This window comes from Coturnix japonica, chromosome Z (genome assembly GCF_054131305.1).
Source record: "Coturnix japonica strain WE chromosome Z, WE-NBRP24, whole genome shotgun sequence".
In the NCBI taxonomy this organism is placed as follows: Eukaryota; Metazoa; Chordata; class Aves; order Galliformes; family Phasianidae; genus Coturnix; species Coturnix japonica.
In genome coordinates this window covers 14,463,468-14,535,556 of record NC_140702.1, presented here as the reverse complement: position 1 = coordinate 14,535,556, position 72,089 = coordinate 14,463,468, and the positions used below count along the sequence as shown (strand labels likewise).

Here is a 72,089-nt window from a genome sequence, read left to right as displayed (position 1 = left end):
CATTTGAATAAGAAAGTGATGAGAGAATGCACACTGAATTAAACAGATGGACCAAATATCTTGTATCCTCAGTGGGTACAAACAGATGTAGATTAGATAACTACATCTGAAGACAGGTCTGCAGCTGTAGAAATTCATATATACAGCACCTTTTACAGTAATACAGTGCTTATGCTTGCAGAGACAATGGAGTGCTTCATTCACTTATATCAGGAAAAAGAATTGGATTGGAATATTTTTCTTCTCAAATTTTTGTGCACATTCATCAATAAATAGAAAAGAGTCTTGTTGCCAATTTACATATAAGAACTTTTTTTTTTTTTTATCCCAGTTTATCTGCTGTTAAAATGGGTATTAAGAGGTTGTCACTATTCCAAATGCATCCTTCAAATTGAATGAAAATTGAAAATGAGCATTTACTTCCATTATGATGCTGAGTCAGGTAGGATTGATGTTCAGTGGTCAGCCACTTCTGAACCGATTCCATTCTCAAATGACATTAATGAGTTCAAAGGAGGCCCTGCTGGTTGTTTTAACTCTAATTAATGCCAGATGGATCAACTTAGTTTTGTCTTCAGTTAGCAACTAATATATTAATGTAGAAATTGGACTCTATGACTCCTACGAGCCCCTTACAACTCCGAATATTCTATGCCTCTATGATATTTTAGGTGTGTTTAGTCTTCAGGTTGTGTGTCATCAACCAGAACATTAGCGCCAACCAGAAATTATAGATAGGTAGATAGACATGGAAAACATTTTTCTATTTTTACAATGACTGATATGGCTTACAGCCAAAACTACTCTAAGTAAAGCAGTATAAAAATCAGAAATTCTAACCCGTGGTTAAAAATTAGAAAGGTTTGCAGAAATAACTTAAGAGGAGGACATGTGTTATTTGTTCATAAAAATGTATTTGATCATCTGGATTTTTTTTTCAGTGTACATGTACGCTCAAACCCAGCAGAGCATAAAGTATTTTTCTTCACTTAATTAAGAAGCAATGAAGAGTCATCTCAGTGAGGGATATGAATTTCAAAATAGATTTTAATTGTATGTTAATACACAAAAGATTGATACCCGGGTGCTTTTCCTGCATCACATTTTTACTATTAAAAAAAAAAAAAAAGAAAAAGCTGGCAAATACATATAAGAGAAATTGACTGCAAAATGTGTATAAAACACTGCTACCAAAAGAGGCCAGCATTGACTTGCAAGTAGGTTTTCTGCAAAGGCCGTAACATGAGTGTAGAAGTGCATATCACAAAACAATTTAAAAAGCTACACTTGTTAATCAGTCTTTTTTTTCAGTTTGTTTCCTCCTGCTTCTGCTTCTATGTAGAATGCTTGAAAACAAGTTTAGGGAAGAGAAACACAACTTCACTTTATGTTGTCAATTGCAGAAAATTACATGCTGCTTCTAATTAGGGCTCTTTGCTAACAGTTGCTGCTGCTTTATAGCATGAGTGAACCCATCTCAAAATGAAAGCCACAAGAAGCTCTGGAAACTGATACCTGTCCTTGGACAGTGAAATTTAGTTTTGACCAGGGATAAGCATCCCACCTGGGTATGACTGCTGCAGGATGCTATAGAGGGCTGCACAGCTACAAGGCTACAATAGGCAAAACCAGACAGTTCAGCTCAAACTGCAGAGAAGCAGTTCTCTTCTTTTGGCAGTCTGATAAAGACAACATGCCTCGTTGTGAAGTCCCAGGGCTATACATCAGTAATAATCTTATGCTCCATGCACATTTTTTGGCAATGCTGGAAGGCTGACACTGTCCTTCATCATGGTGGGTTAGGTATTGGTTAAAAGCCTGAGTGCAGGACTCATGGCAGAGCTAGGCAGAAATGCTTTCCTTGGCACTTAAAGCAAGGAACTGCCCAGACCTCGCTAATGAGAACAGCTAAGCCACAAGACTAGTCTCTGCCACTGCCTGGCATCTCAGACCACCTTTGGGTCTGTTGTTACTGGCATCACAGAGAACAGCTATGGCTGTAAAGAAGGATACATCACATATCTAGAAATACAAATTTCAGCGACATTTAACACGCTGTTGAAAGTTCTTCTTTGTGTATACACTGTACCTCACCATCCTTTGGAAGACAGGAAAGCAGACAGCTATTACTGGTGAAGTCAAGAAAGATAAACATAGTGCCATAGCATTCTAGATATAGATAATGTGCAGATTTAAAATAATTTAAATAATAAGCATCTGGCAGTGTGGGAAATTTTTAGAGCTTCCGAGAATCATCACAGGACTCTGCTGTAAAAATAAGACTCCGGTGTTTGCTACCTGATGAACAAAGCTACTAAGATGCCCATTTTTGATGGCAGAAAATTTATAGTTAAACAATCACAAAAATATTTAGGGTGGGAAAGACCCAGAAGATTTATGAAGTCCCATCATCACGTAACACTGCCAAGTCCACCACTAAACCACGTCCCTGAGCATCACATACTTATCTTCAGTACCTCCAGTGATACAGACTCTACCATTTCCCTCGGCAGCTCTTTACAAGTTTTGACCATGAAGAATTTCTAACATATGTCCAAACTAAACCTCCTCTGGCACAGCTCAAAACCACTTCCTTGTATCCTATCACTTGTCACCTTAAACATGAGAACAACATCCTCCTTGCTGCAGCTTTATTTCAGGTTGTAGTAGAAAGCAATAAGATCTCCCATTAACCTTCTCTTCTGCAGGCTAAAATGTCCCACTTCCCTCAGCCACTCCTCCTAATTCCTGTTCTTCACCACCTTTGCTGCTCTTCCCTGCACATACTTCAGCAGCTCAAAATCCTTCTGCTGCAGAGAGGTTCAAAACTGAATGCAGTACTGGAAGTGTGATTTCACCACTGATGAATGTAGAGGGACAATCGGTTCCCCATTCCTGCTGGCCATGTTATTTCTGACACAGGACAGGATGTCCTTGTCCACTTGGGGACACTGCTGGCTCACTGTCATTCCTGGGCTTTCTTTTTTTTTTTTGCTAGGCAACTTTCATGAAGCTCTTCAGACTTATTGAATGACACGTGGTTGGATATGGCTCAACAATCTACCCTGTCCACATCCCTCTGCAGATCTTTCCTGCCTTCATGCAGATAAGCACTACAGCCCAACTTGATGTCATCTACAAACTTACTGAGGGTGCACTTTTTCCCTGAATCAAGATAGCTGATAAAAATGATAAACAAAACTTACTCCAATAATGAGACTTAAGAAGAGTCATTTGTGACTGACTACTAAAGAGATTCACGACAACCTTCTAAGCCATAAGTAGCCAGATTCTCCAGGACAGTGCTGCAGAAAACAATATGAAAAACTTCACTAAAGTTGAAGTAAGCAGCATCCACTGCCATTCCCTTGTCTGGTAAGTGAGACAACTTGTTGCAGAAGGAAATCAGCTTAGTCAGGACCTGCCTTTCATAAACTCATGCTGACTGGGTTTTGTTGTCCTATATGGGCACTCTAATGGCACTCAAGATGATCTGCTCTGTGACCTTCCCTGGCACCAAGGTCAGACTGACAGGCCTGCAGTTCACAAATCTTCCTGTCCTTCCTGTAAATGGACATCTCATTCACTAATGTTCAGTCAACTGGGTCCCTCCCTGGTTTGCCAGGTCTGCTGGTAAATTATTGGAAGTTGCTTAGTGAGCATTTCTGCCAGCTCCTTCAATACCGCTCTATGGATCCCTTTCAGCCCTAAAGATTTGTGTGTATTCAAGTGATTAGAAGATTGCTCATCATTTCCTCTCGGGTTATAACAGCTTCAGTACACTCCCAGTCTGTCTTCCAGTTCAGCTGGAGAACAATTAGTCTTATTAATAAAGACTGAGCAAAAGAATGCAGTAAGTACCTCAGCCTCTTACTCATCTCTCATCATTATGCAAATACATGCAGATTAGAGAGAAAACATAGCAAAAACAGTAGTATACACCTTATCCAACTTCCACAACAGTTATCAGAGCAAAATCATTCTACTTGTACTGCAGTACAATTCCTCTGCACATCTAAACATAGTGAGCTATTTTTGAAACATGAAATGAGATCAAATATTTAATGAATATGAGTACGTGAAAGACTGGTTGAACATGAGAATTCTCTACATGAACTTTAAACCTTCATGTATTGCCTGAAGTGCTGTATGTCATGAATCTAGAATGAAAAAGAGTGGATTTGTTTTCAGGTAATTTATATTAAGAAGACATTTCCACAGTGCAAAACTCTCTGTACTCTCTATCAGTTTAACCTTATTTGCTATAAGAGATGTGGAACCATTCTGTTGTCAGTGCCAGGCCATTTTCCTGATCATGCTTAGTAAAATGTAAATGAAAATCAACAACTATACTGGTATAGCTAATTATGCCCCTTTGCACATCTTTAACACACAACTCAAGTGGCTGCACCAGCAGAAGCACTTCAGTGTAAATGCACATGAGCACTTTCACACTTCACTTGAGAAGTGTATTTTTACAACATACAATGGCTGTCAGGATGAGTAGTGTGCAGACATTTCCATAGCAAACAGAAGGTGCAGTTCTATGTGTACCTGCCCCCAGGCTGCTTGCTATTGTCATTCTGGTGAAGTTTGCTGTCCTCAGCGCTTTGGCAGATGGATAGGATTGTATGAACACCTCACAGACAGCTACAGGCAAGGTCAGCTGAGCTGGCTTCAAACCGACAGAACAGAAGCTTGGATTTATCTGGGCTTGTTTTGCCAAAGAAGACTAAAAAGCGTTAGCAGAAGTCTCTCTGCTGGCATAATGATGTGAACGTGCCTTGCATGCGCTGGTGAGCAGCTGATGGTGAGGGTATAAAGCCAAGATTCAGAATGAAATGTCTGTGTATGGTCAGAAAACATTTTGCCAAAACATCATCACCACAACAGTAGAAGCAGTCCATCACAGACAGCCCCAAAGCCACATCTGTTTGTTTGTGTATTTACACTGCGGCAGGGAGAGAGGTGTTACTTTACTTACCTAAATCTTTGAAGTCTGAAAGGTACAATCTATCTTTTTTCCCCCTTATTCTAGACTTGAAAAGCAAGGCAGGTGATTTATTTCTTTGTAGTAGAAATAATTACCTCCCATATCTTACGGCACTCAGATTGAAACACACACTGGACATGCATTCTGCACTCTCTGATTATGTACTTTGTGTACTTTTTAATTCTATTTTTATTTTTTTTTTGCCTCTGAACAAATGATCTGTTTTAATTTTCTATCTGGTAAATAATTTTTGAGTGACTTTACAGCCCATTTCTCAGCCAAACACCTTTTGTTCAACAACTGTGTGGGTTCCTTATGGGCAAAATGTTATGATAAGTTATGGTAAGTGATGCCCCTCTGCTTATTTATTTAACATGACCTAGAGCCATATTCTGGAGCCATTCATCTGCAAAATACACTCCTGTGACAGAGTAAACAGAACAGTTAGGTGAAATCATGCCTCAGCTCTTTGAAACATCATTAAGAGCTGGTCACCCTATGAAGCACGGAGTTCCCTTAAGAGCTGTAAAAGTAGGAGGTGAACATTTTCAAAGAAAAAAAAACTAAAAACCACAAATTAAAAAAATAGTGTAGATCAATGCCACCCAGATGAAGAATGTGCTTTAAAAGTATTGCTTTCTCCTTTATGTTTGAATCTGCCTTGTGATCTGAACACTGGGTTATTGCTAAGTAGATCTAATCACGTTTGGTGGTTTTCTATACACTTAGTATATTTCTTAAATGTGAATAAAAGACCAGGAATATCAGAAAGGTTTCCCACTGTGACATTTCTATGCATATGCATTAATGTGGAATATAAAAATAAATCTGTAAGTTTGATACATAACTACCAAGGTACATCTTGTTTTTATGAACTATATTAGGCTACTGTGCCAACAAATGACACTACAAGCAACCTGATGACTCTGGAAACTCTGTTACAGACTCATTCACTGACTATAGGATGCAAACTGCATCACTCAGATTGGAATTAATCTGATTTCACAGATATCCTGAATCGCTGCATTCTTCTCAATTATTGGACATGATGGCATTTACATGATGGAAGCACAGCTCTAAGAATAGAATGTATTCCTGACTGTAAAACTAAACTTGATGTTTGCAAAAAGCTCCAATTACCTTGTTGTTATTATTATTATTATTATTTATTATTATTATTATTATTATTTCTGTTAAGTTACAATTCCCATCAGTCAGCCTTATCCCAGCCTGGAGCACCCTCACTTTGCCATATGCAGCATGAGTAGCCCCAGGAGGACAACAACACAATTCTGAAGCTGTGAAGCATGGGAATTCCAACCAGAATGGTCAACACTCCTTTCCAAATGTGGCATTCATGTGCAGTTGCTATGATTTTCATTACAAATATATTGGTTGTTGTGAACACACTTTCATCAGAAAATTGCTAAATTGTGAATATTTGCAGTGTGCAGTTGACCATTAAGGATAGACACAGAAATGCGTGGTGTCAAGCACTGGCATGCCCTTAGGTCTCACAATTCCCACTTGTTGTCAGTGGAGGAATACTTCATTTATAGAGAGGAGAGAAACACCTTTCAGATGCAGTAAATAATTTCTTATCTTAACTAGTTTTGAAAATAATTATTAATTTTTTTAAAAATAAACTAAGCCTCCACCATCTGTTCTACCCTTTAATCACAAACACACGATGCAAATAATTCACAAGTGTGTCATTAAAAAATTAAATAGAAATTATTTAGATCTCCTCTTGGGTATCTTCAGGTTTTAATTCTACTCAGGAAACATCTGCTTTGTTTTCCTCTCCTGTTTCAGACAGCTGGAGAAATCCATCCCTCGTCACAGTGAAACCTCTGCCATGGTTTATTGAAATCCAGAATGCGTCAAAGAACATGTGTGTGGTGCTGTAACAACAGCAGGTACCTGAGGTGCCTTCTGGAGCAGCTGGAGATGACTCTGATCTAACATGGGACAATTTCTGGACTCCTCCAAGATACCACTTCTGCAGCTCTCCTACTAACAAAGCTTGTCATTTAAGACTAATACAGTGTCTCACTCTCACAGGCTGCAGCCTGTCCTTGTACCTCTCTTGAACATTAAATGCACCAAACATATTCTGGTTGTTTTGCTGTTTGTTCCCTATAATGTCTTCAGTCCTCTTGATTTTATATTTTTCTTTTATTTTGTTCTATGATTAGAATTGAATGATTTCAAGAACATTAACATGGGAAAAAAATATTCACAGAACAGAAATCTGATGAACATAAGTTCTCCCTCACTTTTCAGTTAACATCTGGTTAAAATATATATATAATTTTTTGAAGACACAGGATATAATATCTTTACAGAGGTCGCTGTAAGAATTGATTTTTACCTTACAGATCATCCAGGGCTTGAATGAAGCCCCAAAGGCTATTTTATCTGTTCATAAAGAAAATAGTTACTCTTTCTTCCTTCATAAGGTTTCCATAATTTCCCTTAAACAGTCTTAAACTTCTTTATCAGAGAACCACAGAATCATAGAATACCTCAGGTTGGACTGGACTTCGAAGCCCATCAGCTGCAACCTGCTGCCATGGGCTGGTTGCCACCTACCAGCTGAGGCTGCCTAGGATGGCATCCAACCTGGCCTGGAGTGCTTCCAGGGATGGGGCACCACAACTTCTCTGGGCAGCTGTGCCAGGGCCTCACTGCCCTCTGAGTGAAGAATTTCCACCTAACATCTAAAGTAAATTTCCCCTCATTTAATTTAAAGACAATCCCCCTTGTCCTACCACTTCAGACCATGTGAAATACAGCACTCTCTCCTGATAAATTCCCTTCAAGTACTGGAAGGCCACAGTGATGTCTCCCTGGAGCTTCTCCAGACTGAAATAAGCCCAGCTCTCTCAGCCTGTCTTCATAGGAGAGGCTAACCCTGATAATCTCTGTGGCCTTCTAATTGACCCATCCCAAAAGCTACACATATTTCCTGTGTTGACTGTTCCAGATGAGGACTTGCTTAGGCAGAAGACTGTTCTTCAGCCAAGGCATTGCCCTAGATTTATTTTATCAAGGGAAATGCAAAAGCAAGAAAAAAGGATAGGCCTTCCTCTTTTGATGGCATGTACATTCATTCCTGAAGTTATGTCTGTAAAGGTGACAGCGCATGCCAAGACTATTTCCAGCAGGAAATAAATAAATAAATAAATAAATAAATAAATTAAAAAAAAAAGGCACTGAACCCCTCCCCTCCCTTCCCCTTCCCCTTCCCCTTCCCCTTCCCCTTCCCCTTCCCCTTCCCCTTCCCCTTCCCCTTCCCCTTCCCTTCCCCTTCCCTTCCCCTTCCCCTTCCCCTTCCCCTTCCCCTTCCCCTTCCCCTTCCCCTTCCCCTTCCCTTCCCTTCCTTTCCCTTCCCTTCCCATAATGTGAGAAGCATGCCAATTTCTCTGGTTTGAAAACTTACTTACAAATCTTAGAGTATGTTGTTCTTGCTGTAGAGGAATGACTCACAAAAACAGAGCACTGAGCTGTTGAGACCTTGCCATTCTCTGCACCTCAAAAGCACACAGTGTGCTCGACTGTACAGAAAGTAACCTTGATTCAATGCATCCACTGAACAGAAGACAATTTATTTGTCTGTTCTTGACTCTAAGGTGGTTAGCAAACAGTGAGAGGGATATGCTTCATAATTATGGTATTCATGAGATCTTTACTACATATTGTCCAAGCTGTGACATAGTAAACAAATCCATACTCACATCAAAGCGGTAAGCAAGTAGCCCATTGGGATTTATAAAGATATTCCTTAAAGATAATGATTGTGAGAAAAACTCGAGAAAACTATAGAACTAATCACTTAATTCTGTGTTATCCTCTATATAACAATGCTACACCCAGATTCTCTAATTCACATGGCTTTTTATTCAAAACCAGTCTTCACGGAGTGCTGTAATCCAAAGGCTGTCTCGGTGTGAATATAATAGATCTTGGAGCATTCCTTTTGCTATTACTTTTTCAAGATGTCGTGGCTATATCTTTACCTCAGCAGCAGATTTGTTTTCTTTTACTTTACAAATCTCAAAGGAAATTGCTCCCTTGCAGTGAAGTAGCATGTAAATGATCTACAATTACTAAATCTCTCACTGATATCATGCCTCAGCTTCCCAAGCCACTGTTCATTGCAAGACAAAACAGCCTGAAAGCCAGGCTCTCAAATATAGATCTGCATGCCTGTGTGCAATCATGTCTTGATTTCTATGTATTTTTAAATGATAAATAAAATTGCACCTGAATAATATAAAGGACACCGTGAATTAGATTTAATTATCAGGGAATTGCTTCAACTGAAAGACAAGGGCATTCAAGAGGGGAAAAACGGGAATTTCATCCATTGCTCATTATCTATGTGCTGCAAATGATACATGCTTTGAAATGCATTTCCTTGACAGCATTAATTTTTCATAAAAGGACACCTCATCTTAAAAACATCTGAGTTCTATAAAGAAAGCCCACAGATAATACAATGAAAACATCAAGAAATCTACATCATTGTTCTCATATACTTTAAAGCATGTAAGAAATATTCCACTTTTTACCCATCAATACAAAAATGTCTTTGGTTTCAGTAATGCAGGTTTTTCAGACCAAGTACAGCCCCATGAAAACTCAGCTCATTGCCTCGGTGGAGTTCATAAGTAAAAGATGTGTTAGGAACAACTGGGAGAAGAATGTGGCACAAGGAAAATAATTTTAGATTGTATTAGTCCATGATGTATCTGCAGTTTGAATATGATGTTCTGCTCTCAGTCCTCTTCTCTCAGAATTTAGAAAATCAGCAAAAACTAACATAAAGGGTAACAGAAGGTTAAAATTAAAACAAAAAGTTGAGTGTGGAAGGGTGTGGCAGAGAAGTGTGACTTGAATGGAGAAGACCCACTGGGGAAAATGTTTAGTGCACTGCCTTACAGAAGGGATACAGGACTAGTCTGGACAGGTTAAAGCAAAGAGTAGAGAGTGGCAAGCTACAGCTAAACTGACATTCTTTGTTGCAGGGCTCTGTGAATGCCAGAAGATTTACATTAGTTCAAAAGGGATTCAATACATGCAGGGAAAAAAAATAAAATAAAATAAAATAAAATAAAATAAATATATATATGTATATTGAAAAAAATGCAGCAATTCAAAGATACTTTAGGCTCAGCAAGATTCTAAGCACAAATTCTGAGCACAGATCACACACTGTGAAAATTATAACTAGGAAAGACTGGTTGTTTATTCGTCCCATGCTGAAGCACTTCTGTGGACATCCACTCTTCCTGTTTCAACAAGAAGCCGGCCTGCTCGAGGGCGGCCTTTTGATTGTGCTGGTATGAAAGAGTGGGAGAAAGAGCTTATCTTAGAAGTAGCTGTTTAAAGTATTTTTAGAAGATTTTTAAAATGGGAGAGATCATTACATTGTGAAAAGCCTGGGAGGGATGGATCTTTGTCTCATTTAAATAGTTAAAATGAGAAAATTGTTTGTGAATATATAATTTTGATCATATTTCTTTTTATTCCTTAGGTCTTTTATAGATCTTAAATTCCAGCTTCCTTGTCTTTGCTTTGTTCCAGGCTTTTATTTCCCCTCATTTGTTTCTATAAGGGTTGTTTATTTTTCAGAAGCATATGTCAGTGCTTCTGAAAAATCCAGTGAGCCATATGTAGTAACTATTTTTATCAAGGTAGTCAAATGCTTATCTCCCTTTCATGTTAAGGTAGATATACTGCAATCCGTGCTTAGGCATGCTATCTTTAAGAATCTCTTTAATTGCACGTATCTGCACATTCTGCCTCTTTTACTAGAAAAAAAAAAAAAAAAAAGATTTATTTTATAATTTTTTTCTAAAAATGCATTAGATGCCTCAAGTATGCATGGAGTCTTTTGATTTAGAGGAGAATAAAAGTAGCAGCATAACAGAAAATCCAAATAATCCAAAGCTGCTAATTCTATTTACTGCCCTTTCTTCGGTTTCTCTGTAATCTAAAGCTTTGTTTCAAGCATTTTACTTCCTCTTTATTATATTATGCTGCTAGAAGAGAATGACTGCTCTGTAAGATCTACATTTGCATGTGTGCACTATTTTCAAAAATAAGAGTAGCCAACCTCCTTTTTAAATATCCTTTCCTTTTCTTTGATGATGTCAATACCTTTATACTGTGATTGATGTTTCTGAAAGGTATTTGCCTCCAATTCCAATCTTTTGCAGTTCCCAGAACTTCCACATTCCAGGAGAAGCTGAACTGTCCACCTCTGAGTCCATTAATTCTTATTCAAGACTATAGACAAGTACCACGCTATTTCAGTAAATGGATAAAACAGATGCAGAAATTGCAGGTTAAAAGACTGCGATATCCTCTTTGAACAAACCTCAGAGGCAATAGAACATGCAAGATAATGAAGAATCACCACTTTAATGTTTACACTTTCTGGATTTATTGGCTATATATACACATCTTCAACACCTCACATATTCACTTTCTCCTTTGTGGTCATACATACATTTCCTTATCCTTAAAGAAGTTATTCAAGGTCATCCTTGGAACTATTTTCCTTTGTTTCTCAGTTGTTCTCAAAACTTCAGAATCTAGTGAAAGCAAAATGCATGACTGCAGACTTTTTTTTTTTTTTTTCCTTTTTCTTTTTTTTTTTGACAGCTCAAAATTCACTTAACTAGTGTTAAGCACTGGACCAGTCAGAAGTGCAATTCATATCAAACTGTAGGTGCTAACATCATGCGCAGATCTGTGAATTATTCTTCAAAACATCCAGACACCCACTGTCCTCTCTCACATGGAACAAGAACTTAGTCAGCAATCAATTTCACCCTGTATAATTTCTATTGCTTCACCTGGCAGGGAGCATAAAGCATATCAAATAGGATTTGTGTTCACCCACCACATGTGTGATTGATTGTATCACCAATGAAAACAAGAAAACAACCTGAATGAACTCACATGGAATTCTGAAGGCTGCTTTCCCAGCCTTCTCTATCCTCTTCCTCTATGCCTTCTTGCTAAGATGACAATTAAGAAAACAAATAAACAAACAAACAAACAAATAAAAGAAATAAAAGAAATTAAGGAATCACTAGGAATCCCTTGACAGACTTAGAAAAGAATCCTTAGGGCATTATGATATCACAGACATAGATGGTGTCAGCAAATGTACTCGGTAGAAAATGATCATGATCCAGCACTGACACACTCCATGTCAGCATGTGGTGGTTGTGCTGACTTCCCACATCACACTTCCCAAGGTGAAAGGAACTCTGATACCAATGCCAGCATCTATTCTACAGAGTATATGCAGAAGTGCTCTTCTGCAGACAGTACCCCTGTGTAGGGTTAGAATAAACACTGTTCTGCCGTGCTCATGCACTTGCAGCTTAGGAACATGTTCTTTGCTCTGACACTTCTTTAAGTATCTCGTGTTGTCCTGTGTCATTACACACAGAGTTATAGATATTGCTGGAGTCAGTGTGGCTGTCTTGAGCCATGACAGAGTTACATTTCAGCTGTTCACTGCAGAGCCTCATCTTTCCAAAGGGAGGATAACAAAAAAGAGAAGATAAATGGATGTTCAGACAGAGCTGTGGGAAACCCTGCCACTATGACAGTTCCTCAGGCTGCCTTGGAAAGTCTGTTAGTGCTGTACCTAATGCTTCCTCTCAGGGACACAGCACAGCAAGCCCAGTACAGAACTGCAATAATTTCCTCTGTAGTGTCCAAATCAGTCAGTTATATACACATCCTTGGGGCAAACGCCGATGGATCTCTTTCACCTAAGTCCTTCCATTAAGCCCTTCCACGTGTTTCAAAAATATAGACAAACAAACAAACAATCAAAACAAGAGACAAACCCTTCCTCATTAATAAGACAAATCCTTCCTCATTAATAAGCAATTTTCTCATAAATGAAACCATCTTCAACATTTGTGTATAGCTACTTGTCTTCTGCAATTTGGCACTGCAAAGGACACCTCTTGAACACAGCTTTATCTGTTGCTTAGGCACTCTCACTTCCCCCAGTGACTAATTCTGTACTCATGAATTACCTTGTTTTTTTTTTTAAAGTAAGGACAATGCTAATGCATTCAAGCAGTCCACCCTTTTTCAGCAGCACTTTTAAGAGGCACTGTGTTTGGAAAATGTTTGTTCCTTTCTCCCCCATCCAATCTAGGTTTACATGTGAATATTTCAAATAGCCTACAGCTGAGTAATTACTATGAAAAACAAGATTTTCCATCCAAGTTTCATTACAAAGGAAAGCACTAGGTAATACAGGTGTTTTTTGTACATGTAAACAGTCTGTTTAGGCTGAACACATCACTGTCTACAATCACAAAACAAAAATAAGAGCAGAGTTGCCCTTCCTGCTGCAGGGTGTTCTGTCTGAGTGACTGAGGAGTCCGGTTTTTTTTCTTAAAATTTGACAGTGTGGCACTGGAAAAGCATAATACATTTTCTGACCACTTTTCCTACAGGAAAAAAGGGTTTCAGAATTGTGGTTCTGATGTTACCTGCTTTCTGTAAGAAACATGCCATGCACATTTGCAAAGTCTTCCTACTTGCCAGACAGTTGATACCCTGCTTGAAAGGAATTCCATCAGAGCAGCAGTTTTGGTGGTTATCTTGTCTTTCCAAAAAAGAAAAATGCTAAAAATCAACTTTTCTAGAAGCAAACCATGTTCATGTGAACAGTAAATTCATCAACAGAAGTACTGTTTTTGCAAGCCCTTCTTTTTGGCTGACTTCATCTGGAGCCAGTACAAGCCCACGAGGCTGCTGTGGAAGAGGCAGCCAGGACAAAGGTGGGAGCAGACTGCAGACGGACATAAAATCTAAGTGAAACTTGGAAGTTACAAGGCAAGTGGTGGTGAAAACAAGAGCAGATCCAGAGCTACTGAGTCCCAGTCTCTCCTCTGCATTAATAAATGAACCTCACAGGCATGACTCATTACAAGCAAGTGTATCTACATGTGTATCTTAATCTACATCCCTACTCACGATGTTAATTGTTAATTTTGATGAAATGATGTCTCTTGATGTCTGATAGAATTGTAGAACTGTGCAGGTTGGAAAAGACCTTCAAGAACAAGTCCAACTACAACCTAACCATACTACTGTAACAACCCTTTGCTAAATCATGTCCCTGAGCACCAGATCCAAACAGCTTTTAATCATATTCAGGATGGTGACTCAACCACCTCCCTGGGAAGCCAATTTCAGTGCTTAACAATCCTTACTGTAAATAAGTGTTTCCTGATATTCAACCTAAACTTACTCTTGAGGCCATTTCCCCTTGTCCTGCCACCTGTCACCAGTGAGAAAAGACCAGCCTCGCTCTTGCTGTCATCACCTTTCCGGTACTGGAAGAGAGCAATAAAGTCACCCCTCAGCCATTTTTTACCCCACATTGAAGAGTCCCAGTTCCTTCAGTTGCTCCTCGTAGGGCATGTTCTCCAAGCCCTTCAAAAGCCTTGCTGCCCTTCTTTGGAACTGCTCTAGTACCTCCATGTAGGCACCTTCCATCAGGCAGCTTTCCAGCCACTCCTCCCCAAGCCTATAGGGTTGCCTGGGGTTTTGTTACCAAAATGCAGGACCCAACACTTGGCCCTATTGAAACTCATACAGTTTTCCTTGGCCCATCAATCCAGTCTATCCAGGTCCTTCTGTAGTGCCTTTCTCCCGTGTGGCAGATCAGCACTCCCTCTCAACGTGGTGTCATCTGCAAACTTATTAAGGGTGCACTCAATCCCCTTGTCAAGAACGCTAATAAAGATGTTACCAACAGAGCATTCTTGTTGTCACCTTAAGAGCTGAAATGAGAAAAAAAAATGTTCTGATTGTAATTCACTCCAGGATTTTTCCAGGAACCTACGGAAAATCTGGAGAGGGATACTTTACATGAGATTGTAGTGACAGGACTGGGCATAATGGCTTTAAACTAACAAGAGATTAGACTAGGTATAAGAAAAAAAACGTGGAGAGGCTGGTAAGGAAAAAGCTGCCCAGTAAAGCTGAGGGTGCCCCATTCCAGGAGGTGTTCCAGGCCAGCTTGGATGGAGCTTAGGGCAACCTGGCCTACCCACACCCTCACGTAGGGGTTCAAGCTTTTGGCAGATGTGGGAAGCCTGACAACCAGTGAGGACCGAGGCAAAGCACTCATTGAGTACCTCAGCTTTTTCTGCATCTGAGGAAGCCTGCTCCCCATTACCTTTCATCAGAGGGGGAACACCCTCCTTGGCCTGCCTCCTCTTGTCTGTGTACCTGTAGAACCCATTATATTTCAGTTCCCTCACCAAGTTCAGCTCTGTCTGCACCTTGGCTTTCCTAATCCTATCTCTACACACACAGACAACAGCCCTGTATTCCTCCCAGGACACACAACCCTGCTTTCCCTTCCTGTTCATTTCCTTTTTCCCTCAGTTTGAGTTGCCGGTCCTTGCTCAGCCACATCGGTTGCCTGCCTCCCCTGCTCAGCTTCTTCTGCAGGGGGATGGACAGCTCTTATGCTCTCAGAAGGGTGTCCCTAAAAAGCTGCCAGCTGTTCTTTACTCATACCCTTAGGGACAGTTTCCCAGGGAATCCCATCCAGCAGTTCCTTGAGCAGCCCAAATTTTGCTCTCCTGAAGCTCATGGTCCTGACTCTGCTTTTTGCCAGACCTGCATTCCTTCAGGTCACCAACTCCACCAGGGCATGGTCACTACAGCCCACTACACTACACAAAAAAACAAAACAAACAAAAAAAAAAAACAACAAAAAAAACAAAAAACCAAGAAGAAAAAGGTTGTAACCGGTCTAAGAATTGGAATAACCAGAGGATGTGCTTTCCCCCATGTTGTGGTTTTGTGATTTCTGTAGCCTGTATTCCACATCAGACCATCACGCAGAGCAGCGGCAGTTAAAGAGTTCACGTTCCGGTTTCGTGTTACCGCCATTTGAGGCATTTGGGCTTCCCGGAGGGGAGGGGTGGGCGGCATCCCCGTTGGACTCGGCGCGCAGGGGAAGCGGGGTGGGACTCTGCAGCAGACCCAGTCTCTGTGCGGCTTGGGCTGTCTCGTCTGGCCGCGGAGCAAAGCGCTTGCTTCCCTCGCAGCGTCGTGGTTCGACTCCTACTTTGGGTTCTCTCGTCTCTCTTGCTTTGCTTCATTTGGTTCCATTTAGTAAATCACCGTTCCTCCTCAGATCGCTGCCCTTGTGTTTGCTCTCTGTTAGAACAATTTGCTCGCTCTCTTGCCCTTCCCCCTCGCTCGGACCGTCGGGTCCCGGGGAAAAAGCTTTCCTTTTTCTTTCCCCGCTCCTGTCTCTCTTTCTTGTTTTGCTTTTCCCTGTCACGAACTTAATCTAGGGATAACTCCGTGACACCACCCAAATAGGAATCGGCAGCAATACTTAGATTCATTCCTTTGAAATCCAGTGATGAGGATAAGCCACGTGTTGCTGTTACAAAAATCCTGACGCTTTTGGAAAAGGCAAAAAGTCGATCATGTGAGACAAAGAAGTAAAGTGAAACTAAATACTTTTATTGTACTTCTGGAAACAAATCAGAGAAACAGAGGAAGCAAAGTGTATTATCTTTGCTGTAGAGAATACATAGTGCTTCTTCAGTTCCAGATGAAAAAGCCAGATTTAACCAAATCAGAAATCCCTGTACTGAATGGTCTTATAAATGCTAGGTGAGAAGCAATCTGTGATGTAGTGATGAAGAAGGAAGAGCTGCTTGGCAGAAGTGGTACCTGACATGATAAACAGCTGTGGAGAACAGGAAATCTGCATGGGTATTGAATCACGAGAACTGCTTTTCTACATCATGAGAAAGGCCTCTCAAGTGACTTGAGCTGATAGAAGCTGGAGGACAGGAGCTTGAGTGAATGTAAGCTCAAGAACAGCGAGCAGAGGAGGCCATGAAGCTTGTTGCCTCCAGCATCAGAGTGACTAGGGTATTTCATTCGCAGCCTTGAGAGAGACTGAAGGGACATGCAGGCCTTGACAAGATCTCTGGTGCATTCCTGAGCACTGGGTGCAGGTGGTGTCTGATGTGTGGGGCTGCTCCCAGCCGGGGTGGCCAGCACCTGCGTTGCTTGTGCTGGTGTTTCCTCAGTGCTGGTGGAAACTCTGCCTTGGACCTGCTGGTTTCTGGCAGGGTCCTTGTCTGGTGGCTACGCGACGCCTTATGTATGTCAAGTTGTAGAACTTGCGTGTGGTGTGTGCAGGCTTGAGAGGGGATGCAGGGACATCCAGGGATGGTACACAAGTTGGCAGAGGCTCTCTCTCCTCCCCTGAGATGCTGCTGTGGCTGAATGTGTCCCTGATCTCCAGCTGTCCACCTGTGAGAGAAGCAAAGCAGAAACACTGAGTTAGTAGGCACCTTTCCCTGCATGACCCACTTGTCCCTGCTCTTGCATGGAACCTGAGGGCAGCACTCAGTTCAGTGATTGCTGCAGCCCTGTTCCTTTGTGCCAAGCTGCCAGAGAGCTGCTCGCTGTGAGGCACCCTCATGCCCCAGCTGTCCATTGCAACAGTCCCTGACACACACTGGCAGCTGCCTGGCCGTGGCAGGGCTCAACCTGCCACACTTCCCACAGTGTGCACACTCTTGAGCCTGCCTCCACTTACTTCACACCTGCTGCCCACCACCTGCGTCTTGCTCACCTCCTGCTGAAGGTTTCCAGGCACTGGAGACGCTGGAGGCAGGGCCTCTGCATCACCAAATGATGTGCTCCCTGGATCTTTGGCTGCCACTGTCACAGCGTCTCTCTCAGCAGTGTCTTTTCCTCCTTCCTGCTCATCTGTCAGAACAGCACTTGTGGTTGAAGAGCAATGACAGCAGGGCAGGAAGCTGCTCCCTCTCCTGGCAGAGCTGGCCCTCTCTTTGCTGCTCTTGACATCCAGCATGGCCTGAGAAGTGCCAGCACCTTTGGCACCATTGTCTGCTGCCTGCTCTGCTGCCAGGAAACATGAAGTAGAGACCCTGTCAGCATCTCTGGTGTCAGCATCTCCGGTGTCTTCCTGAGCACTGGCAGCAGATTGTGTCTCATCCTCGGGGCCTTTCCCAGCCTTGGGGGCCAGCACCTGGGTTGTTTGTGCTGGTGTGCTCACAGTGATGGTGGGTGCACGTCGCCCAGGCCGTGTTGGCTTCAGGCAGGCTCCTGGTCGTGTGGCTCCCAAACGCACCCAATATGCTAGCCTGAGGAACTTGGGCGTTCTTTCTGCAGGCTTGAGGGGGAGTGCATGGACACAGATCTGCCTGCCAGCCCTCGGCCCTCGCTGCCGTATCCTGGTAATGATGGCTCTGCCTCTTGGAAAATGCCCGGAGGCTATTGGTGGCAATGAATAGAATCTGGGGACTCGTCCCCGAGCAGTGGCTGCATTCTGGGGCGCAGCTGGCAGTGACACCGCCCGCCGTGGGAGAGGCGGCAAGGCTGGCAGAGGCCGTCTCCCTTCCCCAGAGCCTCTGCCGCGGGGCAGTCCCTGCCCGAGCTCCATTCTGTCCGCCTGCAAGAGAAGCCATGTGGAAACCTGAAGTTAGCAGAGTCCTTTCCTCTCACGCCGCACCGGTCCCTGTCGGAAGGGCTCCCGCAGGGCCCCGAAGGCCAGCACCCAGCTCACGGCCGCTGCCGCCCCGTTCCCTAGAGCAGAACGGTCACAGTCCGGCTGCACCCCCAGCAGTGCCCAGCACACGCCAGCAGCCACGTGGCTGCAGCAGGCTCGTCCTGCTGGGAGCGGTCTCCGCCAGCAGCTGCCACCTGCTGGTTGGCTGCTCCTTGCACTCTGGAAGACCTTCCCATTTCCCTTGGGCTCCCTACCTGTGCACGGCGGCTCCCAGAGGCTGGTGCTCTGTCCACGTGGGGCAGTGGTGGCAGATGGATCCCACGGACGGACAAACCCTGGTCCCGGCTGCCTGGCAGCACAGCTTGCTGCGGCCTGCGGCCCACCTGTGTAGGGAGAAGGAGGCCTGGGTTGCAGGTGGCTGCATTACCACCAGCGTCCCTGGCAAAGCCCCCATGAGGAGGCTGTTCCCGGACACAGACAGCCCTGCTGAGCTGGGTCCTACTGCTCTCTGCCTCGGGTGCAGAGCTGTCCTGGGAGTCGGCTGGTGCCCAGGAAACGCCCCGGGGCAGGAGGAGCGGTGCCCTGGCCACAGGTGCTCAGGGCCCGCCATGGCACCCCACCCGCTGCTGTGCCCCCTGCCCCGGTGCTTTGGGTGCCGTGGTATCCCTCTCCCTCCCAGCACATCCCGCACCTGGCGCTGTTCCCTCACGCTCGGCAGTTCTTTCTCGGCCTGGGAGCGGGCTTCCTGGTCTTCCTCCTTCGCCATCTCTGTATCTGTTCACTACAGGCACCCAGGGAAGCTGCTGCCTCCTCACGGAGCTGCTCGCTTGAGAGTGAGCAGCACGGGGACTCTGGCCCCTAAAGGCACCGGGACACCACCATGTCACGCTGGTCTTTGGGGGTGGCTGCCCCATGCATCACAAAGTCCCGGTAGTTGCCATCCTGGCGGCCCCCCACATGGTCAGCATCTCCACGGATCCCTTCTCACACTATCACAGAATCTCTGGGGTTGGAAAGGACCTCTGGAGAACACTGGATCTGCCAAAGTTGCGTGGTGCCATCGGCAAACTTGCTGAGAGTGCACTGAATGCCATCATTTATGTCACTGATAAAGACACTGAAGTGCATCACTGTTCCCTGGGGGACACTGCTTGTTACTGACCTCCACCTGGTCATAGAGCCATTGACCACAACCCTCTGTCTGTGAACTTCCAATCATTTCCTTACCCAATGAGCAGTCTACCCTTCAAATCCTGTCTTTCCAGCTTAGAGAGAAGGATGTGGTGGGGGACCATGTCAACAGCCTTGCAGTAGATAGAGACGTCAGTTGCCTTCCCTTTCTCCACTGATGCTGTCACTCCATCACAGAAGAACTCCAGATTGGCCAGGAAAGATGTGCCCAGGGATTTGTTTACATTAAGTCAATTCCCATTCCTCCTCAGATCGTTGCTGTTGTGTTTTCTCTTTGTTAAAGCTGTCTGCTTGCTCTCTGCCCTTCCCGCTCTCCCAGAGCACATGGCCCAGGGCCTGCCAGGTCGCATAGTATTTTTTCTTTAAAAGAAAAATAAAATAGAATTTAATACTTGCTTCAGAGAGGCATTCTGGAGATAAAATCCTGACATTTTTGAAGAGCAAGGAAGCACTGTGATTCTCATTGTCGAGGTCTACCTTACTGTTTATATCTTATCTAAGAAATTCGTGTTTTCTTGTTTCTTACTGTAGCCCCCATTTTAGTAAGCACAGCTCTGCCTCTCCTCAGTGCTCAGGCAAGTTCTTTCCTTGCTTTCTCTTGTGCTGCTTTTCTGAACACTGTAACAAAACAGTACAATGGGTTTCTTCTAAGCAGAGTAAAGTCTTTTTCCAGGCTTTCTTGAATTCTGACACCCTAAGATGAAGTGCTAAGGAAAGAATATAGAATTCACTGGTGCTGTGGTCCTCATGCAGTTATTCAATTATTTTCTTTTTCCCATGTCTTTTGTTTGCTTTTTCCTCATTTTCTGTTAATGAGCACTGTGGTTTCCAAGAAGTCTTTTCCCCTAGAGATTAGCTGATGATGTCTTTGCAGGAAAGAAATGTTTTAGTATCACAGATCCTTTATTTTACATTTAAAGTGTTTTTCTGTTGAACCAGAGACACTAAAGGCTGCAATTCTAAGTAATCAAGCAACTTAGAGACACATGACAATGAGCTTAATCTTACATGTGCTTTATGGCAACTTTTACTCTGGTAGCAATTTGCCAGTTAGTGACACACAGAAAAAGGAGCCTGAAAGAACCAGGGAGACTGGTGTGAAGCTAATCTGAGTAGAATAGAGGGCAGGTTTCAGCTCTAATTTTCTAAAGAACTTGGCAAAACTATATACTTCTTTTCACAAATAAAACAAGAAGCAAGTAGGGGGAGAGAAGGCAAAATCTTTATAAAAAGAAGCCAACATCCAGCCAGTATTGATTAACTTCAACAGAACTCTTGCTGCTTTTCTTTTAGTAGGAATCAGTAAAGCTGTTGATGACTCATATGAGTGCATAAAAACAGTCCAATGCCTCACATAAAGAACAATAAGAAAATGATATCAAATAGCCCACTATAAACTCTCATTATTTGTCAATTATCTAACAGGGAAGCAGCCCAGGGAAGATGAATGAAGGTGTGAATACCTATGATATACAGCTTTTGGTGGCAGTAAAATGTATTTATCTCAGTGCTATTTGAACATCTTCTTGAAGAAGTTGACAGTTTAAAATAAAGCTTCTTTGAAAGAATAAATTCTGTTTAATGCTGGATTATCACTAAATTTTAATTGAGCCTTTACTTAAAATTTACTGAATGTATTCTACAGTACTAGCATGCTCAGTTGTTTGCCAGAGTTTTCCTCATCATGCATGGATAACTGTAGAATGGAAGATAATGGAACTGTAAATCAAAATATAGTAGCATTTCACATTATCACTTGCCTTGTGGCTCACACCTTTACACGTGGTATAATTCTGCCAGCACTTATGAAATATACTAAAGCTTTCCCTGACAGATGGCACCAACCTATGGAGAACTGACTTTATGCTGAGTGTATACTGGATGTTAACTCCAAAATATTAAGATGTAACAAACCAGACAGATATTAGTTCTGCTTCTTTCTTTCAAAGTATATGTTGCAGTGTGCTACCATTCCTCCTTTTCTTATGTCGTTGTATTGTTTGTTTTGTTCCCACAAATTGATTAGGGAAGACCCTGGACTCTGAGTCTTTAATTTACTAAAATTGCCTGAAACAAATAGGTTCCCATAGTTGCAAATTTGATGGAATAAGAATGCAGAAGTAGTTTGTGTCAGCGCAGGAGACAGAGATTAGCAATGGAAACAATGCAGAGAAGCAATTGATGCAGCTGTATTTCTGCCAGTATCTGTAGGTAAAACCCTCCATGACCTCTACTGGCTGAGGAAATGGTGTGTACTTTCAGCAAAGATGTGTGCAGCACCAAGAACTAGCTGCCCACTGCGGCTCTAAAGGGTTTCTGTTCACAGTGCTGCAACAGAAATTAGCTGTGTTTCAGCCAGTGGGCCCAAGCTTTCAAGTCAAATTGGCTAGGACAATGTGTCTTTGTACAAGGGCCTTGATGCACTCAGTTAGTACATTATCTGCTATGTTGTCTGCGGTCATAACTCAGGTGTCTAAGATGCATTCCCCTTGAGCACTCAGACTCCAGTTCTTTCTTAGTAATCTGGTTTTTGAAGCCTGTCATGTTGTCTAGGACCAAGCTTGGTAAAACAAATGTGATCTACAAAATGTTTCGGAAAGTGAAATACTGACAGTCTGTTCCTCACACTAATGGACTGTTTTTTGAAGTGAGCAATAAATGGACATTTAGAAATTTTCTGCTTTGGAATAAAATAACAATGAAATTTGATCTAGAAATTGAGAAAGGAAATAATCTGCATTTATAACATCAGTAACTATACCACTATGGCAGAGAAAATTGATAAAAGATACATGCCTGCCCCAGATATCCCAAAAATAAATGTTTATCTTATAAAAGAACTCAAAATCCTTTCTGCATTAGGAGTTGTTCTGAAGGATTACCTGTATGAAAAAGCAAAGAGACATGGATCTTAGCATGGCTCACGTGTTAAACACAACAAGATCAAACAAAAGAAATGGTGAACTGTGCTGATAGGGTTACAAACACATGTAAATACTCAGACACTCCAAATGACTACTTGGCCCACACTGGTTTTGACTGATCACCAAATCAAGTGTATGTGTGCACCTCATACAACAGCATTCTCATATCACATGAAATATTTCAGCACAAATGCAGATAAACATGAGTAAAATTTGGGTCCAAAATTCTTTATAAAGACTGTTTACCTTTTCTCCAGTTGTGCAAATGTATCTTTAAAGACAGTGCATATTTTTTATCATTGGCACTGACTGTAGAGAATTGTTTGTGAAGGAGAGGGTGTGCATGTGTATGTGTACATATTTACTAGTTATAAATAAGGATACATAAGTTATATATAAGGATAAGGAACAGGTTTGCAACACTACATTAAATATCACACAAATACATTCAGAATGCAATGGGAAAGCACAGAGATATGGTTGGTATTACAGTGTCTGCAGTATTCACATTTTCCAGTATTCCAGAAATCTCACATACCTCTCATTAGCTAAGAAACAGATTGAACAAATGTAAAGGATTCTGCACATTTTATTGTATTTTATTTTTCTTACTGTTTCTGGAATGTCAGTTCATGCTAACGTAAGTATGTATGTACAAATACATAAGTTATAACAATACAACATAACAAGAAAATAACCTTCATAGTTTAATACAAAAGCGTATTCATGTTGGAAGGGACTGCAGGAGGTCTTTCACATCTACATGGAGTTAGAGGTGCATTTAAATACATTCATTAAAATAGCTCTTCTGATTTCTGTGGTACTTCTGACGTTTAGAATCTACAATACTACATGCAATATGTAAACCAACTACTGGGAAGTAAAGATGAAATAAACAAGAAGAAAACGTAATTTTTTTCTTAAGAGTCTTAAAACGAGCCGCGGTAGAGTTTTTGATGTATTAATTTGAATTTACAGTGAAGCTCAAAGAAGCTCAAATTTGCATGTAGCTATGAAAGTTGAGAAAGCCTAAAAAAGTTCAGTGCAACACTGTGACTATAATGCCCATCAGCTGAAACCCTCCTTGACTGATCCTCCCTAAAGCAGCAATATTGCAGATAGAATATAAAAATAAATAAAAAGCAAAAACCCAATAAGCCCTGCCTATGTAATTTAATTACCCTCTACAGATGCATTAAGTGCAGTGTATATGGGAAAATTACCTTGCATGCACTGACTTGAATTTCTAATGATGCATTGTATGTGCTCTACACTCATTGCACTAAGCTGGTATCATGCTGTGATCACATTTGCAGCTTCAAGTATCCATCATGTTTTGACTCTTTGCAAGTTTTTAAGACTTATACAGGTCATTTATTTTTTAGCTGTTCCTTTGCTTGTGTGCTTGTATACATCATTAAGCAAACTTTTTTTTTTTCTTTTTTTTTCTTTTTCTAAAAGTGCCTGCAAATTATATCTGTGAATTGCTAAATCAGCTTAGAGAGGGGACAGGGACATTAATGCAAACTGCAGGTGGTTTCCTGCTGTGTTACCCTACTGTGAGTTAAAATCAGCTTAAAATATATGTCTGGCATTTTCACTAAGTGCAGTGTCACAGGAGTCAATGTGTTTACATAGTTTAAATCATTGAAGAGTCTAATCCCTTAAGTTTTCCTACTGATAATCACAAATGAAAACAGTATTTCTTATAGCAAGGTAAAGCATTTAATCTTTTTTATGCTTCTTAGGCAACAGGCTATTGAATCCTTGTTTCTGAATTGTTAAGTCCTGACATCAATACAATGGTGAATCTTTGGCTAGCAGTGATGAAAACTAGGTTTGGGAATCAGATCTGAAGTGTGTATTCACTGCAGAGTCCAAGGCTAATGAAAGTTTAATAAGATCACAGATTGGTTTGGAATGGAAGGGACCTCAAAACCCACTCCTCAGTCCTAACCCCCTACAATGGGCAGGTTGCCACCCACCATGTGAGGCTACACATGGCCCTTCCCACGGCGGTCCAAGAGCCTCGTGTTCTCTCTATTCCTGTAGGAACCAAGAAGAAAGGCGTTCAGCTCTGGGCTGTGGAATGAGGGACAGAAATGCTGCAGGGCTTCTCTCAGACCTGTAGTCTGGAAATGTGCTGCCCAGGACAGGCCCCACTCTGTGTGATGCCCAGGGGCCCTCATGCCCAGGTCCCTCTGCATCCAGAGCGCCCAACAGCTGGGGGGTAGGCAGGCAGGAGGCAGCCGAGCCTTGCAGCCCACGGAAGCACAGACAATAGCTCTGGGACTCAAGGCTTGCCGATGCTGCTCCTGGGCCTCTGTAGGAACCAGCACACACTTACAGTTCCCGTGATGTCCCTGGGAGCTGCAGCTTGTTCTGCCAGTCCCCTGGTGCTGTCTGCCCTGCGAGGCTTTGGCATCTGTCCTTCGCCTTTAGCTTCTCTCCCAGCTGTTGGTCGTAGTCCTTTCTCACAGTGTAGGAAGGACGAGGGTCACGCTCCAGCAGGCGGTGGAAGGGGTTCTGCAAAGGCAAAACATCATCGTAAAGAACAGTTGCAAGGAGCTGGGGCTGCCCCTCAGGATGTGGTTGTGCAGGAAATGGCACTGAAGAGCAGCAGGCTCTCTCTCTCAACAACACAGACTCTGCCTTCGCTCCCTGAAGCCAAGGGCCAGCACTGGCATTTCGGACCAGGGGTGGGTGAACGGGCTCCAATGCTTCAGCTGAGGCAGGTGCCTCACACAGTCTTGGTTTAGTCTTCCCATGCCCGTGCCCAGCCAGCTGCTGCTTTTGCCCAGTGACTTGCAGGGCAGTGGGCAGACAGAAGATGCTTCCTCACCAGGTGGCCACAGCAATGCTGCTGTATCCAGGAGCCTTGTTCTGCTCCCCTCCCGAGGAGCAGTGGAAATGCCCTTTCCCTGAGGGTGCTCAGTGCACACTGTACCTGGCTTCTCTCTGCGCTCAGCCTCTGTGTGTACTCCTGGCACTCTGTCTGGATTTCAGCTTCGACCTCCTTGCGCTTGGAGGCCATCAGCACCTGGAGCCGTTTCTCCTCAGTCAGAGCGCGCATCAAGCGCGCTGCCTGCAGGCCAGGGAAACACAACCATTGGCAGCGTCAGTCTCCTGGGGCTTGGGCATGGACCCCTGGGAGGGCAGCAGCTGCTGCTGCCATGTCTGCCCTCCTCTGGAGCACAGGAGGATTCAAGGGTGGTGGATCAATGCCTCTGACATACCACTCTGGAGGACTGCTTGGCACTGGCAGAGGGCTCTGGCTCATCTGGAGGTTTTGGTTGTTCCACCTCTTCAGCATGCACTTCCTGAATCGGTGGCAGGAACCTAAAGAGAGACAGCAGGCTGAGCTGGTGGGAACGCAGGCTGAAGCAGTTTCTCCCCACTTGGCTTGCAGCCCACAGCTCTTCTCCATAAGAACAAGGAATTGTGGAGGTTGTCACCTTGCCATTTCCAGGGCCTTTTGGCGAGGGCCCCAAGACTGAGGGAAATACCTCCCTGGCACAAGCCAGAGCACGGTGTGTCCCCCACCCCCTGCCACTGTACTGCTCCACGAGGCTCACCTGGGTTTAGCTCTTTGCATTTGCATCTCCAGCTCCTTGAATTTTCTCTCTATCCTCAAAACCTGAGACGCCCTGCGTCGAGCCAGCACCACTGGATCATAAATGCTCACTGCATGTGGGAAGCAAGAGAACACCACGTCATCTTTGTGACTGTGCAGATAAGCAGCAGTGGCAGAGCTGCTTGGCTGTGCTCTCCCACACATTGCCACCCTGGGAGCAGAGACACCATTTCAGGGGCTCTTTGCCCCTGCTGGACATCGGTCTCTGTCCAGATCTGCATTCCTCCTGAGCCTATCGTGCTCTGTCTCACCCCCCTCCCAGTAGGAGGGACAAATGGGGAGATGCTTGGGAACTCCAGGGCTTACTGACTGGGGGTTACTTCCCCAGCGGAGAAAAGAATTCCTCATCCAACTGAGGCGCATTCACGTACCTCTTCGGGCACCCCCGCCCCATGACTGTGAATCTCTTCGGGGCTTGAGGGAACTAAGTCGTCTGTAAGTCTTTGGTTCCTGAACTTCAATCCTGGAAACAAGAAGACTCTGATGGGCAAAAGGGGCACCAAGCTCCCTCAGTGCCTGACACTGAGAACCTGTTTGGGTGCCAGTGCTGAGCCCTTGGAGGACTCCCTGTGGGAGCTGAGAGGTCCTCCGGTCCTCTGAAGTCTTCATCAACTTCTGCCTCTGAGCTTCTGTCAACTTCGTGCCACCCCCAAATTGCAAGGACCCTCCTCGCTGCCCCCACACACCCTCCTCCCGCCTCTCTCACCCAGGGCCCACGGCCCATGGACTGGCCCATTGGAATGCTCTGTCTGGGTGGACTGAGCCATGGGCTGAATGAAAGCTCTCCCAGTAAAGGGCTGCTCTTGCCTAAGAGCCATGCAAGGAAAGGGGCCTGAGCAAGAAGCTGCCCCAGAGCATGAGCTGAGCAGCTGCACCCTTGGCCGTCCAGCTGCTACAGGAGTGGCTGTGCTCACCTTGGCAGTATGATGCAGCCATCCTCACTGCGTTGAGTAAATTTGTTTTTGCCTCTGAATGCAATCATGTTCATCATCTTGGGGTCCTGCATTGGGACAGACAGAAGTGAGCAGAGACCACAGACACGTGTCTGTTGCTCCCAAGAGTGGCAAACCTCATCTGGGAGCATTGCAGGGAGCCCTGGAGGTGTGCAAGCTCACCCCAAGAAGAGCAGGCAGCATGTTGCCCGTTGCATCCACCTGCAGTGCACAGCTGTCAAAGAAGTTCATGATTACCTCCTGCCCTCTCACAGAAAGAATGCCAAGGCTGCTGAAGAAGAAGTCAACTTCCTTCTTCCCTCGGAGCGCCTCAGCAAAGAAGAGCAGGGTCTCATGGATGCACTGCTCTACGATTGGTGCACGGAAGTGGATGCTTTCAGCAATCTCCTCAAAGTCCAGCAGATACTCGAACATCTGAACTGCAAAACAAACCCGGACCAACCACATCACTCCCTGCAGGAAAGGCAGGGAAGCTTTGCCACCTGCTCCCAGTGGCTATGGGCTGGGGAGAGCTGGAAGAGACTTTGCTCTTGCCATGTCACAGGGATTTCAGCATGGAGCAAAATGCTGGGGCATTTTTCAGAAGAGTAAAGCAAAGCAAAATTCTTCTTACAAGGAATTTTGGTCTTAGGCTTCTTCAGCTTGTAAAATCTCTGGACGTGATGGCTCATCTGGAAAATGGGCTTATCCACATCCAGAACCCCATCCTTTCCAGTGGCGGCATGAGCTGGCACAACTGCAAAGCTCCCAATCCCGATATCCACCGCCTGAGAAGTCAAACAAGAAGAGGGAACCATGGCAGTGCTGGGTTGGAGGTGGGGAAGATGCTGGTTGACCTGCTGGCCCTGGGCATGGTGCTGTGCGGCCTGCCTGCCACTCGGGTGCAGAGGGACGAGCTGGGCAACGAGTAGGAGGTAAGGCTCACCTTCTTCTCCTGCAGCTGTCTGCAAACGTACTTGGATGTGGCATCCCACACTCTGCAGATTTCTGGAAAGCAAAAGGATCCATCACGCTTGGAGCTGGCAATGCCCAACCACTCTGAAACCCCTTCCCCAACAGAGGAGAGAGCGGATTGCCACCAAGCTCTCCCTTGCCCTCAGCAGAAGCTACTCGCGCTGCTGTAGCTTCCCAGCACAGCTCCTGACCGTGCCCAGCGAGCGGGAAGTGCACACTGCGCCCGGGGCGGGCCTGGAGAGGGAAGGGATGCGCTCTGGGGAAGGGGGTCCTGGCACCGGCTGCGGGCCTGAGCTGCCAAAGCAATCCCTGAGCCAGGCATGGCTCTGCTCGCAGACACCAGGCCCCTCCTGGGTCTGTAACTTTTATTATTGTGTCACAGATAAAAAAGAAATTGATAGACATTGCTGCTGTCTGGAAAAAAAAAAACGTGGCACTTTTCAAATTTTATTAAAAGTAGGAGTTGGAGAAAAAATCCCAAATGCTCCTAGAACTGCATTAAAAACCTTGCACAGTACTGAAAAAAAACACCATCAACAACCCAGGAACGTAACCAATGCTGGTTTCATGCTTTGTGCTGTGATAATAACTCTTTCACTAACATTATAATCATGTAAAGAGTTAGACTATAACAGCAAATTTTATAGTTCAGTGTGCATTGATTGGTTTATGTCATTTCAAGACTGTTAGTCACCAAGGATTTTGCCTACAGTGGGGAAGCTGCAAATATAGTGAGTAAAGATTGTAGATATTATACTATTGTACCTTCCAATCAAGAGACTGAGTGGTGGAACAAATTTCACACTATTTGCACAGAAATAGGAGAACAGGGACAGAATAAAAAATTCCAATTTTCATGCCTTTTCTTTCTCTACTCAACAGTGAAGGAAATTTCATCAATTATCATTATAGCTTCAGAAAGTGCTTACTTGAAACAAAGATAACTAGTTTTTTTCCACTATAACTTAATACAGAAAAGAGTTCCATAGTATGATAAAGTTACCTCTGTATTAGAAGAACAACACAGAAGGTACTGAAAAAGCTTTGCATGTTCATGAAGTCTTCCCTGGTATTGTTTTATTCAACTAGAAATCTTCCAAGTAGTTCCTAGACATGGTCCATGTATGCTCATGTATGCTTGAGGGACCATTTGCCAAAAGTGATTTGTGTGTGTTTACTCTTTTGGAGGTTGAGTTTTTGAGTGCAGAAACAATATGTTATGTGACAAACAACGTAAATGTCCAATTACTTCCACTTTTGATACAGAAATGTTCAAGCAATTCTTGCATAAAGAAAACCAGACACACTCAAATGTCATATTTTCTATAAAACTTCTGCTAGTTCATGGTGCTTAGCTGTCTGACCTTTGGTGTAGCCAGCCCTTATGCATTCTGACTGTTGGAGATGTGCCTGGGAAATCATCCTTAGTTGATTGTTTCTGAAGTAGTTAGTGACTTGCTTATCTGCAAATCTGCTTTCAGGTATCTTGGCAGGATCTGTGCTCCTGCATTTATTTCTCTTCTTTTTTTTTTCAAATACACATTTTTTCATCCTTCAGAGAGAATAAGACTAGAATACTTGAGAGTCAGTGGCTAAAGAGATTTGCCCTCACCAATACTGTAATTGCTTCATTTCCTCCATGTGGCTGTTCATGGACAATTCTAGTGGTCTGGATCCTTTTTAAGGCCATTACTGCTGCAGAAATGGGCAAAGAAGTGACTAGAATTTGTCCCCATAATGATTGTAATGCTCAGTAGTTTCAAAGCAGCTGCTGGCATCCATGAGTTATCTGCATTCAGCCTCATCAGGACTGATATCTGATACTGTAAATTACTTTATCTAGTTTATTGCCATTAGTGAACTTGGATGAACTATTGTCATTGCAAAGGATATAAGGAGTTCACATTTCAGCTCAGTACTGCGTAATAGATGCTGTGGATTGTTGTGTTATTTTTTCTGGCCTTATGTTGGCCCTTTCTTGCATCATATGTAATCAAATGCTTACAAAAAAAATATATCCAGCAACATCTTTGATACCTGTTCTCTCATTTCTTTTTTCTTTTTGTCATCCTGTCAGCCCCTGTATCTACCGGTATCCTTAGGCTTTATTTCAGAAGGAAAATGGTTTTGTTTGTTTGTTTTTATGTAGCAAAGATACAGAAAATGACAGTAATTATTGTTCACTTTTGCATTTCATAGTTGAAACATGATTACGTCTATTATAATCAGATATTTTTTGACCCAGAATGTTTGAAGAAGAAATGCAGAAGTACCACACAATGTTAGGTTAATTGGTCCCTCTGAGTCTGCTGGTTTATGACTTTGCTGTGCTCTCATAACCACTCAACTATTCAGCTAGTAATGTAAGTGTCAGCAGTGGATGAAATAGAGGTCTTGGTCCAGCAGTGTTTCGTAGCAAATGAGCAAGTCTAATTTAGAAGCAGTTTTCCCTCTCATGTCTTTAAAAAAGGTAGGCAAAATAACTCAAATATTGGCTGGCTTAGTTCTGGTAGGCTGCCACAAACTGCCTGTCTTATAAGATCTGGAACCATTTAAGCACAGTCACAAATCAATTCAGGCTATCAGGAAATGAACCACATTTACTGTAGCAATCTTATTTAGCTTTGTAGTGATCTAGCAAACAAAATAATAATTGAATCATCTAAGTTGGAAAAGACCTTCAAGATCATCAGGTCCAGCCATTACCTAACTGTGACTAAACCACATTCCTTAGTAACACATATACACATCTTTTAAATACTTCCAGGAACAGGGACTCCATTGTTTGCCTGGGCAGCCCATTCCAATGCTTAACTATTAATCTTAAAGAAAAATAAGTATTGTGTTGACTACTTCAGATGCTCCTTCAGCACACAATTGTATGGAGTGCTTGAGACTAGAGAGACCTGTTGCTTTGTAATAACAGTGTCGCATCTGTGTATTCTCCAAGTACCACGGGATCAGCCTCTTGATGCTGAATGAAGGCACACCTTTGAAATTAAGGAATCGTATCTTTAAGTACCCATTGTCCTAACTGTTTAAATTTTATTTTAATTATATGTACTGCTACCATCTGAGATGTGTCATCTGTGAGACAGAAAAGAAATCCAATGTTTATTATTATTATTATTTTCCTGACATTAGAAGATCAGCAAAGACTTGAGACAGCTGCAAGAAGATACAGCTTCTGGGCATGTCAAAATATCTACTGAAATGCTGAAGCACAAATAAGTAGTAATTTTATTTGCCTTTCTTTCAAGACTGAGAAAAAAGGGAAAAACGTTTCAAGAACAAAAAGGCAAAAAAATCTTCTGGATTGTCTTTCTTGTTTCTACGATTAATACCATTATATGCATCTTTTCCTAAGTGTTCCACTCACTGGGGAAGAGATATGTGAAAGACTGCTGCTGTGTAATTGGGAGTCAATCATACAGTGTTAACAGGCAAATTTCAGAAAAGGGAGAGAAGCAGCATTGTTCTACTGTAACTTCATTTAATAGACTGTAATGTTTGACAATGCTGTCAGCCAAGGTCTGATCCTTTGCAGGCTGATCTGTCCCATTAACTCTCAGGCAGGCTCACTGTCTTTTAATATGATGGCATGGAAAACCAAGTAATAAACAGTGCACGTGTCTGAGCAGTTTGTTTGTAAGAATGGAGTCACTGCAGCTGTTGACTTTCATATGCAGCCCTTGAGTTTATGATTCTGAAGTAAAAAAGCCTACAGCCCATTGTCAGAGTGATGTTTGATTTAACAAACTGACATCCTTCTTGAAACCATCACCTGTGAGCTCCTCCCAGATTAGGTTTTGTAAATGATTGGGAAATTACTGTATGTTCAGTAAAAGAGCTCAGAATTTCTCTACTGAAGCATCCAGAAGCTACTATCTTTTTAATTTTTTTTTATTTTTATTTTTATAAAAGTGATCAAAGTAATTGAAGTGTTTTTCAGCCTGTTCCCAGTCAGCCTCTTAGTTTTCCAACCTTTTATATTAGTGGAATTGGTACCAAAGTGGTATTTAAGGTCTAATTGACAAGGAAATATCCTTCTATATTGTTCTTTCATTATTGTCAAAATCACGTCTGGGGAAAAATATGAAACCAGAAATCCATTGAGCTGAGGCATGCCTCTGTCTTCTGTGATCCCAGCACCAATTTGTAGATTCAAACACTGAGCCCTGAGGCATGAAGATCAGCAGGTGGAGCAGATAACAGCTCTGTTTGCGTGCTGGAACCTTCACATCCCTTAGCACAATGGCCTAACAAACACTGAGCAGTGATGAGCACTAACATCTCTTCTGTCAAGGTCTGTCTGTGCTGATCTGAACTTTTATCCTAGAGGAAAAACTCCAAGATCCACAACTATGTTTTCAAAGTCACTGTGTGGCAAAAGAGCATCTAGATGTAATTAAGAAAGTCCTGAAACCCTCCCTAAACTCTGTCAGACCAACATCAATAACAAAAAGAAAGAAATTCTCAATCAGGCATCATGAAGGGTGGGCCCTGCGGTATGGAGCCATGCTGGGGCAGTGCTTTGGGAACTGCAGCCTGTTAGAAGCCCATGTGGGATCAGTTCAGAAAGGACAACACCCATCGGAGGGATCCATGTGGAGCAGGGGCAGCGAATGATCATGGAGGAGTGGAAGAGAGAAAGCTCTCAGGGCTTACCACAGCCCCTGTATCAGTTTCTGTGCACTGCTCAGGGGTAGGAAGAAGAAGACTGCAGATAGCAGGAGGTGTTTTTATTTTATTTTAGTTTCTGATTGCTCTAGTCTGTTAGTAGTAGATGATAAATTGTATTAAATTCCCTATGCTGAGTGTTTTGCCATGATAGTAACTGACAAATGATCTTCCCATCTCAACCTGTTAGCTGTTTTTTTTTCATCATATTTTCTTCCCGTGTTCTTTTGAGGAGGTGGAGTGGGAAAGCAGTGTGATGGAGTTTAGCTGCCCATCAGTGTGAAACCATCACATCTACTCTGAATTTCTAACCCACTGATCCCAGCTGCCCATCATTTAATCGGGTTCCAGAAGAGTAAGGAGAAAGAAGAAGAAGGGAACTTCTGAACCCTGTCTCCAAAGCACTGCAAGACAGCCACCACTGCTGAAGCACAGTGCAGCATCTGCACATAAGCACAGCAGCGGCAGCAACAGTTTATTAAACTGAATTGAAGTTGTGTTGCCAGATGGTTTTATGGAACAGTGTTGAAAAAATTGCTGGAATTAAGTGGGTGTGAGGGGACTCTCTTCAGTGGTGAACAACAACAGGACAAGGGCAGAAACTGGAACATAGGAAGTTCCATATAACTCAGAGCTTCTTTACTGTGAGTGTGACAAAGCACGGCTATAATTTTCCTACAGTGACCAAACACAGGCTGAAGCACCAACAGCTAATCTCTAAATATGCATGTAGATGTCTGTAAAAAAAACTTTTTGCTAGTACACCAAAACCAAGATTGTATATCATGCTTCAGAGAGAAATGAACTGTAACTACTTGTAATGAACACAGCGCCTCAGGAAATTGGATAATTCTCCACCCAAATATGAACGTAAGAGATCATCTTTTTTGTTTTAATAACATACTGACTATGTTTACAGTATTCATTTACAGCATTTTTATTGTTAGTGTGCGCTAGAACGAGTCTTTGTTTTGGCAGAGGAATAGAGCAGTAAGGACAAGTGAAAATACAAGTTTAAGGAGCTATTCAAGTGGTGTCCAACTGTTTTCTATCTGACAGGAAAAACAAATACCTTAGTTGATGCAAAGGGCTAGAAAATTAGTCCTAATTCAATTAAAGAGTATCTTCCTTACTTTCTATTATATAACTGTGAAATAATATCTTCAGTTTTATATGATTTAATGCCATGTAAGGCACAGCATGTACTTCAAACCACAGAGCCTGTCACTTAACTGTTTAATTAAGACCACTTCATTAGGAACAGTCCTAGCTCACTCCTTTTTTTCCTAAAATACATAACAAAAATTATGATCATACAGAACAAAGTCTCTTTTTATTCTTTATCTAATATATACAAATGTTTTAAAAATTTGTGGATAGGGAGTTGTACACTTGAACTTATATACAGCTTTTATTCATTAATGATCAAAACAGTATGCGTTTGATTAGACTGAATCTGAGATTTATATTAAATATTTGTAAATACTTTCTGGCAGAGTTTTGTTCAGAGGATCTCCACATCTCTTTGGTAAATGATTTCATATACTTTCAGGAGACACTTTTTATCTCATAACCTCAGCTCTGAGTAGTGGAAAACCTCTTCCTAAGTTCTATCATGCAGTTAACATTATGAATCACTTGGACTTATATTAAAATGTATAAGATGAAGATGGACTCAAAGGCTTTTTACTCTTTAACTACATTCTTTCACACCTCTAATGAGCATTGCTATGCTCCAGTATCTAGAGCTAATCAAGTTTGACCTGTAGATACTGCATTATTATAATAATACATGTAATTTTATTACAGAAACTTTAGCTCTATTAAAAAGAACAAACTAATTTTGCTCTGTCCTATTCCTAAAATTCATATTCTATTCTAAGAGTCTGAAAAAGTCATGTTTGTGCTTAAAGTTACTGAAAATCAGTCACTGTAATAGCAATTTCCTGCTGAGCCTTTCAGTACCTTGGGAACTGGGTTTGAGAAAACTCTTGCTGTTGTGTGTAAAATATGATTTCAGAGCGTTGTAAATATGTTAATTCCCAATTAAAGTTGGAAAGCATTTCAGCACGTTGTAACAATATTTTTAGAGCAATGATGACACATCAGCATTTACTTAAGAGGTTTCTTTATCACTGTGAACAAAAACACAAACCTACTTTGTTAGAGTTGCCAAAGTTTCAGCCTGACAGCTTAGTAGGTGCTTTTTTTTTTAAAATTGCATCTCATCTATCAAATGGTTCTCTAAGATTTCTAGCAATAGATATTAATTTTAAGCTTTTAATTCCTGTTTTCTGTTTTACACTCCAGACATTCAGGTGACCTTGAATATATCCATAAAAGAAAATCTGGCTCATTCTGAATTAAAAGAATGACTTTGAGACAGTTATAGCTGTAACAAACTTAAACTTAGGCTCAATCAAACTGGATATATACTTGGGACTTAGAAACTGGCAGACAGCAAGGCACATCAAACATAGACAAGGCCAGGCTGGATGGGACCCTGTGTAGCCTGATCTTGTGGGTGCAAACAGACAATGGCCGGGGGTGGGAACAGAACATTCTGTGATTGAGCGATTCTGTGATTCTATGTAAGACCAAATGAGAATTAGAAACAAGGAAACTTTTTCTGGTGGCGTCCATCTGCAATCTGTGGTAATTCCAGATCACACATTAGTTCCCCTGTAGGCATGATCATTATTTAAAAGCTTCATAGGAGAAAAAGAAAAAAAAAGAAAAAAAGAAAAAGAAAATAAAGTGAAATTAAGATAAATAATCTTTTTCCATACATTTTCATCAATCACCACTATTAACACGATGTCCAGTAAAAGTCTTTTGCTTCTCAACCTTTCATCTCAACTGCTCTTTTCAGTTGCATTGTGTCAGAAGTAGAAAACTGCTACAGAAAGAGTCAAGCTTTCATGGTTTGAGACAGCAGTTTGAGATCAAGCTGAATTTAATCTTATTTTTATTTATTTATTAATTTATTTTACAATGCACTTTGGACCAGATCCCCAGTGGTTATAATAGTGTGTTTCCTCTGAACCCAGTAGGCAGAGTTAATTCTACTGCAGCTAGGAATCCACCCAGGACTCACAAAACTCACATTCTTATTCACAATGACACAGATATTAAGAGAACCTCAGAGTGACTCTCAAGTGCTGGTGTGTAAATCATTTCTGTGCTGCCACATCAAGGCTTTTGAGAAAAATATTAGTCACTTTCTTTTCATTTGCACATTAGAGCCTTACCAAAACAATGTCACCCACTTGGAGGAAACACCAAGATTCCTTTCTTTTCTGCATGTGTGCTTTAAGGACTGTCAAAGCAATTTCATGTTTTCCTTTTAATTCATTTCTTTTAAAATTATTTTTGGATGCATACTATCTTTCAAATTAAAATTAATGTCACTGTGTGTGACAGCATTAAGAATTTTACTGGTACAATTCTAAAAACTCCTATGTTGATCCACTTGTTTTTTTCTGTTCTGGTTAGTACTCACTCAGTCTTAAAAATGACTTTACTGCTATAATATGCCCAAAGGTTTGTGAAGATGCATACACTACAGAAGCCTTCTGCTTTTAGGAAATGAAAAATACCGAAGAGCTTCTACTAAGAAAAGCACTCTATACTGGTATTAATGTCAGTCCCATGTTAATATTAAGAAAAAGGAAGCCATGTAAAATACCTCTCTACGTAAATTCTATTTTTTCACCTTTTTTATTGCTTATAGTCAGATCCTGAGTTCAAATTGTTCTTCCACTGTGAAGCACTGTGTGTGCTAAACTCATTAAACAAAGCAACGTATTCTACTAATTCAGAACGTATCGTCCTATGTGTTGTCAACTCACTCTGAGGTACACTTAGGTACTTGGTACTTACTACCACTGTAGTATAGTAATTTGCAGTTGCAGGGCAGTTGTTTTTGGTTTTTTTTTTCAGCTTCTGGAAATCCAGAGGAAAAAACAAATCCAATGATCATTAAAGTATCACATCTAACTCGTTACTTCCATAACTGAAAAGAAAAAGAAAAAAAAAAAAAAAGGAATGTGTAAGTGAGTGGCAGTTTATTACAGCTCCAACATGAAACATGCAGCAGATTAATTTCAGAAGCAGGAGTTCAGTGGAATTCAGCTCATTGTGAGGACAGGCTGGTTGTCCTGTAAATTACACTTAGCAAGAGACTACCTCTAAATCACTTGAGCGGTTCGGTGATGCTTGAAATAAAACCTATTTTCTGCCTTGCAGTTTGTTTACACTTTTCCACAACACAGGCTGGACTTTGCAGGTAAGTCTCCTGTTCTGAAATCCCAGAAAATACTTTAAACTTTTTTTTTTTTTTTTTTTTTTTTAATAGACTGAGCAAAACTGGAGACATTTGTTAACCCTGATACTTATGCAGGTGAGCAAATCTTTTCATACCTGTCTGCTATGGAAGGGAGGCACAGGATGTGATTCTTGTGAAAACCGAGCTCTACCTCAGCTTGTCTGAGGAACTGCACTCATCAGGGATGCTCACCGACTGTGGAATAGATGAGGAACTGAAGACATATCAATAATATTTGTGATTCCTTCTGGGACAGAAGTGTCCGTAGGGTCTGCTCCTCATATAATACTCCTTCTATGGAGTCTCTCCACTTCAGGTGGACTCTGGAGGCTGAGCATGATCCTTTTCTCAGATGGCATGTGTAGCATGTGCCTCTGATTTTCTTTTTAAAAATTATTATTATTAATGTTTTTAATAGCCTTAATATATAGCTTTCCTGGGTTTGAATTATATTACAGCATTTTACAACTAAATTACAGTTCCTCAAAAAATACAATGACACATTGAATATTGATTTTTACCTTTTCCTATGTACAAAAACCAGGAAAAAAAGTACTGCCAGCATTAAATACATACAACTTTCTGCACCTAGATCTGTTCAAATGGGTTTTATTAAAATATCATAATTATGCTTTGTGTTCCAACCAATTTGGGAGATCTGATGTAAATTACTACAGAATTTAAAGACTCTAGAGTAAACAGCAATATTATTTTCCTAATTTAAAGCCTAGGAACATCCGCTAACTCTTCAGCAGTAGCTAACGATGAACACTGGAAGCAAAGGCACACAGAGGCATTGCTTAGTTTTTGCTTCCTTTCCCTTATGTACAGACTTGTTTGGGGTGTGAGTGCGCAGACTTAAGGTATATTTTCTGCAATTGAAGCACCATTAGAGACAAATCAGAGGGCCCTATCAGCTTCAGATCTGTTCTGACTTGGTAGGCTATCCAACACTGCTTGATTTACAGCAATGAACCAAAGAGTCCTCCAAGGTGAGCAACCTCATTCTTGTGACTCCATCCAGAGAGGGCGTGCAATTCTACACAATGACTGTATAGAGAAACTGCAGGTTGGTCATAAAACAGTCATTAGACAGTTAGGTACCAACGTGAATATGCCTAGGCACACACTGCACTCTTGTCAAGACATTCTTACTTTGAACACTAACAGATATTTTTACAATAGCTTTTGAGTTACGTAGTCCATTTCTAACCTGCTAGTGGAAACAACAAACTCTCTTCTAAGTCTAACATGCTTAAAGTAAGAGAAATTGCAGTCCATTTATTAACAGCCCTTTTTTGACCCCATGAATGCTATAATAATATTCTGCTCCTACTTAGCAGCAATAATTTTTCTCATGTTGTCCAACGAATCAAACTTCAAAAGCAAATAAAAGGTGGTATAATTCCCACTAAGATGAATCCATCCTTTCTGTTTGGTTGTTCTCTGGCCTTTCACCTCCTCCATTTTGAAGTCAGAATAAAGTTTTCAAGCATCTGAATAGGTGTTTACTAAATAAACTCACATCAAATAATGTGATTCATTAACAGCTACTACTGAACTTTAAGAAAATTAGAAAAATCAGGAATGTAGGCAGATGTGTGTGAATCAGAAGAGAGTAGCTGTTAACTAAAAATGCCAAGAGAGGAGAGGAGAAGAAGTGACAGTACTTATGTCACTTTTATCAAGATATCAAACTGGGACAACAGTTGGGAATTGTTTCAAGATGAAAAATATCTTACAGTAAAAAGGGCAGCATGGAAGTTTGAAAAAGCTGTAAAATGCCTGAAGTAGAGAAGTAAAAAAAACGATTATCATTTTTTTTAACTGTCATTTTACAAAATATTTGAATGAAAAGAACATTTCTTCCCCCCAGAATCCACTAATAACTAAAGATGAAAGCTTTTGTTACAAAAAAAAAAAAAAAAAAAAAAAAAAAGCATAAGAGAAATGAAAGAGATAAGAGAGATAAGAGATGAGAGTCAAAGGAACATATCATTATTTCTTGTGATTCAAATAAGTCAATGACTTACTCTCTCTCACGTCTCTACAGATATGCACCAGATTTTCACCAGGTATCGCACCCTTGAAATTAGTAGAATTGTGTCAGCAGAGCATCAGAAAACAGAAACTTCTATTGAAACAAAGAGCCAGGAACATTCCACCTCTTTTTATTTGGAATTTCTGTTCCTTTGAAGACCGATCAACTGGTGACAAACCTTATGCAACCTCATAAAAAAGGTTAATGAATAGTCGGACACAATCATCCAAGACATCATACTAGAGCTTTTGTGTGCCTGCAGAAGATCTTTTGAATATTAATTAAGACTGTAGTTTCCAAATATGAGTAAAATTTCATGGCTTTCATCACAGGTAAGACTCTGGTAAGAATTTGTGCCTGTTGACCAAGTCATTTTATCAGAATTTTAAGTATCTTTTAAATTAAGATAGTAAGAATTCAGGAAGACTTAATTTGTGACTCTCAGACAATCTATGTTCCCATTTGGCATTACTTGTTAGTGAACAACTGCACTGACTGACATTAGATCTCATAACTGGAGCCCAGTTTACTCTGTCTGAAAATATAAAGTCTTTTCATGTGACATAATTCTTCACGTACTTTTTTTTTTTTTTTTTAATCTCACTTCCTTATTTTCAATTATTAAATAAGACATCACCCCATTCAGTATTGCTCTCACTTCCTTTTATTTTAAAATTATATTTTTATTGCATAAAATTTTGATTGAAATCTCTTGGAGCCACGTAGTTAACTGAGTAAAAGTATTTTGCTCCATTTCTGATTTTAGTAAGGCCATAAGTGTATTTACTCATCACTGACACTCTGTGTGTGTCTACAATGTGAATAGTCAGAGCATGACTGCAATCAGTGGATGATCTATAAATGTAATAACAGTGAACAACCTACTGGATGAAGAGAACCTGGATGAACGGAAGGCTGATGAGCTGCATGAAAAGGAATCACTTTGCCAGCTCACACTTCCAAGCAGTATCTCAGAATTAGCTCTGTAAGCAGCCTTGGAGGAGGTGCAGTATCACAATGCACAGTGTGAAAGAGGAAATGTGGTTACAACATACAGAAAGACAATCCAAAGCAAAGAGGAGCTTTTATGATTATTTCCTGCTGCCAAGATCATAGGCATTCAGGGACATTGCAGTGAGAAATATCACATGCTCTGTAACCCAGCTGTGTGACATCACTGTCCTGCTAAATTAGCAGCTTCAGCTCTACTGAATCATCAGCAGGGGGCATGGACACAAAACAGGCACAGCGTCTGCCTGCACTGCTCTGCTGGATCCATGCATCCAAATTCTGAACCCGCAGTAGGCCATCACACCACTCTCACCTGTGATACTCTTGCTAAATCTCCATCTTCTCTAGCCACAGAAGAGCTCCAGGAGCCAAACAGCTTTGGTCTAAACTACACAAGCTACAGAGCAATGCTGTGCCAGCCTGAAAGTCACTCCTACACTGCACCAGCAAGAAACTTTACATGTTAAGAAAAGGATGTTTCCCCTGTTGCTTTTATACCCTTATGACAGCAGCTCCAGGAAGACATCACAGAAAGGTTGTGACAAAGCAAACCCCTGTTGCATTTCCTTCCTGGTCCTCCAGATTTGAGGCCCCTCCAGGTATAGTAGGTGGAAAGGATATGCTGGTACTTCTGTCAGCAAAGGAACAGCAGTAAAGAGTGACTAACACATGCTGAGGAAGTTGCTTGAAAGCTCAGTCACAGCTTACTTCCATCACTGCATTTTTATCTGGATTTGGCATTTCTGAACAGTTACAGATCTCATAATCTTTTCAAATACAAAAGAAAATATCCTACAGAATGGCAAAATAACAAAGCTTGTTATTTGACAAAAACTACTTTGAGCTACATTAAGTTGTTGAAACGCCACTGCAGAGATTTCAGTTTGCAGGTAAGCAAGCTTGAAACAAACTTCTTCAAAAGTTTCTGTGGCTCTGTCCACTTGCTTTCAGCCTAAATAACATTCTACTAGAAAAAAGTAATTGAAAAAACACAGAGTTTATCTTATAATGAAAATCTTTTTTTTTTTTTCTTCTTTCCCCAGAAGATTATAGGAAATAAAATCTTAAAAAGAAAACAAACCCTTAGTTTTCTCAGTGGTGGGATTGTATGTTTATCTATCTATCTATCTATCTAGAAGCAAATAATAACAGGCTGAAATTCCCTTGTTAAAACCTATATTGCAAGAGTACACACATCATTTATAACGCATTTGGGAACTGCACATTAGTAAATGTTACACTCTGTAAAACTGCCAGATAGAAAACCTGAGGCATGGGTTACAACCAAAAAGTGACTTCATGTGCATATTTCAGTGCATTAGCCAGCATCATATAAACCACAACAGTCAGTAGAGACATGGATTTATTGTATGGTGCAGACATGATGCCAGTTTCAGTATCTTGAATATTTCAGTGTGTACAGAATACGCTATATCCGTAAAGGATAGTTGCATCAGGTGCATGAGGACAGGTAGAATATAATTCTTTCTGTGAGCGGAACTAAAGTGGGACTCAGGAGACAGGAGTTAAATTCCCTGATCAGTCTGTCTGCCCAAATTACTGTCATTACCTCTCTTAGATCCTCATTTGCAAATTGGGAAAACAAAACAAAACAAAACAAACAAGCAAAACCCACTTAATTTACATATTTAGATTGCTTCTTAATGGCACAGACTTGGAGTATTATAAATTATCTCTTGCTACAAGGTAAGAAGTAAATACATAACCTCTCTTAGCTCAGTGTCTGTATCCAGACCAACAGTTAGCAACTTCTGTTTGTACAGCACTGGGGAGTGACTACAGCAGTAAGTACTGTATTGGTAATGATAATAAATGAACTCATGAACCCACACTTCCCTTGGTTGTCTATATTGAGTTATACAGTGTGCATATATGAATATACACAACCATATAAAATATATATTTTTTTTCTTGAAACTAATGGAGATGTATTTTAGATCACTCTATCCCTACCTTCAGCTTCCCTTTTCTCCTGCTCTAAAGGAAAGGGCAGTCATTAATACAGTCTCATTTATTCTTGAAATAAATTCTTGTGACTAACCTGAATGCAGAAGCTGAGAAACAAGACCTAGTTATTTCACATCTGCCATAGGTACACACTGATGTTTTGCTACCTACTAAAATTGGTCTTACAGTATCATAAACATTCTAGCGATATGCTTTTATTCATCTAATTCAGCAAAATCAGGCAAAAGAAAATGGCAGCATTAGCTACATCTCATTTACACTTGTAAGGAACGGTTTTGAGGTTTAGAAGTGCTATGTTCATAGAAACAATTTTCTGGCCCTGGAGAAGTGATCCCCTGAGATTCATTTAGTGCTCCAATAAATGACATAAGTACCAGGACCTGATTATGCACTTATTTTGCTGTGCAATTCACCTATGTTATCATTACTAAACCAACAATGAACATGCTATTTCTATTAGAGCATGCTAGTAAAAATGTGATGAAAGAAACATTTACTGCATGAAAATCAACTTTCCAGGTTTAAAAAGTCTGTCCTGAGGTCTTGGTGTTTTCTGATAAATATTCATCTCAGAAGAATGAAGGAATTCAACAAATTCATTGATTTCAAGGAGAAAAAAAAAAAGAATTTATTCAACAAAAATTAAGAAGCCCAACAAAGCTGTGAAGACATCAAACTGCCATTCCTCCAGAAATTATGTGTGAATCAGAACAAAGATAAAACTTGATTCTCACAGCTGTTCTGTGTTAGGTAAGTCTGAAACAACTACTTCTTCAAGTTTATTTATTCTGTTGTCTTTAAGAAGACTCTTCAAGCCACGGCCTTCAACACAGAATATATTACCTGTTAACCAGGCGTTAAGTAATTAATGAAATTGAATTTACCTGCTTTAGGCTGCTTATCTACCCATATTATTCAAGGTAGTTCATTATAGCAGGATGGGAACTTTACAAATAGAGCAGCACAGAAGGGAATGTCCTCAAATGCCAGTAGATAGAACTGTGTTGCTCTACATCTGCTTGTGTTCAGCACATCACCAGCCTATAAGAGACTTGATCTGTGCTATGTGAATTCAGTTCTGTATAGCCAAAATGTTTTCCAGCAGCAGCAGAGAAGCTGTATTTCACTAGTACCATATGATGTACATGGATTCTCTCTCCTTCAGAAAACTGTGATATTTGGTGGAGTTTTCCTAATGCCCATGATGGGGGATCAACTACAGAGATAACAAAAAAAGAAGAATATGAGTATACATTTTTACCTTCTTTTTAGCAACTTGCAGTGTACTTGTGTTGCAAGCCTGGAATTTGTTCTCTCTTCTGATTTTCAACACTTACCTCTGTCTTCATCTTTCCTCATGCTAAAAATTCAGTGTGGTAATTTTTCCAGTGTAAAATTTGGACAGTGAGTGGCACAAGTGAAACCAGCCCTAGGTGGAAAAGTCAAGGTTTTTCTCCTTGCTGCAATCAGAAGTAAGGAATAAATTTATGTGTCATCTCCCAGGTGTGTTCTGTGGGTAGTACATGTACCACTGTGTTAGTCTCTCTTTCTGGTTTCCTACTTTGAATTTTTAGCCCGAAATCTACAGGAAGAAGACTGCAGCATTTTCTAAGTCAGTGAAATATGAAAACAGGGAAGAATACAATAAGTCTGTCCTGTGGCCTGAAAGTGTCCATAGCAGCTTTTTATGAGGGAAGGGAAGAAGGAAGGAAATGGAGAGGGGAAAAAAAGAAGCAACCCCTTCTCCTTGAGTCTCCTCCCCAGCATCAGCATTGCAGTGAGCACAGAGCAGCCTTCATTCCGAGACAGAACACCAAGCAAAGTGCATTCTTAAAAAGTCTGTTTATCTTTTCCTTACGACAACTAGCAAATCTCCCCTGGTGATATCAAATCATACTTCTGTCACTGCTGTCATTTCAAATCATGCTGTCCCGGGTGATGGGAAAAAAAGTACATCCTATTTTGGGAGTGGTTTGCTGCTTAGCAAGCAGCAGGAACGTGAATAAGATGGACTAAATGCCACCTGGATTTCACACAGCGTGCCTTGGTTACCAGTTTGCTTGATTCTTAAGGGATGCTCAGTGACAAAAGTACTCTGGAGAAATAAACCCTTTAATGTGTGCAGAAAAGAGAAAAGGTTCATTCATAAGGAAAATGGTAACTACTCTGTGAGATTCAGCATTATCACTCTTATGGAAAGCATTTCAGATACTATTATTTAATCTAAATATAACAATTTCCCTACCTATTAAGTGGGAGTAATGATCTGAGCTTGATACAATGATTTTGTTCCTGCAGAACCATTTTGGCTAGACATGAATTTCTTGTTAACAAAAGAAAAGGACCCTACTTGAAATGGGCACAGATGCGTAAACATATAAGGCACTTTAAGTCTTAAGATTTTATGTTTTCTAATTCTTGTTTAGTTGCTTATTTTACTTTTCCCACAGGAAAACCACCACTACCACCAAAAACATCTGTATAAGTAGTATGTGAAACTTCATTTGTTGCCTCCGTTTGGTGGGTCTTCTTCCTCCCTCAGAAATAATATTTCCTGCGTATCTTCATATATGATCAAACAGAGACAAGGGGACACACATGCTTTGCTCTCTCTCTACTGTGCAGCCATAGATCATCATTTTTGATAGCAATTTTTAGTTACTGCTTTATGTAACCCAGCAGTGTACACTTTGGGTAGGAGCATCACACTGGACAGGGATAGGGCTGAAGGGAATAACTTTCCTCCTTTCTGCTGTTTTCAAACCTGCCTTTGGGGTCCTGCACCTGGTTATTTTGCTCCTTGGGACAAGAAATCAAGGCCATCAGAAGCCATCAAGTGGTTTGGTGCTGTTAAAAGACACGTTGTCAGGGTAAGGTGGAGAACTGCAGTTATTCACCTAGAAGAATCAAAGGCTGAAAGGATGATTTCAAAAATTGATTCAAGGACCCAGAGCCATATGTGGTACCTTTGTACTCGATAGCCCTTGATGGATTTTCTGTCTATTACTCCACCACATCACCTTTACTTTCAGGTTTCCAGCAATCCTGAGGCAAGTGTTCCATATTTAATGAATTGAGGCACTAGACTGAGCATGAGCTGTATTTCCATTCCTTGCTTAGAATTGCATTGGAAAGTCGTTCTGTTTTTCTTTCTCTCTTGGTCTTCTTGCTCAGATCAGATATAAACAGTTCAGAGTAAGGGATGCTTCTTTGAAACACATTTTGTACTTTAGTGCACTGCAGTTTTAGGAAATGGTGATACTGGTAGGGCCGTGTCCAAGGACATTTCATCAGTGAACAAAGTGAAGTGGGATGTTTAAGAGGCCAGTGGCAAGTGTTCATACAGAGTTTCTTTAGCTTTTTTATTGTGCAGAGTTTCATTTATTCTCCATTGCCATACTGTAAAATAGGGCTTTAAAAAAAAAACCAAACACAAACAAACAAGATGGAAAGGCTTCATGTGTTCCGTAGCATTCATTTTTCTTTCTGATCCAGAGAGCTCTTTGATTAAACACATAGGTTTGGAACCAGTACACCATATTAAATCAAACAACTCTGACATTTTAATTAACTTGTATTTCATGAGCTAAAGTAAAATAAATATGGAAGATGCTGAAAAATGCATCATATCCTAATTACCATATGGAACAAATGCTTTTCAATTAACTGAGCAGAAACACTGTATCTCCCTTTAAGAGTCTTTTTCAAATTTTTAAATAATTCAGTCCTTTATGTGAATATGAGATATTTTTAGACTAGGAAACAGTATAAACTGTGTTGTAGAGAGTTGTAGAAGGTTGTGTATAACACAAGCTTACAGAACAGTGACTTTCCTAGTTTTGTTGCAGGAAACTTTTCTATTGAGGATATTCTTGATCTCCCAGCTTAAAAAATGCATCAAGCCAGAATGCTTTGAATTTGCTACTTACTGTGTTTCAGTGGTGATACTGCAGACCTTCCGACTTCTTTATCTAAATTTTTGATGAAGAAAAAGTGTAGCTGAATGAGAGCATCTCCTCAGTGTGAACCACTGCAGCTTCACCGTTTTGTTGTGGTAATTCAATGACACAGGTGACAGCATCGAGTGCACCATCAGGAAATTTGCAGATGACACCAAGCTGAGCGGTGTAGTGGATACACTGGAGGGAAGGTAAACCACCCAGAGGGACCTGGACAGGCTGGAGCAGTGGGCCCATGAAAACCTCATGAGGTTCAATAAGGCCAAGTGCAGGGTGATGCGCTGGGGTTGGGGCAGTCCCAGGTACTTACGTAAACTGGGGAAAATCTCTTTGAGATTGTGGGCTGCCTTGTGGAGAAGGACTTGGGGGTCTTGGTGGATGGGAAGCTGGACATGAGCCAGCAGTGTGTGTTTACAGCCCAAAGGCCAACTGTGTTCTGGGCTGCATTAAAAAAGGGGTGGCCAGCAGGGAGAGGGAGGTGACTGTCCCCTCTACTCAGCTCTTGTAATGCCCCATCTGCAGTACTGCGCCCAGGCCTGGGGCACCCAATACAGGAAGGACATGGAGCACTTGGAGCAGGAGGGCCACTGAGATGAAGGACTGGAACAGGTTGCCCAAGGAGTTTGTGGATGCCCCATCCCTGGAGGCATTCAAGGCCAGGCTGGATGTGGCTCAGGGCAGCCTGGTCTGGTGGTTGGTGACCCTGCACATAGGAGGGGGTTGGAACTGGATGATCACTGTGGTCACTTTCAACCCAGGCCATTCTATGGTATGAGGATTCTATGATGCCTCAGCCAATTGTGTCTTTGGAGCATAAGTGTTGTGTAGTGCAGTAGTGATTGTGATTGGTTTGCACATTAAGTGCCTATTAGGTGTTAGGTAATTACAAAATCAAGTGAAAAAAAAAAAACCACCACAAACAATAATCTCAACTTTAAATCACAGTTTGTAATGCTGCAAGAAAAACAAAACAAATTAGACAAAAAATAAAGAAAAAAAAATTCACTTCTTCAGTCTCATTGTTTAAAAAATTCCCCTGTTTTTTTCCCTAAGTATAATGTTCCCAAATACTGCAAAGAAAGGTAATCTGGCACAGCCTGTGTAATTACTATGGTCCAAAGGATGAAAAACCTTAAACAGAGGCATAGGCATATCCATTAGTCATGAGGGCAGCCCTGCTGTGCTGTATTATTTACCTACTGCCTAGAGCAGATCATCTAGGTCAGCTCCTACTGGACAAAGCTCTTTGCAGGACTTCTGAGCAGCTGCAGGATCTTACAAAACAGTGAAATCTCCAAGCAAATTCAAATTAGAAACCCTAAAGCCTGTTTTTAATTTTCATTTCAGTAGGGGAAGAACAAGAATTAATTGAGAAAGGATGTATATAAAAGGATGTATATAAAGGATGTATATAAAGCTTTTTGTGACGTGTTAGAATCCTATCTTCTTTTGTGGTAAGGATTTTACAATGGGAAAATTCAGGCCAAAGCTGAAGTCCTCCCACGAATCTATCAGGGGGCAACTCATCGACCACATACCTATTCTCCTTTTAAATAACAAAACCACAATTAACAGAACAGTTGGAGATAGGAAATTGCAGACAAAATTACTTTAATTAGAAGAATCTTCCTCAAAAAACATTTTTTTTTCATCAATTATTTAAAGAGTGGGAAAGAAGTTAAGAGATTACAAGCACAACAGCCTTCTTGAGCATTATTCCAAAAGTATTAGATCTCTTATCTCAATGAAGACAGCCTAAAAAAAAATTAAAATTAAAATTCAGATTTTTTTTCTCTTGCTTTAATCATGCAATTACTGTGGTAAATGTAATGAGATGACAGTGGAAATCTGCTTAATTGCTCTTGAACTGCTATGCATTTTTCCCTGTTCCCCCTGTTCATATCTGAACTTATCTGTGATGCACAATGGTGCTTGTGTGATGGAGGCAGTTTGAGTCACAGGGAGTGGAGGGTATCTCCCAATATTGGAGAGTTAATAAAGATTCCAAGCTCTTATACAGTGAATAATTTGTCACCATTTCCAGACAGTTGCTTTCTATTACCTAGGAGATCTGGGATGTCATTTTCAGTACAGGACCTTCCTTCCCCTTCCCCTTCCCCTTCCCCTTCCTCTTCCCCTTCCCCTTCCCCTTCCCCTTCCCCTTCCCCTTCCCCTTCCCCTTCCCCTTCCCCTTCCCCTTCCCCTTCCCCTTCCCCTTCCCCTTCCCCTTCCTCTTCCCCTTCCCCTTCTCCTTTCTCCCTCTTCCCTTCCCTTTCCATTTCCTGTTCCCCTTCCCCTTCCTCTTCCTGTTCTCCTTCCCTTTTCCCTTCCCCTTCCTCTTTCCCTCCCCGTGCCCCTCCGCCTTTCCCTTCCCCTTCCCTTACCCTTTCTCTCTTCCTCGCCATATTTCCCCTTCCCTTTCTTCTACTTTGCTTTCAGCCATTAGTCAGGCTGCTGGGGATGTGGACTGAGGATGGTATTTAATCCTCAATAAATCTCTCACTGGGTGTGTCATTGTCTTCACAAGATGTTACCCTTCCTCCTGTTTTGGACTGAAGGGTTTCTGTAGAGCTGGGGTAGAAATGAATTCTGTTGAAGTGCGTAGGTCACTCTAAAAGCAATGCCTCCTGTTTATTTCCATGGAAACTACAACTTGTATAAAAAGCACAAAGATACTATTTGATAGAGTGCTTTCTCAGCTACAAAACACTATTTTAACACAGTCATTACCATCAGCTTTGTAGTTTCACCAGCAATGAACAAGAGCCTGCATGCCTCGCTCATAACAATCTGCATCAGCAGAGGTGACCTACCAACACCTTTGCCACTGCTGAAACACACCACAGATGGCCTCATTGCACTCACATTCACTGATTGGTCTCCATAACAGGTCAGCAATTGTTGATGAATGTCAGTGGGTGCCATTTTTTCCACATCAAAGAATCCAGTGACACACATTTTCTTCATATGCACTTCCATGTCAGATGCCATTCTGTCTGACTGCCCCTCTGCTGCCATCTGTCACAGAGCAACAAAATGTAATGGCATACTGGCAAAGTGATTCAGTCTCTCCTACCGTACCAGCAACATCTGTGTTGTGGGCCAACATCATAAATTAGGAGGCATCACTTTTGGAGCAGCCCTTATCGATAAGAAGGACACTGTTGTGTTTAAAAGGCACTTATAGCACTGACAGAACTGTGTCCTTAGTCTTAGCAACAGGGGTGTCTGGAAGCAGAAAAAATCCATGGATTTAGGCAATTATGGAGTCATAGAATATTGAGCCAAAGCGTGATAAGGATTTGACATCCTTGAAAGAGTCCTGCTTTTTCAGATAAAGAAGCTGACTCTTTGAGTTCTGTTCCCACACTACAGCAATCTCAAACTTTTCTCATGTCAGCCTCAATCAACATCCAGTTTTTTGAACTTCTGTTTGCTAAACAGGAGGGATGCTTCCCATTTTCTGGTATTTCTGGTGGGCCCTGGACTGTCTTGCAACTCTTGGCAGCCATGGTCTAACCAAAACTCACTGAAATGAAGGCACATAGTCAGTACCCTGAATGAGTATGAGCAGCATCAGCTGTACAGGGACCAAATCTCAGGGCGGGATCCTGCCCAATTATCATCATCCCCTGAGCAGAACAAATGTGCCCCTTCAGGAAATCCAAATGTTCCTTTAGCTCCCAAGACAGGCCCTCACTGATATTTCTTATTGAGGCTGGCACCAAGCATCTTCCAAGCAGATGGAGGACAGCACTGAAGAAGCTGGTTCTTGCTGTGAAGAATTCACTATTTAAGATCACCTGTCAGAGTAACGAGTTAATTGAAGAGTAATGAATAAATGAAAAGTCAAGCCTGGCTCACTGAAACTTTTCCATCAGCAGCTAGATTTTTAAAATGGACTAATTTTCAAACAGCACTTAAGTGAATGCAGATGAAGAGAACACCAACAAATAGTCTCTAAATATACCATTGGAAGTCTTGTTTTCATTCTTTCCAGTTGCAAAAAGTGGCATTTTGTATTTCTTTAATATTTAAATGTTCTAGTTAATTTCTATGGGATTATAAAATAAAACATAAAATAAGTGTATAAATACCGTAAATATTGATGTAAAAAAAGAAGTGGCAATTTCCACTTGCATAAAAAATTAAGTTGTGTACTTGAAACACTGAGTAAAATGTTTAGTATATAGATTTACTTTTAAAATTATTCCTTTTATTTCAAAATTCTGAATAGCAAACATGGTCTATACAAGTAGATGAAATTGATTTTATTCAGTTTCTGTGAACAGTGTTTACTTTTTTAAATGCCAGTCTTGACTGTTTGCCTTTCATGTTGTCAGATTTTCTTCTGTAGCAGCATTCGGAGTATTAACATTCTCCTCTTCTTGTAAGCTGTTTAATGACTGCCATTTCTGGACGTGCCAATGCATATTTTATATGTGCAGTGCCAGAGGACTTTGGAAAAGTTCAATGAGATTTTTTAAAAATTTTTTAAAATTTAAATTACAGCCCTCTTTTTTCCCTTTAAGTAGTGATCAGGTCATAGCAATGACAACTCACAAAGGGAACTTTTGCTCTTTCCACTTTCCATATTATTGTGCAAGGAAAGTGGATACATCATCAACTGGAGGCACTGTGTTAAGTTTCAGCCCCTGTAACCCACTGTAGTTCACATTTTGCAGACCATGCATATTCTACCTCTGCAAAAACACTTATTTGATTACAGGAAGACGACGTTGTATTCATATCAGCTACTCTTAAACTATCCTGTAAGAAAAAATAACAACAACACAACAGCTGTGAAAGTGTCCGTTAAAAATGACCTGATTAATAATTATGAGCTATTTCAGATAATGGGTGAGGAAGAACATTACTTATGGTACAGGGACAAAAATAGCACAGGTTATAAGGATCAAGGCTTCTTATCCAAACCTTTAAACCTCATCTTTTAGGATAAGGAACCACAGGGTGGTTCCTTCCAAGACACATACACAACTGTTGTTCTGAGCAGCTCCTTATGTTATGTGAATACAGCACTGAGCGAGATGACTGATTTTTTCTCCAGCATCTTCCTTCTTAAATTAATGCTGGTTTTATTTGTTCATTTTTTTATGGTGTGTCTGGGAAACCCCTCAGCTTCTTCCAGACCATTTTTCTGATGAAAGTGTAATTGTTCTTGCAATTACGTCTTCTTAGTTATTCCCATAAAAAGAGAACTTCTCCCTGGGGAGATGAAATTAAAATTATACAGATATGACACAAGTCAAAATGAATTTAGCATTCAGAAAAAGTTTGTTGCAAAAACCTGTCAAGAGTGAGTGAAGTCCCATTATATTAATAGAATATTGTAAAATGTGATATATTTTGGGAGCAGAAAATCTGGATAATCCATCATGTCTCAGAGTACTAAAACAGGGAAATGAGCTTCCCCTCACACCACCACATATTCTCACCTGTCTACCTGCTCAAGTACTGCATAGAAGTGCTGCGCTTGTGCATGTGTTCTGGATTCACAGCGGTGCAAGGTATACAGGAAGTCCTACTGTGGAACTTGGAAAGACAGTGTACTCTCAGATAATAGGAAGTACATGAACAAAAATTTAACATAAGAATTTTGATATCTTATTTTATGCATCCTCCTAAAGTATATTTCATTTATTAGTGTAAATTAATAGTTAATAGAGAGTTATACTTCCCTTTCCCCCTCCCATCTCTTCCTCTCCGTTCCCCTCCCTTCTCTTCTCTGCACTCCAGGCCAGTTTTCCATCTCCCCTGTACCAGCATACTTTGACTGAGTGGTCCCATATGCTACACAAGACAGAAAAATTGAATGGTGATCTACTATGGACACAGAGATTCTGAGGTGTCTATACACAGCTGGGAGAACTCTAGTCATTTTTTATTCTTTCTTCTGTTCTCCAGGATTATTGGTACTTTTAGTCTGAGTTTAAAATCCTGTCCTCTTTTATGATATTTTTTCATAAATGTCCCATTTTGCTCTGAAGACTTTTCCAGCTGACTGCTTATAGGGTCTTGCAATAGTGTCAGACTTATTCATGATATTCCAGCTGCTCAATGTATCAAAGAAAGAGACTTTCTACTTCCCAGCATAAGGCCCATAATATCTGTGGGATTTAAGTAAAAAGAATTGGGTTATACTAAGGTTGAAAAGGCAAAGGTGATATCAAATATCTCACAGCAAGATTAGTTCTGTTATTTCTAGGATACCAGCAGGAAAGATGTTCTTTTTAAAAGCAGCTGTAGCTACCCCTGAGTGTTTGATTTTTATTTTTTTTCCTATAAGAAAATGAAGCAACCTAATTTTTTTTTTTTCTCAGCATAATTCTGTTGAGGATGTTTAACTTGTGCTATAATAGTGACCTTCTTTCATTATCTCCTAGAAAATACAATTTGTCTTATTTTTGCTATCAGCCATTAGTTTCTATTATGACTGTACATTCTGTAAGTATGCTACTAATATCTGCACTTCATTTTCTGTGAATTTAACAGTGATTTTCTCTTTGATTTAACAGATTAAAGAGAAACCGATACAGAGTATTTCATCAATAAAGATAGTGATATGGTTATATCTAGCTTTTCTCTCCCTCACTGATTACCATTCAGAGTCAGCAGTCAGGACCACCCTGGGGCGTTCTTCATTTCTAAGCAGAAGAAAGGATGCACAGCCAGCTATTTCAAATAACACTGATGTGGATTTGGATGTGTGCCCATATACATTTTCTCTTATACAGCCCTCCCAGTATATATATTTTTGTGTGTGCATGTTTTACACGCAATCATATGTTTATGAAATTTAATTAAGTGATATAATTTCAGAATGCTACATTCTTTAAACTTCTTGAATCTTTTCTTTTGATCTGAGTGAACTTTAGAGAAGATCCGGTGGGGATTTAAGATCATTTACTATGACTGTGTCTCAGCTGCAAAGATGTGAATGGAGAAACAGCATCTCCATCAGCCTAATAGTTCTTACTGCATTTCAATGTTAGTTAAAGCAATGGTGCATAGACCATACACTTCCACCCATCAAATGTGAATATTTACATGTATTTCCATAGATATCTCAACACTTACTGTAAAATACAATCCAACAGAATGTCACTAAGCACCAGTATCCAAAGAGAAAGGCATGCTGAAAGAATGGCATTGTGAAACTTAGTTAGGGGGTGAAAAGGCTGCAAATCTTTACTCTAAAAGCCTTCCCCTGGGTGTAATATGGCCCCAAGGAAACCTCCATTGCTGGTAGACAGCTTCCATTCAGCCATGGTCTGTTTAATGCCATGCCATATCAATCCACAAGGTTTCTGGTTATCTTCAGTCTTCTAATTTGGACACAGCCTTTGATTTCTAGCTGCTTGTTAAAGACTGCAAATGATGGGAGGACCTTTTCTGTATCTATTTCTATGTTTGCATCTTTACCAAACCCTTGCTGGTTTTGTTTATTTACGAAAACATGTACACACTGCATGAGGGCCAAAAAGGCCAATGGCTTTCTGGGGTGCATTAAAAAAAGCGTGGCCAGAAGGTCGAGGGAAGTGATCCTCCCCCTCTACTCTGCCCTGGTGAGGCCTCATCTGGAATATTGTGTCCAGTCCTGGGCTCCCCAGTACAAAAAAGACAGAGATCTCTTGGAAAGAGTCCAGCAGACGGCCACAAAGATGGTGAAGGGCCTGGAGCATCTCCCCTCTGAAGAAAGGCTGAGTGAACTGAGTCTGTTTAGCCTCAAGAAAAGGAGTCTGAGAGGGGACCTGATCCAGGTCTAAAAATATCTGAGGTGTGGGGGGCAAAGTGGCGAGGCCAGACACTTTTCAGCAGTGTGTGGAGACAGGACAAGGGGAAACGGACAGAAACTGGAGCATAGGAAGTTCTGCATGAATGTGCGGAAGAACTTCTTTACGGTGAGGGTGACGGAGCACTGGAACAGGCCGCCGAGGGGGGTTGTGGAGTTTCCTTCTCTGGAGATATTCAAGACCCAGCTGGACGCCTACCTGTGCAATGTGTTGTAGGGAACCTACTTTGGCAGGGGGGTTGGACTCGATGATCTTTGGAGGTTCCTTCCAACCCCTACAATTCTGTGATTCTGTGAAAAACATCTAGAAGAACCTTTCACTAGTCAGGCTCTCTAATAGCCCTCACAGGCTTTTGGAAGCTATTTCTATATTTAATTAGCTGTTTTTGTTGTTGTTGTTGTTGTTTTTTCCCTGCTACAGTGAATGAGGATAGAGCACAAGCTGCAATCATCAGTCACACCACCGAGGGCATTGCTTATTCTTTCTTACATTGATTGTGTCGGTCAAAAGACTTTTGACATTTTCCCCCATTTGAGATGCCAGTGGCACATGATATGGTCAGCAGTTTTTCTATGACTCTGTAGGATCTATGGCAGAGTAGAACGTGTCCCAGTGGGGTTATTCTGAGCAGCAGTGTTATTTTTTATAAGTTTGCAAGCCAGACAGCAGAGGAGATTTGCATGTGTCACAATGGAGGCTAGGGAATGCTTTTGCAGTCACTGAAGCGGTCACTTCACTCTCCTGAAAAGGTTGTGTTAATGTAAAAATAATTCTCTAAATGTTTGCTCTGTATTATGAATGCAGTTTTCATTCTAGGACTGTGTCAATTTCTCTTAACACTTTGGGGTAACAAATGGTTGAATCACTCTTATTTTGTTTGTTAATGCGAGAAAGGCTCTGAGAGGTTAGCAGGGACAACCTGAAATATTTATTGGCTTACAAGCAGACAGGTCTAGCTTCCTAATGCATAGCTGGCAAAGATCTGGAAGTACTGAGTGAATTGTGCAGAAACCATCGCTTCTGCCATCTACATGCAGACTCTTAGAGTTTTAGATAGCTTGTCTTGCTTGCCTCCAGAAATTTGTGCGTCATCTATACATAATCGTGTTTCAAATTTTGTGGATGTCTTGCATCCTCCTCAATATCTAAAAATGCTTTGTATCTGTTTGGAGATGTCCAGAAAGAAATAACTTCTTGGTTACAAAAATCTTGCCAGGGTGGTAAGCTTTAGTGATTCTAAAGATCCTCCTAAGGCCATAAGCTTAAGCATGGGCTACACAGAGCTGACAAATCCAGAGACTCAGCAGAAGTCTGAGAGATGTGTCAGGATACATGTGAGTGGAAAGAGTAAGTATTGCAATGGGATAGAATTTTGCTTTGATTCCTCCTGCTACCACCTGGTAATATATGACAGGATTAAGTGCAGTGGGAGAGCTGGGGGAATGTGTCATATGCCTTGAAAAATTCACAACTGAGTTAAAGCCTAAGACTCATTTCACACAAGATGAAAATATTTTCCTCATAAAAATGAAACACTGGGCTCTTGTGTACGTTATATCATCAGCTGCTTGTTTGTGTTTTGCCCTGGGAAAAGCACGTTGTTCAAGTTGCTGCTGAAATTTAAGGAGAAAAAAAGATATGAGAAGAACAAGATTGTGCAAGAAAAGAAAATATATAGAGAAATACACATTAATTCATTTATAGAAATCCTCTTCTCTTCTCAGGGCTCAGGGCTGTGCACACTATCCTGGGGAGCTGTCCCATGCCCATTGCCCTCTGTTTCTGTGTGATATTAGGCAAAAAAATAACTACAGATTAAAACTTCCGCAAAGTTTCTAATAGTGAAAATCTAAGATTGATTTCTCCATTAAGTATCTGTGACTGACCAGATTAGAGACAACCAGTGGATTTATCCATGAAAATACTATTTGCAGGCTTCTGAAAAAAAGCTGTGTATACATGTGACAGATTATTCACATATAAATTTATTTATATATTTAATTATATCATTATTTGTGCCCTTTAAAAGGCTCCAGTGAAGCAAATGCTGTCCAGGAAAAAAAAAAAAAAAAAGGAAAAAAAAAAAAAAAGAGACGGAGATATCATCATCACCAATGCAAAGACAATATGGTTTAACAAGATGATAAAAAATTATTGATCTGGTGGTGGTTAAGGGTGGGTGTGTAGATGAGTGCTCTGGCTTCAAAACGTACATGTTTCAGATCCCTTTCCAAACCCTTTATATGCTTTTTCTGTTACTGCAAATATATAATTGTTATGAGGGATTGGAGAAAATGATGGTGTTTGTATAAATCTTTTCTCTTTTTTGAGAATCAAGAATTTTGTGACTAGCTGCATGGAAGGGCTCCTCTGATGTCAAAGGAGATCACAGTTCTATGTTGACTGAGTAACTATATCAGTGACAGCAGGCATCAGGCAAGACAGGGGCATACCATGTGAGGTCTCTAGAAGCTCCAACATTTAGAGTTGTTTTAACAGATAAAACATAGAATCCACAAAGAATCAACAGAAAGAGTCAAAAAAGAGATGAAACAACTGAAGCAATGAAAAAGGAAAAATCTTTACAGCAAGAACACAATTAGGCCTGAGTGGGACAGTTCCATGTTTCTTATGGCTATGAAATATATCAGTTTTCAGCCTGAGTTCTGAGACATAGTCTGAGATAAGTGTAGCTTTGTAGATGGGTGGGAGAGAATATGTTTTTAGAAGGCAGAATATGGGAGACTTATGTTGCAACACTAGAAGGAGAAATACTTAAAATACCGTAGGACTGAACTTTGGACAGAAGTCTACATGGCAGCATGGTAGACATATTATTTGTTTGCTTTAGTCTTCATTGCTGCTTCTGTAGGATTCTGTCAAAGTGATCCGTGGTGATCATAACAAACTCTAAAGTAAAGATTAAATGATCTTTGAAGTAATTAGTTGTAATGTAGAGATTAATGATTAGTGAAAGATAAAATGGGCAATCAAATATATTGAAGCAGCAGACTAGGACTAACACTGTCTCTGTATTGAAGAAGGCACATATGCAGTGCAGCTGGTAAAAAAAAATAAAATCATTTTTTCAAACAGATTAGAAAAGGCAAATAAAAAAAATTCAATTTATTTTATTTATTTTTTTTTTTAAACTTCCTATCATCCCTTTTCTTGAACAGATGAGGCAGTTAACTCAGTGAAAAACACGCTAAGGCATGAGTACTAATATAAAAACTGTATTCAGAACATAGCGGTACACTTTAAATGATCAGACTTTTCCAAGTACTGGAGTTTGTCATTACTTTTGGTTTCTCCATTGAGGCTGCCCCCTGCCTACATCCTTCTCCTTTTTCTTCATCTCTCACAGAGAGGTGTAATAATCTCTGCATACTGTTGATCCTTGCTGTTGTGTTTCAGATGCTAATTTCTTGTCCCTGCTAGATGGAAAAGAGGGGGTAGAGAAGGGGGTAACTACCATGGATTTTTTGCCCCAATGACACAATGGCCTCCAATCCGTGTTAAACATCAATGCCATAATAACAGCAAAGTAGGCAAATGTGAAGCTGTGATGAGTTTAAGAATAACTCATCACTTCAGTCAAGGGAAACCTAAAATACCAATGACACATAAGTCAAACAGAGCTCTTCACTCAGTTGATGGGTATTGCAGAAATTGTGTCTCACCATGCTAGAGAAGGGATCAAATATGGGAAGTGAAAATGTGAAATCTATATTGTTACTACTATCAGATAATAACAGGGCAATACTACAAACTGTGTCATCATTATTTATAGCTCCAGGATATATCTTGAAGGGAAAAGGGAGTCCTAGGCTTGTCATAGACTGTGTAGGTATGTGCTGTTCTGAATTCATCTTCTGACAAAATTCAAATAGATGCTGTGTGTCACCTTTAAATATCTGGTTATTGGGCTGCAGTTCTCTGCTTTGCTCTGCTTACTTCCCTTTGCCACATGACACCTTGCAATACATTAGGATTAATGGTAGTAGCAACAGAAGTAATCTCAAAAGAACCAAAAAAAAAAACCTGGGTATGTTGTTGTGGGCAGGTTTGATCCTCTCACAGAAGATGGAGCTCAAAGCTTTCAGTAATTGTGTAAGACTCAAGACAGTAAGACTGACTAATACTGACAATTTTCCATATCATAGTAGACAAGATTTTAGAGTCAACCTTAGGGAAAAATCTCTTTTGTGTTGCCCTCTGACATTTGCTTAGCTCTGTAAATTTCCGTACTTGAATTAGCTGCACTCACTTTTAAAGAAAATGGAAAGCCTGAGGGGCAATACAACTTTTGAGATTCATACAGGAGTTACAGATATCATTTGCTTCTCAGTCATCAACTCATACCAACACCTGAGAAAAACAATATCCACAGAAATAATTAATTCTATTAATTTATTGGCAATTTGTATGGGAATAATCTAACTCATGTCTGCTTTCATTACACACATGTCATGACTGGGAACACTGAGTAAATCCTGCACTTCATTCTCATTCTGTAATCAGGAATGTGTCTGTGAATATCCAGCAAAAATAGTGTTTGCTGTTCCTCACAGCATACATTTCCCAGCTTTGTTCTGTTCCACAAATCTGTTTTAGAATAAGGCTTAGTGTGTTTCGTTTTTTCTTTTCCAGCAATTTTTTTTTTTTTTTTTTTTTAAATGGTGCTTCCAAAACTTAGTTTCTAGAAGACCAGCAGATGTCTTTGCTCTTTCACTGCCATTAAAAGAGGAGTAACTACAATGGGAGTGAATTCATTTTTGTATTTCGTTCTTAGTGACAGTTTTGTTAGGAAGCTCACTCATTTCTATCTCAGTGGCAGTGTGAGAATTATGAAGCAATCATCATTATGAACCAATGAATTTTTTTTTCATAGAGAATAGCATAAAACAGTGGTGATAATGATTCCACTGGGAAGAGAGCTTTCACCAGTAGATATGTAGCCACATACACTGCTAAACCACACCTGCAGTTCACAGTTATCCCCAAAACATCCTTGTTGCTGTTATTATTTTTAGCTTAGATTTTTCTTTCACCTCTTTCCAGTTCTTTGGATTTTTGTTGCTGTGACTTTATACACCATTAAATGATTTTCATACTCAGTGGCCAAGCAGCTGCCACTCTTTAAAGCTCACCCTGATGTGTTGTCCTTTTTATTTACTTCATATCAATAATTGCTAACGACAGCTTGCTCCTCTCTTGATAATGTTTTTGTTTGTTTGTTTGTTGTTCTGATGAACTCACAGCAAGTGTTTGTGCTTCCTTGGAACAGAATTTGCTTCAAGTGACTTAGCAATTTTGGGAGCAGAACAATCAGACTACATTTTCCTTTCTTATCTTTGCACGTGGACACTTGTCTCTTGGACAGAGAAGTCTGCAAATAAATGGATCTGCTCTGCCAGCCCCTCCTCGATCAGCAGTGTGGCTGGGTAGGAGCCAGAGCTTGCTGAAGCCTATTCTACACATCTACCTGTTGTGGTAATCTCAGAAGCATTCCTTATACTGATTGCTATCAGTCCCTTGCACAAAAATCTACTCCACACAGATCTGGGGCAGGAGAACTGCAGGCACTGGTTTTCTTCACAGCAGAGACTGTGACCAGGTTGTTCTTGGCTGTGAATGGATGAGTTTATACTTTTAGAAAGAAGCATAGAAAAGGAATGATGCAAAAGAGTATAGAGATATTAAGGGTGAATAACCAAGAGTAAATTAGGTGGGAACAACAGGGGTTGGGCTCTTTTTCCAAGTACTCTTGTTAAACCTTAAAATACCTTAAGTTTTCTTAACTGCTGAAGATTTGGATTTCTTCATTTTTTAAACACTGTTTTCATTTCTTATACTCCCTAAACATTTCTGTAATTCATTTTCCCACCTAGTTGCTTCACTAATGCTCCTTGGTGACTGTTTCCCCTCGGCGTATATTTTATAAAAGGTTTCAGTGTAAATTCCAGCACCACATGATGATGATAAGATGTTTTTTCCTCTAAGTTGTTTTTCTCTTATCTGTCATCAGAATGGCACTTCAGTTTCTCTGTTCAACCATCATCAAACTTCAGCTTAATTCTATATTGCCTAAGAGACTAATGATAGTGGAGAGAAAAGTTGTCCAAGTCATTAAAGAAGGGAAAAGCTAACATTTCCATTAAAAAAGAGTGATATAAAAAACGTGTAACTAAGTCATCTCAATGTCTTTTCTCCCTCAGTCCCTTAGAACACATGTATGCAAATACAGCATCTGTTATCTTGCTGGCCTGGAATGCAGTATCAACATCAGCTATGTGATTTTGCAAACTTCATAGTGTTTAATAATAGGGACTCAAAGGACACTATTAAAATTAAGTGTAAATGAAAACTCTTCTAAAATTGCTAAATAATAGGCAAGGGAAAACACAATTTCTTTTTGTTCTATTAACCGTTGGGCAGACTGCTTTGGTTTGAACAACAACAAAACCTTCTGATTTTTTTTCATCCTTATGAGCATCTAAAGCAGAAATTTAAACTATTTCAAAGACCTTGAATAAATATGTAATTTCTTCTCTTAGCTCCTTCCACTCAACCGTACCCACAAGACTATAAAACATCCATTTTTCTCCATGATATTAACATATGCAATTTTTTGTTCCTTCAGCCAGAGTCTTCATTCAGCTTATAACCTGAAACAGAGTCAGAAAAGTTTTACTTTTCAGAATTAGCCACCAGAAATGATGAGTGGGAGAAACATTTTTCTTGGTACAGATGTAAAATATTGGAATAGAACTTTTGGGAGTGACTTCTAATTAGGGTTTTACTACTTCTCACTATTCTGCTGTAACCTTTTCTGCACAGTTTTTGTTCAAACAGCCTGACTTCATACATTCCTTGGTATTTAACAGCCATATTGTCTGAAATCTGCCACCCTAGGTAACTGCAAAAAACATTTTATAAAATGTCAAATCTGTTGGAGGGAATGGAAAAAAAGATAAATTCTTTTAGGGTATAAAAAACTTTTTTTTTTCTTTTTTTTTTTCTTTTCCTTTTTTCTTTCTCCAAATAACATGTAATCACAGTCAAGTAATCATTTAGGCTGGAGAGATCCTTAGAATCATCCAGTCCAGTCACTCAGTTTAATACAACAGAGCTCACCACTGAACCACCTCCCTGAGAGCCACTGTTTTAAATATGTTCAAGGATGTCAGTTCCATTACTTCCCTGGGCAGTCTGTTCCATATGAAGACACTGAATAATAAAGATAATTTTACTAAACCTTTTGATAGTACTTTGCATGAATACATACTTGCAGCCTTAGCACAACAGACCTCAAAGCACCACTGGAAAACAGAACATAAACTGCTGTTCCAAGAGTCCAATATTTTTCCTGGATTAAGAATGTAGTCTACGAGGTAAAGGGATACAAAAGGAAGGCTACTGAGGCAGACAGAAACTGAAGTCAAGACACATAATTTTTGTTGTCACCCACGTAATGGAAGGAAACAGGAAACCAGCAAATATTAAGTGTCTTCTTTCAGGTAAATTAGGTTGCTCACAGTTTCATCTGAAATCAATCCAGGAAGAAAACTCTGTAACTCCAATGTGGAGTTAGAAAGCAGCATTTCTTCTTTCCTCAAGATACATACCGGGCAACTTGGCAAGCAAGTGCACCCTCTCAGAGTTCAGGTTCTTCATCTGAACAATTAAGACATGCATATGCAGTGCAATGGCATACTTATTCCTTGTTTTTCAAGGTCTCATAGATATGTCCCTCTGCACATGCTCAGTGCTATTTAGGGTGGTCAAGTGCCAACCTACTTCTTCCCCTTTTTTCACCATCAGCTTCATCACTGACAGCTTTGACCCACTGCCATCTACTTTTCCCCAGTTCGGAAAATTTCCATTGCTTATTAGGCAAAAGTGAGCTACTTTTTAAATACAGTGTTTGTGGAACCCGAGGAAAACATCATTGCACATTTTGGGGCTAAAGATAAAAGTATTCTGTTGTGACTTCTGTGCCTCTTGTAAGGCAAAATCATTGAGGCAGGAGATGAAAGTATTCTGTTATGTCCCCAGTACTAATCCCTACTGCTAAACAAAGCAACCTATATCAACAGTAGTGTGTCAATGATGTTCTCATATTCAACTGGAATATGATAAAACAAAGCCCTCTATCAGTTAAACAGGTTGCCCTTTCTAATTTTCTCTGAGGTAATGATTCTGAATTTCTTGTTTCAATTTTATTTTCACTTTAAGTGTACCCTACCTACTTGCCTGGCAGGCTGAAGCCTGCTTACTCCTGTGACAAGGCATGCTTTCAATTATAAATGAAGTGTCTGCAAAATCTGTAGCACTGGCAATTGTTTATTTCAGTGCCAATGATGCAACCAACTTATGTTTCATATAAAAACACTTACATCCTTATATATATCTCCAGAAGAATGTATACACATCTTTTCATACAGTGGAATACATTTAATGTAGACTGAAGTCTGTATCTCAGGACATATAATCATAAAACCTGTCACAGGGAAGACAGGGAGTGATTGTAGTAGTCTGTCTCCCTCTCCTCTCACATCTCCACACACCCTGCAGCCTCCTCTTCCTGGCATGCTGTACGTACCTCCACCTGGGTGCACCCCCTGCAAGTATGTTTACCTCTGCTGTGCTCGTATAAGAGTAGGGCACATTCTGCAGTCTGTGTGTACCCTCCTAAGCTCTGTCTGAGAATCTGTGTCAACTGCTGGGGGTGCAGGGCTGAGAGAAGCCCTGGCCTTCTGTTGGTTGGATACCACCACTCCTAGTTCAGCTGGCAAAGCTTCAGTGCCTGCCCTGCACAACTTCCCATGTGAATGTGATGCTACATGTCCTATAACGTCTCAATAAAATATATGTTTATATATCATTGTACCTGTCTTCTTTTCTAGTTGAACTAGACAGACTTGTCCCTAATGTGGAGGTTTCAAATCTTCATTGCATTTTCTCTACAATACAATTACAGCTTCACTCTTACTTATGATGGGATTGTACCAGAAAGAGAGCAGAAGCAAAGAACAGAAAGTGGGAGGAAAGTCTCAGAGTGTGAAGGGAGACTTGCAGCTGACTGAGTTAGTCCTCAGTCTTTCCAGTTGGATTGTACATTTCTAGTTGAAAATCTCTGGAAACAAAATAGTCCTCAAGAACCTCAGTAGGAAGTATTCAGACACTTCATCAAACCAGCTTAGTTATCCCATTGGGTCATTGCTGCTTTACTGCACACCATAAAGAGAAGACATGATTTATTGTAGTCAAGTATATAGCAATAATTTCACTAATAGACTTAATCTTTACTAGATCATTTTTTCCAATTTTAAATTCCTAGTCAATGCTATAAAACATATACTGAAATGTCACAAGATAAATTTTGTCCCATTTTCTTTCCACAAGGTGGGCACTGAGATCCTCCTCTAACACTGTTTTTTTAAGGATTAACTTAATATTAAATCTCTACACTTAGACAACGTCTTCATGCACTTATGTCTCATATACTCAGTGGGAAAAAATGAAAATGTACTCTTTAAGTTGCACCTGGGGAGTAGTGGGTTGGATATTAGGAAATATTTCTTCTCAGAAAGAGTGCTGATGCACTGGAACAGGTTCCCCAGGGAGGTGATGGAGTCACCATCTCTGGGGGCGTTCACGAAGAGAGCAGAAATGACACTGAAGGATGTGGTTAGTGGGCGTGGTGGAGATGGGTTGATGGTTGGACTTGATTATCTTAGAGGGCTTTTTTCCAACATTAATGATTCAGTGATTCTATGATATAAAATCTGGTGTGTGACAAAATAAAGGTACAAAAATACACAGGATATAAGGAAATGAAGATGTGGTATTATTACTGTTTAACTTTACATGTGATACAAGGCTAAAACATGAATTAAAGTTCCTTAATAAAGTTGAAGAATAGGAAAGTTTCCAAAAATCTGCATACAAATAATACACGACAGTAGCATCTTACGCAGGAGCTTTCTGCTAATGCTGACTTTTGGGGAAAATATCCAGTGGCCAGGTCTTTAACTAACTATACAGAGCGTATTCCAATAGCTATGACCTTACAGAAAACCTTACATATTCTTTGGCAAATGACTCATTTGACAAAAGCAGTGATTGCCCCAGACTGTCAAGCTATAGCAAGAATTGAATGGGAAATTATAGGAATGCACAAATTCAAGAAGGTGTTTGCAATCTGGGAATATAGGTTGAGTAGAAGGATGCATCCCAGCAGCTGTGAACAAGTGTTTATTTTGTGTCCAAAAATATTTAACAAAGAAATATTTGCCAGACTTTATCTAGGGTTGAAATGTCTTTCTTCTTTTTTTTCTTAAGTCCAGTATCTAGAATTGGATTCTGCTAAGCTATAATGATAAAAGTTTGAATCCTTCCAGCTCCCCAGCATGTTAGCATAGGGCAAGTGTATAAATGCTTTATTTCCTCTGAATTTCACTTTTACATTTTAATATATTTAAGAGAAATCATACACATTATACTCAGATTCACCACGGTATATCATCAATTTCACTAACAAATGCCAACAAAAGTCATAATTTCTTTGGAGAAAATTAGCAGCCAAAACTTGCACTTCACCATTCTACTCTTTCTGAGCCATAATTTTTTATTAGAAAGCCTCATTTACATGCAGTTAACTAAAACAGAATGAGATGCTTAGGAAGTCACTTAAAATGAGAACAGAGATTTACCACTAAAAATGAAAGAGATTTTAAAGGAGAAAATTGTCCCATGTTAGGCAAGTGTCCCAAACTTTTAACCTTTTATTGAAGGATTTTCTATACAGATTTTTGCAAAAGACATTAAAAAGTAGTATCACCAACCATGGCAGAAGTAGGTGTGCATTCTGTGACATAGGAAATGAAGTAATTTTTCTGAAGCATGTAATCAGCAAAATATTTGTGCCTGTGTAACAAGGCATGGACCACTTCTGTGGGAGCAAAAGTTCTATTTTCCAAGCTCATAACGCAAATGAATTTAATGCTTTCAGCAAACTTCTATAAATACACAAATTACTGTCAAACTTACAAACCTCCTCAATGAGAATAACACTTATTGGTTATATGTAAAGATAAACACCAAATGGAGGAAAGTACTACTGAAATAATCCCTACTGTGAAAGATTATTGTTACACTTCACGTCTCTTGTCTGTTTAGATCTTTAGATTTCATTTTAGATGGTTTAAAAAATGATAGTTAGCCATAACAAGTGCAGCGCTGATTAAACAGTGCTGAGGGTTTCTTTGTCTTCTCTATCAGCAAAATTACTGGGGACTGAAGACCAGCATTTAGAAAACACACAGTCTATTTTTGAAACCCATGCTATCTTTGCTCCAAAAGAAATCTATTTTGAAATTATTTCAATTGATCATACAGATAAAGGTCACCAGAGATCTTATCAGTTTTCAAGGTTGAGAACGCTGCCAGGAATCTTCAGTAAAGATTGAATTTTGTTAATTATCCTGTCATTTACATATTCCTTGCTAAGCTTTTAACACCGCCTTGCCTTGAAGTGAAAATTATCAGGGCAAATGCAGCTTAGCTGCTGATAATCTACTGCGGAGATCCAGGACATCTGTGTATTTGCATTCCAAAGGATAGTTGGTTTCTTTTAACTTGAAAATGAGGGGTTACAGGAAATATATGTGAAAATGAGTTGAGGATGAGTTTCCAACTATGTTGGGGAATGGTGGTATCTCATGATTTATTTGAATTTTGCTGTTTCTCAGTACAAGTAATGAAATGCTTATAATCAGCTGCTTAATAGAGACATAAATTATGAAAAAATGTACTTCCAAACATATAATTAAATCAAGTCTGTATTTTCCTTCTGATGGCATTTTGTCCGATTTAAAACTGGAAATCACAGTGTAATTTGTCATGCTTGTGACAGCATGGTTAAGCGACACCTGCAAATAGACTGTATAACTTATAATAGTGTCACTGTAATTAATAAAGGAGATGACTGAGGGCAAGGTATCTCTAAATGCTCATCTGGGAAAAAAATCTTAGATAAAAGGAATACATAAAATAAAATAACAGGTATTGACCATGTGAAAACAGCAGCTGTGTTCTTTCTGCTTGGTTCACAGTGGGGATGTTAATGTTTCCATCTGTAATTTTTATTCATATTCACTAATTTTCCAGTCACATCTGTAAATTAAAACATCTTCACCTGAAGTCTGTTGATCTTATTTTTGGCAGATGCCACTGTCTCTCAGGCAGCAAAACTTCCCAGAAAGCAACATGAAGATTCTATGCACAGTTCTGCATGTACTGACATCTTTAACGTACTCACTAGCCAACCATTGATCACTGGTAGCGAGTGACTTATTATTGGTGATGAGGAAAGATGCTATTGTAAAGTGATGCTCCTATTTACTGTAGAATCAAGGCCACCACTCATAATATTCATGGCAACAGATTTTTTTCTTATCATTCTGTTGATATCTTGGAAGAAGTTAATTTACAGTTCTGTGAAGCTGTTTGTAATTCTTTCTTTTCTTCCTCCAAGAGTAAATGTGATGGTTATCCAGACTGTTACTACAATCAGTCAGAGCAGAGGCTCTGCAATCAGTGAGACATTTATCACAGACAGAACTTTCAGTCTGCTCTTTCATCTTCTTACAAAACAGATTCAGTATGTTACTGTGTAGTGTGATATTCAAACAGAAAAAAAAAAATAAAAATGGATTTTCAGCTAAGAGTCGTAATGCAAATTTGTATCACACTTTCACTGAAATCCACAGACTGTTGGGTGTTCGGGATGCTGAATTCATCAGACTGTACACAGTGTGTTGAGTTTGTTTGTTTTACAGTAGGCATCTGAAGTTAACAGTCAGAAGAAACTCTATTAGATATTAGATATTAATTTTCAGCAGGATCCACAGTTCAGAATGTGGCATTTTTGGAACTGATTTCATTTTCAGAATCTACCTATCAACCTGTACTCCTGTGCTTTTCTATATTTTTAAAGGAATAAGACACAATAAAAGCATAAGCTTTCACACCTCTCTTGATGACTTAGGAATGGAAGGTTCCTATTTAGCACAAAGTATTTTTCTGTTTCTTATAAAAAATTTTCTGAGTTTTTCTTGGAAGACCAACTTCATGGATATTCCAAGAAACAAATTAATACTTATGTGCTGGGTCTTGAGACAAACCTCTAGAGTTAAAGGTAGCTCTGGAGCTAACTCTGTTACCTGCATTGTCCTTGATAATAAAGGCATTTGATATCAAGTGACTTATTTAAAAAAATAAATACATCAAAAATTATTAGGCCTTTCTTATGAAAGTAAAGTTTTCAAGAAAACTCAGAGATTGCTATGCCAAGGTCACATAAATTATTTTTACATCTGTTCTTTTTTCACTTAAAGAACAACTTAAGTATGTGTAATTTTCATTAACAGTGAAGAATAAAATAAATGCAGGAAACAAAACACACTTTAAGGTCATTCTGTAAATGTACAGAAGAGATATTGAAATCTTTCCAAATGTTTCCCCCTTTTGAAGTCCTTGTCCTGTCTTGTAACACCAGTGTGTTCATGAGGCTTTTGTAATTGCTGCATTAAGCGCTAGAAAGGCTGGAGTTCAGTGGTTGCACATGAATGGCATTGTGTCCAGTTGAACTTGCAGTCTCATTGCTGGAGTTCATAGGAGATTTTGGATGAAAGCAGTTGAAGAATAAAGGGCACTGGTTTTGAAGAATGGAAAGTTGATTGGGATTCTTGCTTGGTTGCAGAATTCCTGTAGGACAAGAGTATTTCTCAGTTATTTGGTATACCAGTTCCTTAACTAAAGTACAAGGAAAAGATAATAGCTTTGTTTTACACTGCAGAGTAATTGAAGTGCTCAATTTCTATGGAATTGCAGGCAATACAAAGCACTTATATATAAACATAAAGTCCTAAATATACCATTTAGATGTGGAGCTATTGCCACTATGCTATTTAAATGAAAATATGAAAATCAGCTTGATACAAATCCAAGAGCGCTTATAAGAAGCAGTTTCAATTGGCTTTTTCTTCATTTAGATACAATTCTCAAGTTTCGGAGGGAAATCACAGAATAACAGAATCATCATGGTTGGAACCTTTTGATTAATTTATTCATTTTTTGTTAATTATTGGTTAAAATGATTTCTGTTATCAGATTATCTGTTATTCTTCAGCAATAAGAAAGACATCAAAAACAGTGTTGCCAGCAGGAGCAGAGAAGTGATTGTTCCCCTGTACTCAGCACTAGTGACGCCTCACCTCGAGTACTGTGTTCAGTTTTGGGCCCCTCACTGCAAGAAAGACATCGAGGCCCTGAAACGTGTTCAATGGAGGGCAACAAAGCTGGTGAGGGGTCTGGAGCACAGGCTGTATGAGGAGAGGCTGAAGGAGCTGGGAATGTTCAGCTTGGAGAAGAGGCTCAGGGGAGACCTTGTTGCTCTCTATAACTTCCTGAAGGGAGGTTGTGGTGAGCTGGGGATCGGCCTCTTCTCTTGTGTCATCAGTGTTAAGACCAGAGGGAATGGTTTCAAGCTACAGCAGGGGAGATTCAGGCTGGACATTAGGAGGTATTACTTCTCAGAAAGGGTGGTCAGGCACTGGAATGCACTGCCCATGGAGGTGGTAGAGTCACCGACCCTGGGGGTGTTCAAGGGAAGACTGGATGTTGTGTTGAGGGACATGGTTTAGTGGGAGCTATTGGTAATAGGTGACCGGTTGGACTGGATGATCTTTTGGTCTTTTCCACCCTTGGTGATTCTATGATTCTATGAATACCAGGGCTGGGCATTTTTATGACACATTTTTTCTGCCACAAAGATCCACAAACAAAATTTTCTGCCTCATTTCTATGTTATATGCAGAATATGGTGACTAAATGGCTGATCAGTTTAGGCAAGTTCCCTATTTACTGGACTGCTTTTACTTTAGTTTTCTAAAGCTGATCAATGAGTGGTGACTTGCAGTGGAGATTTATGTGAAGTAGGGAATAAAAAGAACTATTATTTTCACTATATGTTATAACCTTATTTTCTCTACAAAATAATTTTTAATGTTACAATTATTTTGGTATTATTTTAACTCATTCAAGTCTTTTAACACTAATACTATGACAGATCAAGAAAGATACACTGAAATAATTGTAATTAATGTGGTCTAATGAAGTTTCACTCTTTTGTATTTCCTGGATTGGAAAAAAACAAACAAACAAACAAACATATTTTTGCTACTATCCCATTCCTGTTTGAAGTATGTATCTATGATAAATATAATTGAAGAGGAGAAGGTAAGGAGCCAAGAGTGAGAATAATGAATTGGGGGTTCAGACAGGAAGATCTGTCACAAGCCCACACACCACAAAAGTGCTGAAGAAATGCCATTATTGTGACCACTGGGAGCAGTTGTTCTGGGGAAATGTAAAGCAAATCCAGAGTGGCTGATTAGCCAGGAGCTGGTCACTGCCCTTACATCTGTTTTCTAATATATATTAACACTGTTCTTCCAGAAATGCTGTATAAATATAAGCTTGTATTTAAATAATAATTTAATTGTGCCTTCATGGTTTCTTTGATATGAACAGAGGAACTTAAATTGGAGGAGAGGTGAAAGCCAACCACTTAATACCAGGGAGAAACCTGGAGTAGCCGGCATTGCGTGAAAGGATGAGAGTACAAATTGTAAGAATTTTGTGAAATATTGTTCTATAGCACAAGTAGGGCTAAAATAGAGAAACATGGTAACCTGAATGTAAAGAAGACAAAGCAGGATTTCTTTTTATTTTATCATGCTACCTTTCTGAATTTACAGAAATTTAATTACTTTCACATATGAATGTATTGTTTTTCTATTTTTAATTTTTACTACATGTGCTCAGATCATTACAGCTAAACATTAGGTTACCTATCTTTTAGTTCGAGCAAGGTATGTCTAACAAAATCAGCATTAGAGTATTCCAAAATCTTATGACTTAATAAATGTGTAAAATTCAAATTTTTCCCTCAGGTCACTGCTTCTGTTGTTGCTTCAACAGCTAAAAATCTCCATAGAGTTTTATCAAAATTTCAGTGCGAGCATGGGGTCTGAATTTACAGTCTTCTGTTGGAGCTATCTGTTGTTAGTACCATGGGAATCTTTAAGATCTGTTTTTATGTTAGCATCAAATGGTGTTTTCCATAATAGAAAACAGTACAAGAATTGAGCCTATTTTTTCTTAGACCTGACACCACAGCAGAGAGATTAGAAAATCTGAACACAAGTCATGTTAAAACTAACTTTGGTTAGTAATCAAAGCAAAAGAGACCTAAAATTCTAGTCTTTGTTTTCTCATACACGACAAAGTGAAAAAGTTTTATTGAGCATTTCAGAGGTCAGTCTCCACGGTGGAAATGTTCAGCTGAAGTAAATTCTCACTCTTTGGCAAGAAATTGAGGTGTGACAGATTATATGTGGATCTGATCTAATCTGCTAAACTTCATCTGAATTTACAACTTGATGGCATGAGATTCAGTGTCTTTCTTGGTGCTTCCTTATGAGACATACAGTACTTTTCTTCTGGCTCTGAATTTCAAATGACATAAATTGTAACGTTTCTAGCTCTTTTCTTAAGTAAGTCTCTAGTGTTCATCCACTCTCTTAAAACTTTTAAGAAATTAACCCCACTACTTCACTTTTTAAAGGCCAAGTTCAGGCTGTCTATTAAATGGTACAAATTTTCAACTAAAGATATCTTTCATTTCTGGATGCAAAAATTATGATCAAGTCCCTTGCAGTCGAATTTTCCTTCCTTTTCTTTTATCTTTCTTTTTTTCCTTTTCCTTTTCCTTTTCCTTTTGCTTTTCCTTTTCTTCTTTCCTTTCCTTTTCCCTCTTCCTTTTCCTCTTCCTTTTCTCTTCTTTGCCGTGTCCTTTTTCTTCTCCTTTTCCATTTTCCTTGTGTCACTTACTATTGGCAAGTGAACAAGAAAGTTAAAAGGAACTGCTGGATTGTATAGAGTGCTTCTTATTGCCTTAAACCTCAGCTCATAGAAAGAAAACAACAACAAAATAAGTGAAAATCAGACATGGCATTAACTGCATGATTGTACATATGAGTTCTTAAGGAACTCAGTGCTCTCTAAAATATAGTTAAGATCTACTACAGGCGTATACACAAGGACAGATTCTTTGGCAGGATCTGCTATGATAGGACAAGGGGAAATAGTTTCAAAGTAAAAGAGGGGAAATTTAGCTTGGATATACAGAAAAAAAGTTTTTCCAGTAAAGGTGATGAGGCACTGGCACGGGTGGCACACAGAGCTGGTGGATGCCCCATCTTGGCTACACTCAAGGCCAGTCTGGACAGAGCTCTGAGTGACCTGATGCTCCTTTATGTGTCCCTGTTCATTGCAGGGGAATTGGACTAAATGGCCTTTAAGAGTGTCCTCCAACTCAAACAATTCTGTATCAGTCAGAACTATCTGTTTTCTATTGTCACATTAATAATTCCAAATCAAAGACTTCTGAACCTCCAGCTGAGCAAATGATCTACTGAACCACAGTTTGCAACCCCTGCGTATAACACTGAGCTCTCCAATTTTGGTTAATGTGACAAGAGCTACACTGCTGTGTTTGGCTTAAATATATAGTCTCCAGATCAATTCAGCATGGGACATTTATGCACAAGCAGAAGCTTGCACTGCAGGTATTTTCAAGGATACTAAGAAAACATATTCATTTTGTCTAACAGAATTAGCTTAATTATTTCTCCTAGCTCACTAGAAAAGGCCATTTAGAAAGAACGTGTTTACTCCAAAACTGTGAGGAGGCTGAGGAAACACCTTGGATGCAATTGAATTACCAGGTTTGCTGCTGTGAGCTTTTCTCTCCAAGTCTGACAACATAGCACTTTTAATTACACAATACAGATTACAGAGCCTCAGCAATGAGCAGGAAATGTCTGTTGAACTTCAGCCGAGCATTAAAAGCACTTCAGTCCAATTTTCTTAAAGCATACAAATACACTCCATCTGAATTCTTTGTTTT

General features: G+C 40.2%; 2 protein-coding genes across 2 annotated transcripts; both read right to left on the bottom strand.

The window, feature by feature from the left end:
* Positions 1 to 16,519: 16,519 nt before the first annotated feature.
* LOC146753762 (uncharacterized) lies at positions 16,520 to 18,742 on the bottom strand. The gene is made up of 2 exons (XM_085528022.1): positions 17,670 to 18,742; positions 16,520 to 17,344 (listed from the first exon to the last, which is right to left on the bottom strand). The coding sequence occupies exons 1-2, from the start codon at positions 18,501 to 18,503 to the stop codon at positions 17,198 to 17,200; spliced, it is 981 nt and encodes a 326-aa protein (XP_085384148.1). The 5' UTR covers positions 18,504 to 18,742; the 3' UTR covers positions 16,520 to 17,197.
* A 6,285-nt stretch (positions 18,743 to 25,027) lies between these two features.
* On the bottom strand, positions 25,028 to 28,547 carry LOC146753761 (uncharacterized). Its single transcript, XM_085530022.1, has 10 exons — positions 28,382 to 28,547; positions 28,197 to 28,258; positions 27,885 to 28,038; positions 27,434 to 27,690; positions 27,233 to 27,318; positions 26,690 to 26,781; positions 26,260 to 26,368; positions 25,921 to 26,023; positions 25,632 to 25,769; positions 25,028 to 25,210 (listed from the first exon to the last, which is right to left on the bottom strand). The coding sequence occupies exons 1-10, from the start codon at positions 28,545 to 28,547 to the stop codon at positions 25,028 to 25,030; spliced, it is 1,350 nt and encodes a 449-aa protein (XP_085386148.1).
* Between the last annotated feature and the right edge of the window lie 43,542 nt (positions 28,548 to 72,089).

What these genes read in the sequence shown, in the direction of transcription:
- LOC146753762 (XM_085528022.1), bottom strand. Translation starts at nt 18,503, where the DNA reads ATGGAGCTCGGGCAGGGACTGCCCCGCGGCAGAGGCTCTGGGGAAGGG. An exon ending in CTGGAAACCTTCAGCAGGAG is followed by an intron (nt 17,345 to 17,669) that starts GTGAGCAAGACG and finishes CTTCTCTCACAG; the next exon opens with GTGGACAGCTGGAGATCAGG.
- LOC146753761 (XM_085530022.1), bottom strand. Translation starts at nt 28,547, where the DNA reads ATGCCTGGCTCAGGGATTGCTTTGGCAGCTCAGGCCCGCAGCCGGTGC. An exon ending in GCCTAAGACCAAAATTCCTT is followed by an intron (nt 27,691 to 27,884) that starts GTAAGAAGAATT and finishes TTTGTTTTGCAG; the next exon opens with TTCAGATGTTCGAGTATCTG. An exon ending in GGCTGCATCATACTGCCAAG is followed by an intron (nt 26,782 to 27,232) that starts GTGAGCACAGCC and finishes TCTTGTTTCCAG; the next exon opens with GATTGAAGTTCAGGAACCAA.